Genomic DNA, 72,089 nt, shown 5'->3' with positions numbered 1-72,089 from the left:
GATTGAAAACTGGCTGAATGGACAGGCTCAGAGAGTTGTCATCAACAGCACAAGTCCAGCTAAAGGGCAGTCACTAGTGGTATACTGCAGGGTTTAACACTGTTTAAGACCTTTGTTAATGACCTGGATGATGAGAAAGAGAACACCTTCAACAAGTTTGCAGAACTGGGAGGAGATGATGATACATCATACGTACAGCAATTGCCCTTGCTACCAAGAAGGCTAACAGCATTCTTGGCTGCACTATGTGAAGTATTGCCAGCAGGTCAAGAGAGGTGATCCTCCACTCTACTCAGCATTGGTGAGGCCACACCTGGAGCACTGTACCCAGTTCTAGGTCCCTCAGTACAAGAGAGACCTCGATGTACAGGGAAGAGTCTAACAGATGCCTACCAAGACGATAAAAGCGGTGGAGCACCTCTCCTATGAGGAGAGGCTGAGAGACCTGGGACTGTTCAGCCTGGAGAAGAAGAGGCTCGGGGTTGATCTTATCATTGCCTATAAACACCTGAAGGAAGAACGCAAAGAGGATGGAGCCAGGCTTTTTTCAGTGGTGCCCAGTGCCAGGACAAGAGGCAATGGGCACAAAATGGAACACAAGAGGTTCTGTCGAAACATCAGGAAGCACTTCTGCATTGTGTGAGTGATGGAGCACTGGCACAGGTTGCCCAGAGTGGTTGTGGAGTCTCCCTCCTTGGAGATCTTCAATAACCACTTGGACATAGTCCTGGGCAATCTGCTTTAGGTGTCCTTGCTTTAGTAGGTGCACTGGACCAGACAATCTTGTGGAGTAATTGCCTAAAGTAACTAGGAAAATAAAACTAATATTCACATTTTAAAGAAAATATACAGCATTGAAGAGGTTTTCAGGCTAGGGCGTAGCTGCATTACCTGAGTGTTCCCTAGACTTCCAACCTTAGATGCTATTGTACTAGGGGAACCTGGTGTGCTGACTCTAAGGAACAGTACGGAGCGTAGAGCAGAGTAGAGACACTGTGACTAGGCTCTGTGACAAGAGGAGGGCTTGACTGTTCTTGTGCACACCGAGACTGATAAATTGAACATTTGCTACCCTGAGACAACGAGCTGTCATGTTTTTGACAAAATTCTGTACTCCAGTGAACTTTTGCTCATTATAATATCATTATAATACCAAAACACACCTCCATCCCAAAAGCTACTCACCTCCAAGGTGCAACCACCCCTCACTGAGCACACACTCCGAATTTCTCAGAGCCTATACCTTTAAACGAAGGTGAGAAAACTTTTAACCAATCATAACCAAGATATGCTTGACTAGAGTCACTCAAGCTCCACCTAAAAGATAGAAAATAATATAAATTGGCTTAAAAGAAAGGGGATATCAGGGAAGATACCATCACGAGGGAAGATACCATCACGAGGGAAGATACCATCACGAGGGAAGATACCATCCTGACTTCTGGGATCAGTTGACGGGCTGAACCTCTCTTCCCTCCTCACTGGGACACCTTTGGGTGAGATTTGAACACTTGGTTATACTGGCTGTCTCTGCGGAAGCCTAGAAATCTCTGTAGAGTCTTTGTGCCTTTTAACGTGTTAATAGCCAGTCTGTGTATATGTGTATCTCATGCATGCTAACTTGATTTTGCAGACAGTGAATTTATCGCCAGCAATCCAAAAAACCTGTGTACCTGTTGCTGTAATAAATTGCACTTAATTGCATTGTTCCTAGCCATGGTAGTTCTAATTGAATGTGACTAGAGTGAGGGCATGCTATGTTGTTGGTGCATCTGCGACCGTGATAGTTCAGTACCCTGAATCCGACCACACCCATAATGGTTAATCAGCTACGCCCCTTAACGTGACAAACCTCCAGAGGTCCCTGCCAACCTCAACCGTTCTGTGATTCTGTTCTGTTCTGAATCCCTGCTGGTGATGTGGCAGAGCAAACAGTCTAAGAAACAAAAGGATGTATTCCTGTCAGGACCACACAGTTTCTGGAGAGGTACAGAGCTGGTCTCAGACACACTGCCCCATGAAATGTTTGCCATCCAACTTAGGTGTTTCTGGAGATACAACCTGGAAAGAGATAGAAAGGCTCAATGTTTCAGTCTCAATGTTTCCTTTCTGGATAGGTCACACTTTAGATGTCCCTTAGTGCATCACAAAACAAGGATGGTTTGAACAGTCAGGGAACTGAAGCTTTTAGAAAGCTGTGGGAGATATTGTCACGGAACAATGCAGGAACAAGCCATGATCCATTGCATGAAAGGAGCATCAAAGCATTTGCAGAGATCAAGAGCACCACAAAGAAATGAGCTGTTTTATGTGTCACCAATCACCCTAAAGCAGCATAAAGGGTAATTTGGGACAGTCTGTCCAGGGAGAAGAGTCAGACTGAGAGATGAAATAAGTAGTTGCTGAAGCAAAGTGATAAAACAAATACCTTCAAGCTGAAAGGATTTAAGGATTAAGTGTCTACACTGTTAATGAAAGCAAGTAAACCTCATTAAAACTATTGGCACTGCTATAACACAGGGGATATCAAACAATGTATCAATATTTCCAGTAAGGCAAAATATGCCCTGAACTACAATGATTAAGAGTTACATTTTAAATAACTATTACAGTGTTAACTGTTAAAATTTTATCTTAATTTCCTGAAAGGATTTTAATGTCTCTGACTAAATAGCCCTTATTTCTTCAGCTGTCTGAACTGAATGGTTTAACTGCATCAGTAATAACTGTATGAGACACCAGAATACAGCCTAAATGTCCAACAAACGCCCAGCAAGTTCTACAAACCAAAGGTGTGTAAAGTGACAGAAACACTTCCCACTTCTTCATCTCCAAAGCTACACCCATATTCCATGCACAATGGAGAAGTATCACCGCCTCTTTCCTGTGCCAGAAAACAAAACAAAACAAAAGAAACAAAAAGAACAAACAAAATGAAACAAACAAATAAACAAAAACGAACAACAACAAACCAGCATCTTTTGTGACCTTCTAATTAGCCATGCTTGGCATACTGGTAGAGGAGAAGAATTGCCCATCTTCACAGGGAAGAGACAGAACGCTGCTTCAAACTCTCTTTCCCATCTGCAATGCAGCAATGCAACAAAGCAGTCCCTTTCCCCAGCACAGGTCTGAACTTGAATGTTGAGGTCTCAAGTGTCAAGACAGAAGTCAGCAGACCCACCATAAGCATACCATGGAAATGGAATTTTATGACAACACCCCAGTGCCTACAGTAACTGAGAATTAGTGAGGGGGGACAAAAAGTTGAGCAGATGAAGGGTTCAATGTCTTTCTTTTTTTTGTCTTTTTTTCTTTTTTTTAAGCACACTGGTGATTCACATGCTTGGCATTCAGACAGAGTGATGACGACTTGACCTCTGAAAGCAGGTGGCGAAGAGAAAACTAGGTGGAAACTGCCAGTATTTCCATAAAGAAAAGAGAGAAAAATGCTCTGTAGGAAACCCTTTGGAGATTTTCCCACAGATTAGAAAGGAGGGGCAAAAAGGAGTGACAGATATCTCTGAAAGTGCAATAAGGCATTCATATGACACCAGAACATCTTAGAATGGCAGGATATTGATAACTCAACTAGGCAGCTGAGATGAAGTGTAAAGCAGTAAGAAATGAAACAGCTCCCATCAAACCTCTTCTGAAGAACATAATAATGCTTTCTGCATTCCCCTATAAAAGACAAAAATTAAGAGCAAAGGACATTTCACCATCATCACTAATGATAATTCTTTTCGTTCCATAGGTGACATGCCTGGGGCATGATGTTGTTCTGCAACACTGGCAGCCTGACCATTACACAATCTCACACACCATAGGAGTGCCACTTCCCCTGTTCCAGATCTGCTGTCATGGCCTAATGCAACTGTGCAGTAGAAAATCATTGTTTTGTTTGCTTGTATGGGAGATTCAGATATGGAGTGCATGCGTGTCTGTGCAAACAGGCCATGCTCTGCAGTAAGAAAGAAGCCCTCTGAGTTGAAGTACAAAATTTGGAGACAAATGCAGGAAGGAAGTGAATATAACCACTACAAAAAAATGTTTGCAGACTTTTTATAGGATTTATTGTGTGGGAGACAGACCAGTTTTAAACATTACACTATGACTAAGGACAGGTACATTTCCTAACCTTATTTTATGTTCTTGAAGGACAGAGGCTACAACTGAAATGCAGTAATAGTGTGCAGAAAAAATATGATATTTCATGTTTTTATATAATGTCTTCATGATGTTATACAATAGCTTTATGTTTTTTAACAAAGGACTTGCAAATCCCTTAGGGTCTTCAGGCCTTCAGAGTCAATGTCCACTCCTCTTGCTTCAACAGAAAAGAATTCAAAGCCTGTGATACTCCAATTTCAGTACTGACAAGCTTTTGCTATGTCACAAAAATATCACTGATTTAATGGTGCAGTGTACAGAAATATATATATACATATATACATGCTTCCTGTTCCTGAATATGACCCTGAAGATCATATTTTGTTTTTTTTCCTCTCTTAGGCATACCTGCAAAAGATTAGATTTTTAAGTCAGCTTTCCTGCAATCTGCTTAATGCTTTATTTAATGTTTTTCTGTTTGTTTGTTTGTCTTAATTTTTTCATTAATGATTTTTTTCATTTCCTTGTAACTCTACTCTGCTCAGAATAAACCCAGGCAAGAAAACCAATATGAAACAGTCCCTAAAGAATTATGGAGGGTTGCCTGAGGTGTTGGGATGACCCTAGAGTAAGTTGCCTTTATCTGTCAAGATAATGTTAATGTGTGGGCAGGTCTGATGTTGAATTAAGGTCCCTCTTTCTTTTGTGCCATGCTTTGTTCCTTCCATTAAAGAAAAAAAAAAAACATGCTTTGCTCTGAAGACCCCATTCCAAGCCATTGCTTTCTCACACAGATCACTGACTGTGGATGAAAGTCATGTATGGGAAAAACATGGCATCCTGATGAATTACTGCAGTCAGGAAATAGCAACTGCCTTTCAGTCCTGACGTGCCAAGATTTTACAGGGCTTATGACCACCATATGTTCCTTGTACAGATCCTCCTTTTGTCCCACCTTCCACAGAGAGAAAGAGAGAAAGGGAGCAAGACAAAGTCTTGCTACATAAAAGCAACAGTCAAATATCCTGAAAGGGAGTACAGGAGCAGGAAAAGGGTCACATGGAAAGTGTACAAACAAGTTAAAAAAAATAGAGAATGCCAGAGAAAAGAATAATAGCCCCTTCTTGCACATATTAACTCTCCTGATATCAATAAATAATAAATAATAAAAAATTGCAAATAGCAAAAGAATGGTTTGATCATAGAGGCAGGTGTGAACACATGTATATTTGTGTATCAGGCCCATTACTGTTAACACTTTATTTTGGGTTACATCTAGCAAACCTTAAGGGTGGGATTTCCAAAGACACCTAAGTTAAGACTTTCAAAAACAAGAAGCTGTCTCCATGGCAATAAGAAATATTTTCATAGGACCAAGGTATATGTTTCATTCTACAGACGTGTTTAACTACATAATACAAAATAAACCTCTTTGAATTAACCCTGTACAGAAAGCATGAGCAATAGCAAATGTCAAGTTTAATAATGCATTCATCATATATTGTAAAGCAAGACAAATGACTGACAAGTGCTCAGGAAGAATAACGTGGGGGAGTCTCTATGCCAGTATCTTACACACTTAAATGAAGAATACGTAAATGGTTTATGTTCCACAAATATATACAACATATACAACAAATATATACAACAAATATATACAACAAATATAACTCAATTCACAGCAGTGTCGGAACAAGAACTGGGACAGCACACTTCAATCCTCAGAAACAAAAATCTCAGGCTCATGATAAATTATTATTCACCAAACCACTGAATTAATTTTGAGGGGAAAAAAATTAACATTTACATATGCTCATTTTTTCCTTAAATTCAAAACAAATCTTCCTAATTAAACAAGCCCTTTTAAACTTTGCCCAAAGCTAGAACCTCCAGCTCCCAAGTGTTTGGCGTTCTCACTGCCCTCGTGTTACCTTCTTTGGGAACATGAAGGTTTTGCAATTGTTATAGATGGTACAGAACCAGAGAGACTTCTTTGCCACATCACAGCTTTCTGTCTAGTTCTCCACATGCACTGAAGTGCATCATAGTTTATATTAGACAACATATCTTGGCAAGGGAAAAAAAAAAAAAAAAGAAAATTAATGATTTCTAGATAGAACAAGCAACAACCTTCTCTACTAGTGGCTCTTTCATTCAGGCAAATTTGACTCTGCCAGCTGAATACACAAAACTTAAGACTATAAAACAATCAATATTTGGCACAATAGATAACTAGGCTTCTAGGTGAGCATCAGTATGTTCACTGTACCCAAGAAAACAACTTTTATTAGTAAAACTGAGCCAAGGTCAGTGCTGCAAGATCTGTGCTACACTGCACAAGACTTTGGATCACAGACAGATGAACTCTGGAGATGAGTGATTTCAGCACGCATGAAAGCAGAGCTGTGGCTCTGGAGGTGGTGAGGAAGGAACATGACTGAATTACTTCTGAGCTAGCAGAGAACAACTGAACACACCAGAGGATCTGACATTAGCTTTTGTACCCATCCAAACACTCCTGCATAGGAAACAAAGGAGACTCTGGAAAGAGCAACAACAACAAAATAGACATAAAATTTAGATCTATTCTATCTGAGAATGAATACATCCAACTCTTCACAACATAAACAGTGGTTTTGCCATCAGGTGAACTAAGACAGAAGAACATGATGACAGCAGGATTGAAACTTTTTTTTTTTTTTTTTTTTTGAAGAAAGCATCTTTTTCTCCAGAACAAGAAATTTTGCAATAGAGTATCCAGTCCTGTGATAGTGTCACATCTTCAAAACCAAAGCTATAAAGTGAACATTGGCAAACGGTATGCCTCAACATTAACACTTATCAATAGCTATGTAATAGGATTAGTCTAAAATTTGCATGTGTGAAGCATTTAAAATATATTAGACATTTCTCAAATATAGAAACAAAGAGGCAATTGGTAACTTGAACCTTGAACATGTGTTTACTTCACATCATCTCACAGCTTTTTGATTGTTTTATTCTAGCCATGCTGGCCCCCAAAATTCTCTCATCTCTTTGCAAAAGCATAATACACAGAGTAAAAAGAATGAACTGGCAATTTTTCTATCTTCTGCTATAAAACTTGCACCCCACCCTCCAAAAATTACCTTGTCAGGAAGAAGTCCCGGTGTTCCTGCAAGGAACAAAATCCTTCTTTCATCTCTACTACAGAGAAGGTTGCAAAACTGAAAGATAATATTACAGAAAATCCACATGGACAATGAGGCAAATATCACGCATACTAAAAAAGGGAAAGGGAGAGGTGTACTGAAAGTATCTAACTTATTCTTTAGCCTTAAACAGATGCCCCTGCACTTCTCAGCAATCCTAGTAGGACTGCTGGTAGACCAAGGGAAATACAGAGCACTTGCACAATGTCAGGAGGCCACAACTTGGTCTGGTGCTTTATCACCTCATGTATTTTATAGAATCATAGAATGGTTTGGGTTGGAAGCGGCCTTAAAGATCATCTAGTTCCAACCCCCTGGCCATGGGCAGGGAGGGACACCTCCCACTAGACCAGGTTGCTCAAAGCCCCATCCAGCCTGGCCTTGAACACTTCCAGGGATGGTGCATCCACAGCTTCTCTGGGCAACCTGTTCCAGTGCTTCACCATGTTCATAGGAAAGAATTCCTTCCTAATATGCAATCTAAATCTACCATTTTTAGTTTAAAGCCATTACCCCTTGTCCTATCACTACACTTACTGACACAGAGTCAAGTCTCCTTACTCTGCCCTCCCCAGCTCTCCTATAGGCCCCCTTTTGGTACTGGAAGGCCTCTATAAGGTCTTCCTGAAGCCTTCTCTTCTCCAGGCTGAACAACTCCAACTCCCTCAGCCTTTCTCCACAGGAGAGGTCCTCCAGCCCCTTGATAATCTTCGTAGCCCTTCTCTGGACTCCTTCTAATACTTCCATGTCCTTCTTCTGCTGTGCACCCCAGAGCTGAACGCAGTGCTCCAAGTGGTGTCTCACAAGAGCACAGCAGAGGGGGGAGAACAACCTCTCTCACCCTGCTGGCCATGCTGCTTTTGATGCAGCCTGGGATACCGCCAGCATTCTGGGCTGCAAGCACACATTGCTGGCTCATACTGAGCTTCTCAACAACCAACACCCCCAAGTCCTTCTCCTCAGGGTTGTTCTCAATCCATTCTCTTCCCAGCCTGTATTTGTGCTGGGGATTGCTCCAGATGCAGAACCTTGCACTTGGCCTTGTTGAACTTCATGAGGTTCACCCAGGCCCAGCTCTCAAGCCTGGCCAGATCCCTCTGGATGGCTTCCTCTCTCTCCAGTGTGTTGACTATACCACACAGCTTGGTGTCATCGGCAAACTTGCTGAGAGTGCATTCAATCCCACTGTCCATGTCACTGACAAAGATATTAAACAGTGTCAGTCCCAATACTGACCCCTGTGGAACACCACTCATCACTGGTCTCCTCCTGGACATTGAGCCTTCAGTTGAGGCACATCTCTCCCGTTCTCTACCTGACTGCTTTCACATGAATTGAAGGCTCTTCACTGCAAGACCTCTGTTCCTCTATGTTATGTCTGTTGCAGGACCAATAAACAATGAGTAACAAAAGCACTTACAGACTGATTTTATTAGCCCTCTCCATGGGAAGCAAGGAAAATTGCATGGATTGACTGAAAATTTGTTTCTCTCCTACAGGTATATTTACTTTTTAGGTAAATAATTATTTTATTTCTTTGAAAATATTTTGTGCTTTCCTGAGGAGAAAAAAAAAAAAAAAGACATTCTGATTGGAGTGGGTACGGGAATTCCCTGCATTCACATGCACACATACAAATTTTTGGGAAAAAAATTCTCTGTAATTTTGTTCTGGGGACAGGGAAAGAAGGAGAAGGAAGCATTTCAATTACAGTTTGGAGAAGAAGTGTATAAATTTGTGATAGGTTGTCCCACATCATCACCCTCAAAACAGAAGTACCTGAATCTACAGCATGAAACAATGGCTACCATCTCTCGTCATCTTATATATTCTCTTCTCAGATGTCTCTGCTACAGTTGGACTGTCTGTTATGTTAACAGTGAACTCTGTTTTCATAGGATCAGTCAGCCCCTACACTGGAATGATATAGCAAAAGAGAAAGTCCATATCAAGAAGATTCCTTACATCTTTTTCCTCCCTGTGTTTGTCATCCAGGGAACACATTTCACTTGTCTGAATGCAATGGATAGCACTTTCTTAGTAACCTGGCCCTGTTTTAAGACAGAAAACACTCCTCCACAAGGCTGGCAGAACAGTCCTATTGCCAGGGCAAGACCACAGCCTGCCTGCAATGTTCATAATTGCTGCCCATTAGAAAAATGATACCAACAGCAACCAGGCCTGGATGTACACAGCCTCTCAAAATAAAGTTATCACACAAGCAAGGGTCAGCATCAGTTAAACAGGCTTCTGCTAATAGATTATGCCTTTCCTTTAGCAACATTCATAAAGGCATTCTTTACAGCAAGAAACATTGGTTTATGTTTCAGATATGCTTAATACTCTGGAGAATTTGTCATGGTCCTTGAAAGATTGTTCATTACAGCACCATGCTTTGGGAAACACCTCATCTGTGGAGGCTTCAAGCAGACAGACACTTTAACAGTTTCTATATAGGAAGAAAGTAGAAGTATGGTATGAGAGGGATAATTTCTATCCCCAGTTGTTCACCCTGTTTCGAAGAGGAAGCTACTAAAAGATTTCTCTATGAAGGACCAAATGACAAAAGAATAGGAGACACTATTCCACTGGATGTTGGCTTGTGCCCTGCATCTCAGAGCACTACCCACTGCCCTGGTTGGAGTAATAAGAACAGCAGTAGAACAGGTAGAGCATTATCTGCTATGGACAGGAGGGTTGGACGCTAGAGATGGTGGATGGCAAAGGCAATCTCTACATGCGGACTGGCCTCTTTTCTTTCACAACATGCACATGCTACTGGGTAGCCAAAGAAGCCACCTCAAAAACCAGTGGTTCACCCCTGCACAATGCTAGCTCTCTGAGAAATTTTAAGCTTGACTCCCCTCTGTTCACCTTGTGCTACTTTTTGGTAGTGTTCTCCCTTTTGGTGACTCAGCTCTTGGGACTTGCAGATGAGTTGGAAAAAGCATGAAATTCACCGTGGAGGGTCTCAGTGTTACAGAGCTCAAAACCAAAGGGAAAATGCTAAGTAGCTTCTGCTTCTACTGTTCCACACATTCAAAACTGCACACTACAAGGCTGTGTCCACAAGGTGTAAAACGTGCCAAATTAAGTGAGGCCTTCTCTTCATGTCCCTCACTAGAGATCAAAGTGTCCACATAAAGAGAACAAAAATGTTTTTACAAATATATTAATGGTAAGAGGAAGGCCAAGGAGAAACTCCAGGCTTCACTGGATGTGGTGGGGAACATAACTGCTGAGGATAAGAAAAAGGCTGAGATTCTCAATGCTTTCTTTATATCCGTCTTTAATAGTCAGACCAGTTATCCTTGGCGTCCTCAGCCTCCTGACCTGGAAGTCTGCAATAGGGAGCAGAATAAACCCCCAATGATTCAGGTGGAAAGAGATAGAGATCTGCTGCTCCACCTGGACTGCCACAAGTCCATGGGGCCAGATGGGATCCACCCAAGGGTGCTGAGGGAGCTGACCAGGTAACCCACCCGGTGGATGAGGGAAAGGCTGTTGATGTAGTCTACCTAGACTTCAGCAAGGCCTTTGACACAGTCTCCCACAGTATTCTCCTGGAGAAGCGGGCAGCCCATGGCTTGGACAGGTACACTCTTTGCGGGGTTAAAAACTGGCTGGACGGCCGGACCCAGAGAGTGGTGGTGAATGGAATGAAATCCAGCAGGAGACTGGTCACCGGTGGTGTTCCGCAGGGGTCAGTGTTGGAGCCCTTCCTCTTTAATATCTTTATTGATGATTTGGATGAGGGAATTGAGTGCACCTCAGTAAGTTTGCAGATGACACCAAGTTGGGGTGAAGTGTTGATCTGCCGGAAGGTAGGAAGGCCCTGCAGAGGGACCTGGACAGGATGGGTCAACAGGCAGAAGCCAATGGGATGAGGTTCAACATGGCTAAGTGCTGGATCCTGCACTTTGGCCACAACAACCCCTTGCAGCGCTACAGGCTTGGGGTAGAGTGACACGAAAGCTATGCAGAGGAAAAGGATCTTGGTGGTGCTGATTGATTGCTGATTGATGCTTGCCTGAACATGACCCAGCAGTGTGCCCAGGTGCCAAGAAGGCATTCTGGCATTCAGAAACAGTGTGGCCAGCCGGGCTAGGGTAGGGATTGCCCTTCTGTGCTCAGCACTGGTGAGACTACACCTCAAGTACTGTGTTCAGTTTTGGGCCCCTCACTACACAGAAGACATCGAGGCCCTGAAGTGTGGCCAGAGAAGGGACATGGTTTAGTGGGTGACATTGGTAGTAGGGGGACGGTTGGGCCAGATGATATTGGAGGTCTTTTCCAACCTTAATGATTCTATGATTCTATGATCTTTCAGAATTTCAGTTCACTATCTTCCCAACCATTGAGAAGGAAAATAGAAACACTTGCTGTTCAGTTACCTTCCAGTTGCCTTGGATCTTTGCAGTACTTCACCAGAGCAAATAAGATTCATTTAGATGAATCTTGATAATCCCATTGCAGCCAACACACTCATCTGATGATAATAGCTGAAGATTGATACAGCAGGGCTGGGCCATGCCAGGCCTTTGTCAGTAAGCCTGCCAATTTTCAATCTCTGAATCATGGCTGCTAACAATTGCATCACTTATCCAAAATACTACTATGATTTTGTATGTGGAGAGATCTCTGTTTAAAGCAAATGGTTTGATTTGGTGTTTTGTTTTCTCTAGAAAATAATGTATTTTCAGATGTATCACAAAATCATCAGCTTCCTTACTGCCAAAGTATGTGAACACAAACTTACTTGAATTTCAAGCTGCAGGAAATTGCCAAATTATAAAATAATTGTTCATCTTTTGTCCAAAATTACCAGACAAATTATGGCAATGAACATTCACGTTTACTTCCTTAAAATTCTACCTATAGCTGCCAGAATAAGGTAAATGAAGTAGACTAACTCTTGTTCCCTTGTTTTAGAAAGGTCTGCCATCCTTTGCACTCCCCTCAAAGGCTTGAAAGACCATCCAAGAAGCAGTGGTGAAAATCATTTTAAGGTTGCAGAAAATCAATCCTTTCATTCCAAAATAAACTGTTTTACAAGAACAGTGATAAATTAAGCCTGTTACATGTTTACCTACACATTACACACCCATTGTACACACAGTTTTAAGGCAGATTAAAAGGAAGAAAGATTACACAAGGAAGATACCTTGAAGTAAGATACACTTTAGATTAGCGAGTGACCACATATTTGCCCAAGGTGAAGTAGGAGGCAAATCATCCCTTGGAGACAGAGATGTAGGTTCCTTCACAGTGTAGTTCAGGATCTCACAGATAGATGTCCCAGAACTGGCACACTGAAACTTCCTTCTTTGCTTATCTCACAGCAGAAAGTGTGCATGTCATTATCAGCTTGTTTAAAGGGCTTTTTCCTTGCAACACCAAGGCATGCTATTGATTGGGGGTGGAGTGGGCAGGATGTTTAACCACAGATACTCAATAAACACTGATTACTGCAGTTTTAGTCTGTTCTGTAGCTTCTTCTGAAGGGCAGCAGCAGTCTCAGTGTGCTGAGAAGCACGCAAGGCTTGTGAGGTCCCAGGAGGTGTCTGAGGGGCTTCCTGAGCCCCAACATTCTTGTACTGTGTGTGCCTCGATGGTCTCTCTGGCATGTTGCAGTCTGTGCAAACCTACCGAGAAGCTCAAGATCTTCAGGAAATAATCAGTGCTTATAGGCAGTGCTCTGAGATTCTTGGTAGAATGGTAGTTAACACCAAACATGTGCTGTGCTCTGCAGCAGCCAGGAACCTAGCCAGGCCAGCCATGGACAAGTGGAGGAGGCCATTCAGACAGAGCTTCCTCTCAGGGAGGCTGCTGTCCAGATTTTGCAGCCCACACTCTTGTGTGGAGGAGTGTGGGGTGCTCCACCCATGCAAGGTGTGTTCTGGTGGAGTTATGTAGGCAGCAGGTGGAGTAGCTGCTGGAGGAAGTCAGCAGGTTATGTTGCTTTAGGAAAGGGAAACAAGAAATAGAGTAATACTTGTAGCACTGCATGGATAATTGCTAGGGGCCTGTCTCACTGATCTCCAAGGACTAGAAGACAAAGAACATCGATGAGACAGGCAGCACCTTGGAAGAGAAGGTGTGGTGTGGTCAGACACACAGAAATTCAAGTCCAAAGGAGATGCAGAGGCAAACTTGGATGGCTCCGGTGTGTGATAGCTATCAGATGAAATTTCCTTGCATCATAGGTTTGCACATATTTATCTCAGTCTTTTTCGATATGGCTGTCAGTGTAGCACTCTAATATTGCACCTCTTTTCCTTGAAATATGCTGAATTGACAATGTCTTCGCAAAGTTACCTGTATAAGACAAGTATTTTCCCTTTATCAAACTACTGTCTTCCCTCAAGATAATGTTTGCCATTAAACCATATGTTGCTAGTTTTAAATACTGACGACACTTGCTTAAATAACACTTAAGCAAAGCCCTAGTGCCATACTTACTAGGTGTGAGGGACAGGACATTACCCTCTTCTACCCTGTGTGGTTGGCGAACTCCTTATCTTGTTGGCAATCTTCAGGCTTGTGCTTTGGTTACTGACGGATTCTGGGTGGCTGTCTGTGAGCAGCTCTGCCTCTCTGTGCTGGCAATTATTCATATCCCCCAATACCTGTCAAACTGGTGGATGTCCTCAACTCATCTGCCTCTCTCAGCAGAAGGAAAAGCTCAGACTCACAGTCTGCTGAAGATTTCAAAGAACATGCATTCACAGGATACTTAGCAGAGGGAAAAAAAAGTGGGGGGGGAGGGGGGGGGACAGAAAACACAATGTGCTGGAAGATATGTGCAGTAAAACAAATAGATGTATGGCAGCTTAAATAGGATGAATAAAGCCCAGGAATATCAAATCAAACCAACAAACAAAGTGAGCTATTTCTGTCTTGTGCAGGAATGGAAAAATTGTGTTCTGACTGGGACATGCATAGTGGTGAACTAGTGAAATGTGTAGTAAATTACCTTTCTGAAAATACGAATTCTTTTGCTAAAGTTTCTTATACCTAATGAGGCTACTTTTTCTTTTGACAGATACATTTCTCACAGATAAAACTTAATCTATCATCTAGTTAAAGATTGCCCACTGATTCTGACTGGATTGCTCTTGATGCAAGAAGAGTATTATACTGCAATGGTAACACATGCTTAACGTTTCAAAAGGACTAGTTCTGCAGTAAGAGTGGAAAAGGGAAGAAATAAATTTAGGTGGGAAAAATCAGGCAAAAAATATAAATGAAAACAAATATAAATGTTATTTTCACAGTTCCCCACAACATTGTTGGTCAGAACTAAACAAATCCCCTAGTGCAAGCTGAAAGGATGTTCTGTTCTCTGATTTATTTTCCCCTTAAAGAGATTGACGGTTAGTAGTCCCTTAAATAAATCCTGCCTCTAGACTGACTCTTCTCCCCATTCCACCGAATATTACAGAAAAACTTCTTATCCCTTTCTAGTTCTTCCTCCTAAGCTGTATTTATTTTACAATATGCAGTAAGGCCAAGATTGCTTGAGCACAAAACCAAGGAGAAAAGCTTTACTCTGTACATGCTGCTATGGCTTACTTCACAGTGGTATGAATCTCAGTCATTTTGTTGATATTTGCTTTGAATTAAAGTTTCCCTTTCCTTTGCATATGAACACTCATTAAAAACTTCTATTACATTATTATTTATTACTTGTTTTCCTCTCTTTAACACATGACTCACATGTCATTCTGCAGGAGCTGAGGTGATTTTCTGCGTTTCTGAACGTTCAGCTAATGACTGGTTACCAGATCAAGAAGAGATCCTATTCATTTAGTCATTAGACTTGTGTGGCAAAGTTTTGGTAGCAGGGGGGACTACAGGAGGGGTCTCTGTAAGAAGTCCCGAGAAGCTGGCCCATGTTAGAGAACAGCCAGTTCCAGCTGGCTCCAAAAGGGACCCACTACTGGCCAAAGCTGAGCCAATGTGAAACTTCTCATGCTTCTGTGAGACCATGTTTAAGTATGGGAAAAACTGCTGTTCAACAGCAGCTTGGAGAGAGGAGTGAGAACCTGTGAGCAAACCAGCCCCACAGGCACCAAGGTCAGTGCAGCAGGAGGGCAGGAGGAGCTCCAGGCACGGAGCAGCAGTTCCCCTGCGGCCTGTGGAGAGGCCCCTAGTGGAGCAGGCTGTCCCCCTGCAGCCCATGGGTCCCACATGGAGCAGATCTCCACGCTGCAGCCCGTGGAGGAGCCCCCGGTGGGGCAGGTGGATGTGGCCTGGAGGAGGCTGTGGCCCATGGAGAGCTCCTGCCAGAGCAGACTCTGGGCCAGCCTGTGCAGAGGAGCCCATGCAGGAGCAGGGGTTCTGGTGGGAGCTTAGCTAGCCATTGGTGTTAAACCACCACAGCTACAGTCATAGGTTCCTTCTCATGACACACCATGACATACGGTTTCTACCCCTACTCTTGACTTGCTGAGAAATCATGCACTAGTTCCCCCCTCGTGCAGTGAATTTCCAATTTAAAAAGTATTATTAGTGAGAGCAATGTATTACTGCTGTAGCACAAAAAAAAAAAAAAAACAAACACTAAGTTGTTCTTTATGTCTCACCAAGCATCACCAGAAAGCACTAGTCAGAAAATTGAGTTATTCTCTTATGGCTACTGTCTTTCCTGTCTACTAAATTAGCCAAACAGTTGCATTTGTGGATGGGCTTCAAAAAAATAAGACAACGCATACTTGAGAGAAACCAATATATTAGTATATTTGAAGTGTTCTGTTTTGTTGTTGATCCTTGTGTATAACTGTTGGCCATACATTAAGAAACAGAAAATCCAGACTTTCTGGAATATTTTGATGTTTTCCAAACTCTAATTTCAAAACAAAATTGTTCAAATGCCTATTACATTTTGGTTGTATTAAAGTGGCATATTAAGATGAAGAAATGGTTAAGTGAACACTTTTTATTTACCATCACCAGCAGCAGCAAAACAGATTATATTCTCAGTAGTGCTGGCAAAATTTCCACAATCTTCACTGTGCTTTCCAAATTGCTAAATCCTTTGGCTTTGGTCAGACGCACTGTTGAAGATGCAGAAAACCAGCAGAGCACATATAAAGCATTTTCTTTGGTGTCTGGCTTTGACACAAAACATGGGAATAAGAGTTAATTTTAGTAGGGGTTAAATCCAATCTGGATAAAATGTAGCACTTTTAAAAATCAATTTTCAGGGGAAAAAAAAAAAGTCCCCAAAGATTTTCTTTTAAGAAGAGTTTGTCCAATTCCAGACCTGAATATCAGGAATAGATGGTTCACACCAAGTTTACAGAGAAATCAGAAAACAAAACAGAAGTCATATCAGTTCATGAGATTATATTCAAACAAACTCCGAACACATTTTCTAATCAAATAAAATGCTTGGCCCTTTTTAATAATGAAATTACTTCAGGCTGAAACTCTGTATAGTTTCAGTGAGTTTGTTTTGCAGGAGTTCCCTTTAACAAATAAGTGTAGGTCCTAGGAGTGGTTACTCTAAGAAGTAGGACAGACAGTTCCTCCTACCCCTATTTCTATACTAGAGAAGAGGAATTCATATTGAGTCTACCTGGAGTTTGCCTCTTATTAGCAACTCTGACTGTATTTTACTTGGTTTCTTCAACAGACATACGCTACTGTACTGGCCTTATATTAGTTTGCAGAAACTACTGAATTAAATCCCCCTTAATCCACGCTGTTAGCTGGCTCACACAAATCAGCTTCATGAAGGTATTCATAAAACAGCCTTAGTGTAGCACACTGCTGAATCTAATAAGCTTTACTGAGAAACTGATTCATGTCCAGGTATATTATACAGAAAGAAAATGCACTTCATTTCACCCACTAGCATGAACACATCATGCCAAGAAGTATTGCATTATCTGCATCACCCAAGAAAAATTGTCCAATTCAGCCTAAGATAAACTCATAAACTCTGATTAAGCAAGAAGCCTTAGACCCATATTTGTTATTTCTGAATATTCATAAGTTACGAAGTGAGAGACCTTGCACCTGCTCTGTCATTAATGTGCAGAGGTAAGCACTTCCAAATGACATCATAAATAACTCAGGTGGGCTGAAACACTTTTAGGAGTAACTGCTTCTCTCCAGTGATGACGAAACAGAGCAAAGACAATTCCACTCCTAACCAAAGAAACTCATGGTTAGGAGTGGGATTGGCAAGGGCACTTGGCAAGGGATGCCAAGAGCACAGAGAGATGAATGTGTACCTTTGCATTAGTAGATGACAGCTATTGTAGTAAGTAACACATTGTTAAAACCCTTGCAAAACCCTTGTAAAAACCCTATCAAACTCTTCAGTTCACTGCTTTCAGTGCTGTGTTATGAACATAGCAATTTTCAAAGAAAAAGATCCTCAATTAAACGCTTTCACTGCTGTATCTTGTGTTCCAGATCTTTGGTCTTTCCCCAGTCCTTTACTGTGTGTTGAATATTCCACCTTTGTCCCGTGCAGGTCTGCATTACAAGTCTGTATGTACCTGTACTGTCTGCTGTGATTTCAAGGCATCTTTTAGTGTTTCTGTTGATTACAGCTGATCCCTACAAAAGGAAAAAAAAAATATGAGAGATGTGGGCATTTAAATGTAGTGTTTAGTCAGAAAGTAATTGTCTTGGCCTCTACAAATGAGTCTGACAAACACTACTAGGTGACAGATATAAAAGAAAAATTTTGCACTTGCCTCATGCTAATGAAGCATGACAGTTTTTGGTACCCTTCAATGCCTATTAAATATATTTAGAGATTTATTTTGTGTCTGCTTTTCAGAGTTTTTCATTCTTGTTTGTTTGTTTACTTTTACACTTCAAATAAACATTTTATTACATCATAAAATATAGAATCATAATCATAGAATCACTTAATCACAGAATGGTTTGGGTTGGAAGGGACCTTAAAGAACGCCTAGTTCCAACCCCCCTTGCATGGGCAGGGACACCTCCCACTAGACCAGGTTGCTCAAAGCCCCATCCTACCTGGTCTTAAACACTTCCAGGGACATGGCATCCACAACTTCTCTGGGCAACCTGTTCCAGTGCCTCACCACCCTCACAGTAAAGAATTTGTTCCATATATTTAGGCTAAATCTACCCACTTTTAGTTCAAAGCCATTACTCCTTGTCCTATCATTACACTCCCTGACAAAAAGTCCCTCCCCAGCCCTCCTGTAGGCCCCATTTAGTCACTGAAAGGCTGCTATAAGGTCTCCCTTAAGCCTTCTCTTCTCCAGGATGAACAACTCCAACTCCCTCAGCCTTTCTCCACAGGAGAGGTGCTCCAGCCCCTTGACAATCTTTGTGGACCTCCCCTAGACTCCTTCTAATACTTCCATGTCCTTCTTCTGCTGTGCACCCCAGAGCTGAACGTAGTACCCCAAGTGGGGCCTCACAAGAGCACAGCAGAGGGGGAGAATCACCTCCCTCAGCCTGCTGGCCAGACTTCTTTTGATGCAGCCCAGGATAAGGTTAGCTTTCTAGGCTACAAGTGCACATTGACAGCTCATGTTGAGCTTGTCATTAACCAAAACCCCCAGGTCCTTCTCCTCAGGGCTGCTTTCAATTCATTCTCTTCCCAGCCTGTATTTGTGCTTGGGATTGCCCTGACCCAGATGCAGTACCTTGTGGTTGGCCTTTTTGAACCTCATGATGTACATACAAGCCCACCTCTCAAGCCTGTCCAAGTCCTTCTGCATGCCATCCCTTCCTTCTAGCATGTCAACTGCACCACTCAGCTTGGTGTCATCAGCAAACTTGCTGAGGGTGCATTCAATCCCACTGTCCATGTCACCGATGAAGATGTTAAACAGTGTCAGTCCCAATACCTGCCCCTCAGGGACACCAGTCATGACTGATCTCCACCTGGACATTGAGCCATTGACCACAACTCTTTGAGTGTGACCATCCTATGAATTCCTTACCCAATGGGCAGTCCATCCATCAAATCCATGTCTTTCCAATATAAAGACAAGGATATCATGCAGGATAGTGTCAAATGCTTTGCACAACTCCACACAAATTATACCAGTTGCTCTTCCCCTATCCACCAATGCTGTAACCCCACTGCAAAAGGCCACAAGATTTGTCAAGCACAATCTTCCCCTAATGAGGCCATGTCGGCTATTACCAATCACCTCCTTATTTTCCATGTGCCTTAGCATAGTTTCCAGGAGGATCTGCTCCATGATCTTGCCAGGCACAGAGGTGGGACTGACTGGCCTGTAGTTCTCTGGATCTTCCCTTTTTCTCTTTTTAAAAATGGAGGTTATGAAATTCCCTCTTCCAGTCAGCAGGAACTTCAACAGACTGCCAATTCTTAACACTGTATCCCGTTTCTAAATAAATCTTAACATATCTTAACACTGCATCCTATTTCTCAATAAAACTAATAACAGATAAAAGAACAGTCATGCCTTATCTCTAAGTTAATATTTCAGTTTTAACTATTGCGAATGGAGTAGGGTGTGATTAAGTCATCTCATTACACTGGAAACGAGGATGTTGACAAGTAGCTGGGCTCCAGACCAACAGGATCTTAACTGGCTCCTGTTTGCCAGTTGTTTCATTATAATAATCCTCGACACATATGAAGAACTGAAAGTTTACTTTTAAGGTGGATCTAAATCTTCCAGAAACACACCTGCACTTTTTTCTAAGTTTTATGGTTACAGCCCAGACTAAAGATAAAAGAAATTCTGTATTAGAATTTCTGGAGACCATGTAGATCTATATTATTTGTTATACTTCACTGAAACCTTTGGCTTTCACCAGTTCAACTCTATTCTCTACCACTCTTACTGGATTTGTCTCCTGTTTAGTTTTTCACTGAGAGGGATATATAGTAGACATTGCCCATACATCATATGTAAATTTAATTAACTACTACTTACATAAGCTAATAAGGTTTGAACTGCCTGACAAGGGTGAAGATGCATGGCTTCCTTTCCCACCTCTCCCTCCATCATTGCTGTTGCTGCCAGTTTATCCTCCCCCAGCACCATGATACACCATGGCTGTATCTCTCCTAGACTAGTTGACTAAGCAGAAGGAAGAGGTACTGAATACAGAAGATGAAAGTATCACTGAGGCTCTTAAGCATGTCATCAGCATCAGCTAGCATAAATACTGCACAAATGGAGACAACTGAACTTTTCATAGCATGAAGACTCTAATGGCCAGCTGTAACCAGAGCACTGAAAGGATGAACCTAGCTTGATTTCTGGCTAGGACTTCCATGCTCAGACACTGTTACAGATGAAAGTACCAGAGAGGGAGCAGGATGTGGTGTCAGCCTGTTACTTTTTCTCTTAAGACCAACAGGTCCCATGATAAGACTGGGAAGACAGACGGTGGATAGTGGAGAGGGTTCACGATGCACAGTCAGACCAAAAGCAATAGAGACTCCTGGGCTTGCATATTTCCTACCTTTCAGCTGAGCTGTGAGCAAGTGAATGTTTTTAGTCTTCCCAGCTAAAAATTACAAGACCTTTATGCTTTAACCTTTGTGTAACAGGCTTAAGCCAGCTGATTCTACCCAGACAGACAGACAGATGGACAAATGTAAGTGGCTATGGTTCAGATAACAAGTGAAGACTGGTCAGCTTCTGTTGCGTGACCATTCCCCATATCACACACCCCTGAAGATGAAATCAACTTCACCTTAGCTCTTGTAGTGACACCTGCAAGTCTTGAAATTGAGGCAACACTATTCAGAGGCAAACTACTATGCAAGGAAAGTGTTTAAGGGTTACTCATAATGGGAAAGCTTATCGAAATGTGAGGACATAGAAATGCACCTACCTGCTTAAAATCCCAGTGCAAGTTCAGGCCTTTACTCACAGCTATGTCACATTGCTCTAAAATTGGCAGGTCCCCTCTCCCAGGGTCTGTTACACATCGATCAACTGCATTTAGTCGGGCACGTAAACCTCCTATGTACATTTCTCCTGTGCTGTGATAAAACACGTGCTGAAAGGCAAGGTGACACCACTGACAGTGAATTAAAGTACTAAGGAAATCTCATCAGCAGATTGATAGAAGACAGTTCCCAAACTGATATTGAGCTGTATCACCTGTACAGTACCAGTACTCACTGATTTCTCAGTAATTAAACTAGGACGAATGTGACACCATACAACATCTTTCTCCTGTGGTAATGAAAAAAAGCAGGATGCTTACTCCTGAATGGTAACCTTCAGCTTCCTACCTATGGAGAGAGTAGGCAGTGAGGTGTGTGGAAGAGCTCCATCTCTCTCCCTTTTAACGTGCTGATCTTCTGTCAATCAACAGGATCAGTATCAACATAAGGTCTCACATTTTTCAGCAAGGCTAAATCAAAAACCTTAGTTTAATGCACTTAGATATCCACATGAGCCTGCTCTGCTACCAGTTGGATTGGGGATCAGAATTTAATGAAATAAAGTTTAATATTTCCGTTTCAAAAGCATAGAGAGAATAGTCTTGAAGTCCCTTTTTCATGTCCCTTTGAAAGCTTAAAAGTAACAGTTAGCAATACCTCATATGTGAATATCTGTTCACTTGTTTGCATTACCTGTGGTGAGTATGCATGACAGGGATATATAATTGGTGTGTTTCCAGGGACCGGACCTTGATCAATACAGATGTCTTCTTTCAATGTGTTTTTCATCTACAGAATAAAATAGGAAATTTACCATGAGGAACAGCAATTCTATTTTTGACTCCTCATCACTAATTTTAGAAACTGTCCTGAGAGTAATGTTACTTTTTTCAGAGCTCAGTATTGAATCCTGAAGTGGGAAATGCAATATGGTTTTTGAAAAAAAAAATAAATAAAAATCTTGAATTACTATTGTAGAAATCAATTCATCACAGTAAAAATCAAAAGCAAATCTAAGGTACTTCAAAGGCTCATCAACGTTGTGTAACATTACACCATCTCAGAAGTCACCAGGCAGTTCCAAACAGGTGGGTATCACTGCCCAGCTACAGCAAGGTATATAAGCCTGGGTCTAGAATCTGTCTAGCTATGTTAAGAAGCCACTGCAGCCTGGATGACTAGTTCTCCCGTTTGTAAACAGGGAGAACTATTGCAATTATATATATTGCTATTCTCTAGAACTATTGCTAAACTATTTGCTATCTCGATTCATACCTTCATGTTTTCCAAATTATCTTGCTAACTTCTGCAGAAAAAATCCATACAATCCAATCCTTACTATTCTACTCCATGGAAAAATGCAGGTACTTACAAGAAGTTGTCAATCTATTCTTGTTGACCAGTTGGTGAGCTTTGCGTATAGTAAAACAATGCATATCATGCACTTTCCCAAATTACTTTTGCACTCTCATCAGTATGTATACAATAACCACAGTTTAGAAATTCTAGTTTGACAACTAATATGAAAAAAGATGTTTGAAAGCTTTAATGTCTAGAAAGACATGTTAAAAGACTTTTTAAAGTTTCTAGGGAAATATATTACAATCAGAAAAACAGTGTTTGCAACATTTCTTCCTAACACTAGAGTTAATGAGTTGTTCCATATTTGAAATAGACTCAGTACTTACTGTTCCATAGCCAACAATGTTGGGAAGAAATCTTAAATTAGGGTAAACGTTTTTTATGTACCAGTCAAAGCCTTTACAGTTCAGTTTTTTCCTTAGCTCTTTTCTGGAAGAAACATCTCCATAGTCTATTCCAGAATTCTGCAAGAACACCATACTTAATTTCAGAACATAAAAGTCATCTGAGAAACCAGGAAAAACACAGACTTATTTCTCCATATTTCCTATTAATGACATACAAATTATATTCAAAAGGTCATTTTGAAAAATCCATGCACGTTTTTAAGCTTCAGAAATTCAGAACTTGTTTTGCCTAGAAGTACCAATACATTGATGAAAAACTAACATGTTATGATTTCATAAATATAAAGAATATCAAAGTAGGAAAGTTTGACAGAGATAAGTCCTACAAGAATTTATATCCGGTCTTTAAGCAGTTTTCTAAAATGCAGTCTGAGGCCTGAATCAGTTAGCTTAGGAATTTCACCTTCATTCGTACATCCCAGAGAAAAGTGGTCATTAGAAATGAACAATTTTCACACAGGTTTCATTCATTGTGAAAACTGTTATGTATGTTACAACTAAAAGCTTAGTTTTTGATGACTACCATATTCAGACGAAAAATTCCATATATTTACTGTAAAGGTTAATTAATGGGAAAGGGAAATGAATTATTCTGATGTTTTAATTTTTAGTATGTGACTATATATTTTGATTTGTTTCTTTAATACAAGGAAAATACAAGTAGATGGGAAGCTATTCTTCCTTTGTTAAAGATTCATAAACCCACTAAGGGCAGACTGGGAAAATTCATACAGTTTTTGTTATTAACCAAAGATTACATACTCAAATGACTTGACAATTCTGTATCTTCAACAGTTTGTACAGGTTAAAATCATATTCAGAAGTACTGAAGTTAATTAAATATATATCCGTATATATATAAAAAATAAAAGAAACAATTAAAGGACAGATTATTATTAAAGGAAAAATAGCAGTGTAAAAATGTTTTCCATGAACAGGAGTAAAAAAACTTGAACAGTAAATGACTTCACAAAGTGAGAAAGAACCAGAAAATTCCAACAAAGAATCAAACAGGGACCTAATTTTAAAAGACTTACTTCATAGATACACAGACACAGACACAGACACAGATTTCTAGGTTGGAAGAGACCTCAAGATCATCGAGTCCAACCTCCGACCTAACACTAAGTACTCCACTAAACCATATCGCTAAGCTCTACATCTAAACGTCTTTTAAAGACCTCCAGGGATGGTGACTCCACCACCTCCCTGGGCAGCCCGTTCCAATGCTTAATAACCCTTTCGGTAAAGAAGTACTTCCTAACATCCAACCTAAAACTCCCCTGTCGCAACTTTCGCCCATTCCCCCTCGTCCTGTCACCAGGCACGTGGGAGAACAGACCAACCCCCACCTCTCTACAGCCTCCTTTAAGGTAACTGTAGAGAGCGATAAGGTCGCCCGTGAGCCTCCTCTTCTCCAGGCTGAACAAGCCCAGCTCCCTCAGCCGCTCCTCGTAAGACTTGTTCTCCAGACCCCTCACCAGCTTGGTCGCCCTTCTCTGGACTCGCTCGAGCACGTCCATGTCCTTCCTGTAGTGAGGGACCCAAAACTGGACACAGTACTCAAGGTGCGGCCTCACCAGAGCCGAGTACAGGGGCACAATCACTTCCCTAGACCTGCTGGCCACACTGCTTCTTATACAGGCCAGGATGCTGTTGGCCTTCTTGGCCACCTGAGCACACTGCTGGCTCATATTCAGCCGACTATCAACCAATACTCCCAGGTCCTTCTCGGCCAGGCAGCTTTCCAGCCACTCATCTCCCAGCCTGTAGCTCTGCTTGGGGTTGTTGCGCCCCAGGTGCAGGACCCGGCACTTGGCCTTGTTGAACTTCATACAGTTGACCTCAGCCCATCGCTCCAGCCTATCCAGATCCTCCTGCAGAGCCTTCCTGCCCTCGAGCAGATCGACACACGCACTTAACTTGGTGTCATCGGCAAACTTACTGAGGGTGCACTCGATCCCCTCATCCAGATCATCGATAAAGATATTAAAGAGGACCGGCCCCAGTACCGAGCCCTGGGGGACACCACTTGTGACCAGCCTCCAACCAGATTTGACTCCATTCACCACAACTCTCTGGGCCTGGCTATCCAGCCAGTTTCTAACCCAGCGAAGCGTACGCCAGTCCAAGCCCCGAGCAGCCAGTTTCTTGAGGAGAATGTTGTGGGGAACGGTGTCAAAAGCCTTACTGAGGTCAAGGTAAACCACATCCACAGCCCTTCCCTCATCCACCAAGCGCGTCACTTTGTCATAGAAGGAGATCAGGTTCGTCAAGCAGGACCTGCCTTTCATAAACCCATGCTGACTGGGCCTGATCGCCTGCTTGCCCTGCAAGTGCCGCGTGATGACCCTCAAGATAATCTGCTCCATGAGCTTTCCTGGCACTGAGGTCAAACTGACAGGCCTATAGTTCCCCGGGTCTGCCCTCCGGCCCTTCTTATAGATGGGCGTCACATTGGCTAGCCGCCAGTCAACTGGGACCTCCCCCGATAGCCAGGACTGCCGATAAATGATGGAAAGCGGCTCGGCCAGCTCCTCCGCCAGTTCTTTCAGTACCCTCGGGTGCATCCCATCCGGCCCCATCGACTTGCGCACATCCAAGCTCCTTAGCAGGTCGCCAACCATTTCCTCATGAATAGCAAAGGCCACATCCTGCTCCCCATCCCCTTCCACCAGCTCAGGGCACTGGGTATCCAGAGAACAACCGGTATTGCCGCTAAAGACTGAGGCAAAGGCGGCATTAAGCACCTCAGCCTTTTCCTCATCCTTAGTAACTAGGTTTCCCCTCGCATCCAGTAAAGGATGGAGATTCTCCTTAGTCCTCCGTTTCGCGTTGATATATTTGTAAAAGGATTTTTTGTTGTCTTTAACGGCAGTAGCCAGGTTAAGCTCCAGATGAGCTTTGGCCTTTCTAATTTTCTCCCTGCACAGCCTCGCTACATCCTTGTAGTCCTCCTCAGTGGCCCGCCCTTTTTTCCAAAGATTATAAACCCTCTTTTTTCTGCTAAGCACAAGCCACAACTCTTTGTTGAGCCGGGCCGGTCTTCTTCCACGCCGGCTCGTCTTTGGGCACGTGGGGACGGACCGCTCCTGTGCCGTTAAGATTTCCTTCTTGAGGAGCGCCCAGCCTTCCTGGACTCCTCTGCCCTTCAGAACCGCCTCCCAAGGGACTCGGCCAACCAGCGTCCTGAGCAGCTCAAAGTCAGCCCTCCGGAAGTCCAAGACAGCAGTTTTACTGGTCCCCTTCCTGGCCTCGCCAAGAATAGAGAACTCTACCATTTCATGGTCACTCTGTCCAAGACAGTTTCCGACCACCACATCTCCCACCAGTCCTTCTCTGTTTGTGAAGAGAAGGTCTAGCGGGGCACCACCCCTGGTAGGTTCACTGACCAGCTGCATCAGGAAGCTATCTCCCACGCTCTCCAGAAACCTCCTAGACTGCTTTCTCTGTGCCGTGTTGTGTTTCCAGGATATTTCCGGGAAGTTGAAGTCCCCCACGAGGACAAGCGCCGACGATTTTGCAAGTTCTGTCAGTTGCCTATAAAACTCCTCATCCGTCTCATCCTGGTTCGGCGGTCTATAACAGACCCCGACCAGGATGCTAGCCTTGCCGGCCTTCCCGCGGATCCTAACCCACAGGGATTCAACCTTATCATTCCCAGCCTGGAGTTCCACAACATCAAAAGATTCTCTAATGTAGAGAGCCACGCCACCACCCCCTCTGTGCTGCCTGTCCCTCCTGAAGAGCCGACAGCCAGGCATTGCAGCACTCCAGTCGTGGGAGCGGTCCCACCACGTCTCCGTGATGGCAACCAAGTCGTAGCCTGCCTGCTGCACGATGGCTTCCAGCTCCTCCTGTTTGTTACCCATGCTGCGTGCATTAGTGTAGATGCACTTCAGCTGGGCCATCGCCTTCTTCCCCAGCCTAGCCATTGTTTCCCCCGGCACGGCTCCAACAAGCCTTGTTTGAGCCCCGTCCCCCTTCTTGCCTAGTTTAAAGCTCTCTCTATGAGCCCCGCCAGCTCCTGGCCTAGGATCCCTTTTCCCCTTGGAGATAGGGACCCGTCTGGGGCCATCAGGCTGGGTGCCGAGTAAAGCTCCCCATGGTGAAAAAACCCAAAATTTCTGTGCTGGCACCAGCCTCTGAGCCACCTATTAACCATGTGAGCTTTCCATGTCCTCTCCGTGCCTCTCCCTTCCCCCGTAGGGATAGACGAAAACACCACCTGCACTCCCGCTCCCTCCACCAATCGTCCCAGCCCCCTATAGTCCTGTTTGATAGCCTTGAGGCTTCTCTTTTCAAGATCATCACTGCCAGCCTGGACTATCAAAAGCGGGTAATAGTCAGAGGGGCGAACGAGGTTTGGAAGCTTCCTGGTAACGTCTCTGACCCTGGCCCCAGGGAGGCAGCAGACTTCCCTATGCGTGGGGTCAGGCTGACAAATAGGGCCCTCCGTTCCCCTGAGGAGGGAGTCACCCACAACAATCACCCTTCTTTCTTTCTTGGTGGAGGCAGTCCTGAGGCGTGGAGTCAACTTCCTCACCTCAGGCATCCTCCTGGATGATCTCAGATGATCTCAGTGAGTGTTAAGAATATTAAGCCAAATGAGAAGTTGATATACTGTGATTAACATGAATGAACTACTGCATTTGAAAACACTTTATGAGTGGTGCCTGATGTAATTCACACTGCTTTCTTATCCAAAGAGGAACAAGTCTATGAGCATGGCTCTTAGATGTCATCCATACCAATAATTATCACCATATCAATATTAATAACTTTTTTTTTTAATAACCACTCTTATAACCATGATAGCTTGCCTCTTTTCCTGTGCCATATGCTCTTATTTGTCCACTTTTAAACCCTGGTTATCAGTTTGAAACATAGGAAAACATTGCCACCTCAATTGGAAGATTCCATGCAAAGTAGACCATGTACTTGTAGTCATCCATCCATACTTCCGCTACTCGCAAGGCATTGCGTTTCACTGCAATACTCAAGTCCTGCAAGTAAGGCTTGTGGGCTCTTTCCAAATGAGCAATTCTCGAACAGGGCAGTACTTCTACTTTACCTCCACACTGCCAGGCCTGGATCAAGAAGAGAGAATGTCAAGTGAAGTTGCCTATTTCTTCAAGCTCTATGCATTTTTGTTAAAATGTTCCTATTTTTGATCTCCCTAGTCTTTCACCAGATGAACTGCCATGCCCTCAACATTCCAAGTTATATTTCCCAGCTTGAGTGAATGAGAATTTTTCAATACCTCTCATTTCTACTGTGTGTAGCCCTATCACGAGTCCAGGAGAGCAAAGGAATATTCTTTCTTCCTTTTCTTTGCCATCATCATCAACAGAACTGCTCACCAGTTTCCTGCTGCAAGGCACTCAGAACCACTTCGATACTCTAAGGCAAACTGGTATATGCCTCCAAACAGTCTCACTAGAAGCTAGACTGCTAAATACTGTGGTGAATGTGGGTGTGAATTAGGAACTGTCAGGAGCAGTGACATTGCCTGGAACATCCTGAGAACAAAATTCATCCTGCAAAATCTTATATGTTAGGAAGAATTCAAGAGGAAGAAAAAAAATCCAGTGGGTTCCTGGAAAATATGTACATGGCATTCAAAGAGATACCTAAGCAGGCTACAGCCAACACTTCAAAAGTACCAATGATCCAGCGCAAACATACCCAGCCTTACTATATATGAACCAGTGCAAGTGTGGAAGCTACTCAAGAGGCCAGAAGCTATGCTAATCTAAACTCAAGCTTACTAATTCAGAACTAAAAATAAAAAGAGCTGTAAGAACATGAGAAAATGTCCATACTGACCAAAGGTCCATCTAACCTGTATTCTGTATACAGAACAAACTACAAACTTATTCCTGGAAAAGGGTAAGAACAAGCCAAATACATATGTTACCTCTCACAGTCCTCACTTATTTTCAGGCCAGGGGACTTTCTGCTTATTCCTGTGATTCACTGGTGTTTAATAACTCTGACTAGGTTTTTCCTCAATAACTCTTCAGTCCTCCCATGAATGACTGCAAATTTTTAAGACCCACCATACTGTTTGCAAGGAGATCCACAAATCTGCAGCTGGAAGAGTGAAGTTACTCCTCCCTCTTGTTCATTTTGAACCTGGTTACTACTGTCTTTCAAAGCCCCCTAGCTTTCATATTTCTTTAGAAAGATAAGCATTATGTTCTTTTTTTTTTTTTTTCTTTTCTTTTTTTAATCTTCTCAGGTCTTCTAGAATATCTCCATCCACTATTACTTTTCAAAAATACTTGCTAATGGAATTTTTAGTTCCGTAACATGTTCCCTAATAGCTGAAGACACTCCAGATAACAATGTTAGGGAGCTGGGGGAAGTCATCCATTCTTGATTTGAAGACATCTGAAGTTGAAGAATACATTACTTTCTAGGGGACATGGACCTTTCTGTTGTTGTTTTAAGGATTAAAGTTGTGCTTTTGCAGTGGAAAATTCCACTAACCTTGCATATTCAAAAGTGATTGCACAGACATAGCAGTGGGGAGTATGTTAAGCAGAGAAGTGGACAGTGGAAGGTCCCACTGTCCCAAAATAAGGAGGATGACTAAGAAAAACAAGACAAGCAGTTGCAGAATCATCAAGAACAAGAAGCTACAAAATCATGGGCCCCTCCAGTTCAAAAAAAAAAAAAAAGAGAGAAAAAAAAAAAAAAGAAAGAAATAGGTGAAATTAAAGGTTGGTCAAATAAAATCGCACATACAGGGCATTGTAACAAGCAGTGCATAGTTCATGAACCTGTAGCACTCAGCCAATGAGGCAACAAGGAAGGAATCAAGCGTCGGGTAATAGGGAATACAGGCCTTTGATACACTTCCGCTGTGCGCTCCTGTTTGCAGAACACCCGCCATTGCAATCATGAATAAAAACGGTACTTCACTGAGATCTTCAGCTGCAGATTGTTTCTCACAAATTGGGGGCTCGCCCAGGATCCAGTTGCCTTCAGAGGAGCCCCATTACCACTGCAGCAGGAAGGCATGCCCCGCTGATTTCAGCGGTCCTGTGCCTTGGTGACGGTGGTTCTGCAGAGAGCTGACAAAGGAACTGAGACTGGTTAAGAAGGCAGGATCGGTGAAGAATTAGGGAAGAAAGGAAGGTAGGCACTCCAGTTTCGAGAATTGACCTGGTAACTCTGTGCACAGACCAAGGTAAGAAATATTAAGTATTGCCTTGGGGGTTGGGTAAGACTCGTGTGAAGTGTGACTGACATGTACTTTTGCATGAAGAAAGTGTGGAGTCCTGATCCATGGTTCTGTAGCTCCACAAGGGGCATGGCCAGAGACAGACAAAGTGAGAGTTAGAAGAGAGAAAGGAAGAGTCTTGTGGAAATCTGTTATACAGTACCTCTCTGCACAGTAAAGTGCTCAGCAGTACACCCCCATTTTCTCAAACTGGAACTTTCGTGTGTGGTACCCTGCAGGAGGAAAAATTTCTGCAGCAGCACACTGACAAGGGCTAGGAAAAATAGGAAATAAGGGTTCCAGGGGACAGGGAGATGTCCCTAAGGCAGTGCCTACCAGTAGTCCTTCAGGAAGAATGATAAGAAATTGGAAAAGAATAATCCCCAAACTAGAGGAAATGATAAAAAGAAAATGATTAAAAACTGTGTATTAATCTAAACAAAGGAACCAATTGAGGGAACAGCAGTATTTTGGCCAAAATAGGGATCTAATGAAAATTGGGTTTGTCAGGCTTTGAATTTATACGTAAACAATAAGACTCCAGTTTTGGAGGAGGAGTTGTTATGCTGCTTGCTGCGTGCAGGGGGTAAGTCAGTTTTTATTGAAAAAAGGCCATGACCAGGAGAAAGAGGAGTCAGAGGGAAATGCAGGTGGATGGAAACCCTTGGATAAAGGCAGCTATACAAGAATGGGAAAGAACCAACCCCCCAGGACAAAAAATAATTCCAGAAGAGCAGAAATATCCTTTTGCCGACCCCAACTGGGATAATAACCCACAACACAGAAATCATATGGGAGACTTAAGGGATATAATAATAATGGGAATTAAGGAAGCACGAATAAGAGAGTACTTGGTGATGAATCCTGAGGATCCAGTAGCCCAAGGGCTCTTGAAAGTTGATTTTGTGACTAAAGCCTGGCCGGATATACAGAAAAGCTCCAGAAGGTGGAAGGATGGAGCAAACAGTCACTGGAGACCCTCCTGTGGGAGGCCCAGAAGGTGTTTGTCGGGAGGGTAGATGAGAAGGAAAAGCAGAGAGTGAAACTAATGGTCTTCACAGTGGACCAGGTAGTGAGGCAGAGGGTCAGAGACAGAGGAAGAAAAGTTTCAGGGGAAGTCGGACCCAGGATGGAAGGGAGAGGAAGAGAGACAAAAGAATGGCAGGCAAGGAAAGCTACCTGTGTTACAACCTAAATCCTAGCAGGGACAGGCTTTGAGAAGATGTTTTAAATGTGGCTGGGCCAGTCACCTCAAACAGGAGTGTCTGGAATGGAAGAAGGAGGAGAGATTGTTTGCTGTTATAAATTCAGAATAGGGGAGTCAGGGCTTCTCAGAAAGCTGGTCCCACTGAGCGCCCCTGATAAATATAGTGGTGGGACCTAATGAAGAAATTGTATTTAAAATAGATACTGGGTGTTATGGTTTTACCCAGCTGAGCAGCTGAGCTCCACTACAACTGCATCACTCCCCCTTCTCAAAGGCAAAGGGGAAGAAAATACAATGAAAAGGTCTCAAGGACTGAGATAAGGACAGGGAGATCACTCAACAATTACTGTAACGGTCAAAACAGACTCAGAATAGGGAGACTGATAAAATTTGTTACCTATTGCTGATGGGCTGGAGCAGTGTGAAACAAAAAAAGAAACAAGCTGGGAGCGCATTCTCCACATCCACCCTCTTCCACGTCCTCCCCTACCCCGAACTGGCGTGGGAGGGCTCTGAGTGGGGGCTGTGGTTGGTCTGTAACACTTTTTCTCTGCAGCTCACTCACGATTGCTCTCTTCTCTGCTCTGCCGTGGGGTCCCTCCCATCAGGTGCTAGTCTTGTGTGGGCTTCTCCATGGGTGGCAGCTATTTGTGAGCTGCTCCTGGTATGGGTCCATGCTGCAGGGTCCATCCCCCAGAGCAAACTGCTCCAGCACGGGTCCCCCACGAGTGGCAGCTCCCCCCAGACCCCCTGCTCCTGCGTGGGCTCCTCTCCACGGGCTGCAGCTCCGGCCTGGGGCCTGCTCCTGCGGGGGCTCTCCATGGGCCACAGCCTCCTCCAGGCCACATCCACCTGCCCCACCGGGGGGCTCCTCCGTGGAGGATGCAGCGTGGAGATCTGCTCCATGTGGGACCCATGGGCTGCAGGGGGACAGCCTGCTCCACTAGGGGCCTCTCCACAGGCCGCAAGGGAACTGCTGCTCCGTGCCTGGAGCACCTCCTGCCCTCCTTCTTCACTGACCTTGGGGGCTGCAGGACTGTTTCTCACTCCTATCTCCCAGCTGCTGTTGTGCAGCAGTTTTGTTTGTTTGTTTTTTGTTCCCTCCCCCCCCCTTCTTAAATCTGCTCTCACAGAAGCACAAACAACATCACTTGTCAGCTCGGCTCTGGGCAGTGGTTGGTCCCTTTGGAGCCTGCTGAAACTGGCTCTAATCTGACATGGGGCAGCTTTTGGATTCTTCTCACACAGGCCACCCCTGCAGCCCCCCGCTGCTAAAACCTTGCTACATAAACCCAGTACGCTGGGGTAGCTAGGTCATCACTGGCCCATAAAGTATCAGGGCTTAATGAAACCCTAAAGGTGACAGGGGCAGAAGGGACTGAGATAACAGTGCCACTTTTTGGGGACACCAAACTGAGACTAAGGTATAAAACGATCACTGCGCAATTATTGTATGTACCCAAGGCAGGGACTAACTTGTTGGGAAAGGATTTGATGATGAAATTGGGCATTCAAATTGTAAGTTGTTAGACTGGAATAACAGTGTCAATGAGGTTATTGACAGAGGTTGATGAAAAAGAGAGAGACCCTGTGGTATGGGTCATGGAAGGAAATAGAGGAGGGCTTAATATCACTCTCCTGAAGACAGGTATGCAGGAAGGATATGAGGCAATAAATCAGAAGCAATACCTTATCTCAATTGAAGCACAATTTGGTCTTAAACCAGTAATAAAAGGGCTGATTACAGATGGGTTATTGGAGCCATGCTTGTCTCCCTTTAACACTCCTATCCTGACGGTAAGGAAGGCTGGCGGTACAGATCTAAGAAAGATCAACGAGATAGTGCAGAAGTGGCACCCTGTGATTCCAAATCCATACACTCTGATGAGCAAGATCCCACATGAGTGTAAGTGGTTTAGTGTGATTGATTTAAAAGATGCCTTCTGAGCCTGTCCATTGGACCCCAAGAGTAGAGATATATTTGCCTTCAAGTGGAAAGACCCTGAAATGGGGCAGAAACAAAAATACAGATGGACAGTTTTACTTCAGGGGTTTACAGAGTCACCAAATTTATTTGGGAAAGTTCTAGAGCAGACTTTGGAGCAATTCCAACCACTGGAAGGGGTGCTAATGTTACAATATGTGGATGATCTTCTATTGTCAGGACAGGAGAAATATTAACTGTTTTACATCGAGGGAGTCATTGCGGAGTTCAAGCAACGTGTGACACTGTGCTATGGAAATATGTATGTGAAGGAATATATACTCTGGCTAACCAAGTATGCAGGGTAAATAAACATGATAATTATCGGCAGCCAGCCTAAAGGGGGGCGAGAAGCAGAAATTCGACCTTCCAAAGTGTACAGGTAGATATTAAAGAACTCCATAGAGCAGGTAGATTTAAATACTTATTAGTCTTGGTCGATCATTTGTCAGGGTGGGTGGAAGCTTTCCCTTCAGTATCTGCTACACTGCGAATGCGGTAGCTAAGGTAATTTTAGAACAGATAATTCCCAGGTATGGAATCATTTAAAATATTGACTCTGATCAAGGAAGTCACTTTACATCACAAATATTGCAAGAGCTAATACGGACTCTAGGAATTACAAGGGAATTTCACACTCCTTGGCATCCTTCCTGTTCTGGAAGGGTGGAGCAGATGAATCAGACAGTAAAGAAGCAATTAACTAACATAGTACTGGAAACTTGGCTCCCCTGGATGAAGTGCTTACCTTTGGCACTTCTCCAAATTCAAATGGCACCAAGAAAAGTTGTGGCAGTTTCACCATATGAAATGTTATTTGGATTGCCGTACCTGGGCAAAGGGAATGAGTTATCTCAATTTGAGACAAAAGATGTTTTTCTCAAAAATTATATACTTGGGCTGTCGTCCTCTTTGTCATCTCTTAGGGCCTGTGGATTGTTAGCTCAGACTCCATCTCTGGAAGTCCCAGTCCAACCATTTCAAGCAAGAGATTGGGTTTTGATACAAACATGAAGGGAATCAAAGCTACAACCTGAGTGGGAGTGACCATTCCAAGTGCTCCTGACTACTGAGAATAAGAACAGCTGAGAAAGGGTGGACTCACTACATCCGGGTGGAGGCATCAATAGACCCTGAGACCTGGGAGACCGTTCCTATAGGAGAACCTTTAAAATTAAAATTAGGAGGAAGTGTGGATCATAGTTGTAAACTAACCTTTAACTTCTTTGGAAAAATTAATGAATACCATGTGTAATTGTGGAAAAGGGTTGGATTACATAGAATTAGAGTGTCCCCATGGTATTTTGTTTTTTATATTAGTATGCATATCATTCTTCATACTGATGGAAATTCAGGGAGCAATAATACTAACCCTGAGTGTGGGAATGTTACCTGTAAGGTAGGGAATTATCCATATTGTACCAAATATGGTAATTACAGGAGTGCTAATATATATAATGCACACCAAACATGGCGCGGGAATCATTCAGTAACTGGATGGCCAGTCTCAAATGGCAAAGGGTGGTATTGGCAATGTGGTAATAGGGCCAGGAAAGCGTTTCCCCTAGGATGGAAGGGAGCTTGTACCCTGGGTGCAAGCAATAATTCTGAACATAATCATTACTGAGAATATGCAAAACCAAAGCACAGGTCTCCTTGGGACCCACCTATGCAGAATCAAGAGAACTTCGATTAATCCTGTAGTGGAAAGAGGAACAGTGTTTCATAGTTTTGCAGGGTGGTTTATCCCTTGGTTAAGGGTGAGTGAGTTAGGAAAAGCTATTGTGAGTATCTCAGCCATAGTCGAAGAATTAGAAAATAACACTCTAGATGTGAGCTGAGCACTGCAAGAGGAGGTAACAAGTTTGTCAAAGATGGTATTCCAGAATCTAATGGGCATGGGTTTATTACTGGCCTTGCAAGGAGGTGTTTGCACTATAATTAATGCCAGTTGCTGGATTTATGTAGACTGATCTCAAAAATATTTGGAAGAAAACCAAAATCTTACATGAGGTGGCCCAAGACAACACTTCCTGGGGTTTTAGAGACATTTGGGAAAAATTGACTTTGTTGGTGTCTGGTTGGGGCTGGCTCATGCAACTATTTGTTGGTACTATAGTAATAATGGCATTGTGTATTTTGATCTGCTTGCTTATTCCTTGTATTAATCCTTCTATGACACGTATCAAAAATGTATCTTCTTGGCGGAGACTGTCATCCCCCCATGACATTTGAAGGAAAATATTGTGCCCAAATGTTGGAAAAACTCGAGAGTGGAGGATGTGAAGTGGTGCAAAATCAACAATAGGAGTAAGAAATATTTTTTTTTCCCCAAAAAAAATGAATACTAATTTTCACTGCTACTTTCAGGAAAAGGTTAAAAAATGGCTTACCCTCAGGCCAAGTTCAACATTTTCTCCTCCATATATATGCATTCCACCATCCAGTACACCAATCTCACCCAGAAATTTTCTATCTGCAGCAAGAATCCCCATTATAGATGGGCTCCTGTAGTATAAAACAAGCACAATTGGAAATAAGCAACAATGATGAAAACAAAATAGAGTCTACTGGCCATCAATCAAAGCTTGAACTTCCAAAATATCCAAAGGAGAGTAACAGGTTAACTGTAAAACAACATATGGATCAGCAGAGAGGAATCCAGAAGACAACAAATAAATTTGATCAATGGTCTAAAAAGCATGATCTAGTATTGTTTAAAGAATTAGTTCTATTTTGAGAAGAGATGTGGAGGCAGTTTTCAGATATTTAAAACAAGAAGAAATCAAGTTAAACTGAAGCGCGGAAGAGTAAGGTTAGACATCATGCTAAAAAAACTTGCACAGTAAGACACATTGCTAAGGGGGATCATGAAATTGCTATCAACTGAGGTTTTGAAAGAGATGAGACAATTGTGTGACAGGAACAATTTCACTGCAGATGAATCCAGCATAGAGGCTAGGAAAAAGGGGACAGAAGGCGGATTTGGTCCTCTTTTGATATTCCCATCCACTGTGACCAAACCCATTTCCGTTTTCTCCCATATAAAAATTGTGGACCTCCTCCCCAAGCTCCCCAACACCAAACCATTCTTTAAGCTACCAAAGGGGAAATTGTAATTGCTCTGTAGTTGTGACCAGGGAATGATCTGACATGGAGTGCAAGAGGGCCTGACAGTAGAATGAGTTAAGGTGAATGGAAGTAGGAATGACAGGGTCAGAACAACTCTACATAAAGGAGGGAAGATTCCCTTGTCGTTAAGAAAATAAATGATGCTCAGGAACCATTTTTGGCAAACAGAACTGGTACAGGGAGATGAATCAAACACCAGGTTAAGGTGCATGGTGACAGCATTCCTATGGCTGGTGCTGGTGAAGGTATATGTAAGGAATCGTCTTGTGTTGCATCTTTGGAGACTCTTTGTAGATCCATTTAGGGCAGTAGGACTTTTTCCAATGCATTGTTCATGGAATCCTTTCATATTTAAATAGAAGCATTCCGTTTCCATTCTCCTGTCAAACAATTACTGTTTACTATATAATGTTTTTAACACATTACAGAAACCAGTTTCATATATAGCTTTTTGTCTAGGTATCTGTGAAACTTTATCTCCAACATTTAGTTACAAGGTGTGGCAGCATACAAACATCTGCCATGATTATATCTTATCTGTTACAAGTTTTTTTCTTTTAATATTGTGTGACAGAGGGTTGTTAAGAGCTAAGGGACTGTCAAGATCACCCGAAATCCTTGTGGAACAAGGAGACATTTGTATTCAAGTATATAAGGAATTGGCTGGATGATCACACTCAAAGAGTCGCGGTCAACAGCTCGATGTCCAGGTGGAGATTGGTAATGAATGGTGTTCCACAGGGGTCAGTATTAGGACCGACACTGTTTAACATCTTTGTCAATGACATGGACAGTGGGATTGAGTGCACCCTCAGCAAGTTTGCCGATGACACCAAAGCTGTGTGGTGTGATCAACACACTGGAGGGAAGAGGACCTATCTAGAGGGACCTAACAGACTTGAGAGGTGGGCCTGTGTGAACCTCATGAGGTTCTGCAATGCCAAGTACATGGTCTTGCATCTTGGTCAGGGCGGTGCGGAGCACAAATACAGGCTGGGTGGAGAATGGATTGATGGGATCCACCCAAAGGGTGCTGAGGGAGTTGGAGAATGTAATTGCTGGGCTGCTTTACATCATCTGTCAGTGGTCATGGTCATCCGGAGAGGTCCCACACGACTGGACACTTGCTAATGTGACGCCCATCTATAAGAACAGTCGCAAGGAGGACCCGGGGAACCACAGGCCTGTCAGCCTGACCTCGATGCCAGGAAAGGTGATGGAACAGGTCATCCTGAATGCAATCACACAGCATGTGAAAGACAACTAGGGGATCAGGCCCAGTCAGCATGGGTTCATGAAAGGCAAGTCCTGCCTCACCAACCTCACCTCCTTCTATGACTGGGTGACCTGCCTGGTGGGTGAGGGAAAGGCTGTTGATGTAGTCTACCTAGACTTCAGCAAGGCCTTTGACACAGTCTCCCACAGTATTCTCCTGGAGAAGCGGGCAGCCCATGGCTTGGACAGGTACACTCTTTGCGGGGTTAAAAACTGGCTGGACGGCCAGGCCCAGAGAGTTGTGGTGAATGGAGTTAAATCCAGTGTGAGGCTGGTCAAGAGTGGTGTTCCGCAGGGGTCAGTGTTGGGGTCCTTCCTCTTTAATATCTTTATTGATGACTTGGATGGGGGAATTGAGTGCACCTCAGTAAGTTTGCAGATGACACCAAGTTGGGGTGAAGTGTTGATCTGCCGGAAGGTAGGAAGGCCCAGTAGAGGGACCTGAACAGGATGGGTCAATGGGCAGAGGCCAATGGGATGAAATTCAATATGGCTAAGTGCCGGGTCCTGCACTTTGGTCACAACAACCCCAAGCAATGCTACAGGCTTGGGGGAGAGTGGGTTGAAAGTTGTGCAGAGGAAAAAGATCTTGGTGGTGCTGATTGATGCTCGCCTGAACATGACCCAGCAGTGTGCCCAGATGGCCAAGAAGGCCAACAGCATCCTGGCTTCTATCAGGAATAGTGTAGCCAGCAGGACCAGGGAGGTGATCGTCCCCCTGTACTCTGCTCTGGTGAGGCCACACCTCAAGTACCGTGTTCAGTTTTGTGCCCCTCAGTACAAAAAGGACATTGAGGCCCTGGAGCATGTCCAGGGAAGGGCTATGAAGCTGGTGAAGGGTCTGGAACACAAGTCCTGTGAGGAGCAGCTAAGGGAACTGGGGTTGTTTAGTCTGGAGAAGAGGAGGCTCAGGGGAGACCTCATTGCTCTCTACACCTACCTGAAAGGAAGGTGTGGGGAGCTGGGGGTCAGCCTCTTACAGATAACTAGTGATAGGACTAGAGGGAATTGCCTCAAGTTGCGCCCGGTTTAGGTTGGAAATTAGGAGACATCTGTTCTCAGAAGGAGCAGTCAGGCATTTGAAGGGGTTGCCCAGGGAAGTGGTGGCATCACTGTCCCTGGGAGTGTTCAAGGAAAAGTTGGATTTGGTGCTTAGGGACATGGTTTAGTGGGTGACATTGGTAACAGGGGGATGGTTGGACCAGATGATCTTGGAGGTCTTTTCCAACCCTAGTGATTCTATGATTCTATGAAAGTAGCCCTGAGATGGACCTGCGGGTGCTGGCTGCTCAGAAGCTCAACATGAGCCAGAAATGTGTGCTTGCAGCCCAGAAATCCAATCAAAAACTCTGTCCTGCATCAAAAGAAGCGTGGCCAGCTGGTTGAGGGAGGTGATGCTCCCCCTCTACTCTGCTCTTGTGAGACCCCACCCAGTGTACTGCGTTCTGCTCCAGGACCCCCAATGTAAGAAGTACATGGAAGTATTAGAGGAAGTCCAAAGGAGGGCCACAAGTAAGATCACAGGGATGGAGCACCTCTCCTATGAAGACAGGCTGAGGGAGTTAGGGTTGTCCATCCCAGAGAAGAGAAGGCTCCAGGGAAACCTTATAGCAGCCTTCCAGTACCTAAAGGGGGCCTAAAGGGAAGATGGGGAGGGACTCTTTGTCAAGGAGTGTGGTGATAGTACAAGGAGTAATGGCTTTAAACTAAAAGAAGGGAGATTTAGATTACATATTAGGATTACATTCTTTTCTCACTGAGTGGTGAGGGACTGGAACAGGTTGCCCAGGGAAGCTGTGGATGCCCCATCCCTGGAAGTGTTCAAGGCCAGGCTGGATGGGGCTTTGAGCAACCTGGTCTAGGGGAAGGTGTTCCTGCCCATGGTAGGAGGGTTGGAATTAGATGATGTTTAAGGTCCCTTCCAGCCCAAACCATTCTACAATTCTGTTATTCATCACAAGCTGGTTGCTGATACCACAGTACTAGTGACCATCTTCTGTTGAATACATAAACTAATCTGAGTGTTTAAGGAAGTTGTGAGAAACACAAGGAAATAGACTGGAGCCTAGCAGTAAGAGTAGGTATAACAGCTATATGCATTGTGTTCATGTTTTTTTCTTGGTTTTGTGTGATGCATGAACAATAAGGGTTGAAAAATGTTGCTGACGATTGTTGTTATAGTGCATCACTCCAACATCTCCAAAGAAAGAAACAAATTGAATCTATATGAGTCTTCACAGCTCAGATATGTGCTTGTCCAGCAACCTTTTAAGATCCACTGCAGATTCTTGGATAGGCATAGGCAGGGGCCACAGTTCATCTTGCACAGTTAAATACTGCTACCACGCTCTTTGTTCATGAATATTGGACAGAAAAAACAACAACTTCTCTGCGAATGCCTGGAAGTCCAATGGCAGGATCAGCACAGGAAGATTTTGGAATACAACTCTGCAACTGGTATACCGAGATTTTTAGGTCTGCTGAAGAATCCTCAGTTCCAAACCAACTATCTAGTTACAATGTGCTTTGTAAGTTTCTATCCCACCACCTCTGAAACAACCCTCTCAAATGCTGTTTATACTTACCGGACTGGAGCTGTTTCATCTTTAAGAGCATACCATTCATCCGGTAAAGGTTCATAAAGGCACCAGAGTGCCCAGTCAAATCCATCTGCAGCCACTGAATACTGAAGAAGCTCAAAGTCATCAAAACGAATATTGTCAAATACCGGTGATATTATAACAGTGCGATCTTCTTTTATTCGAGACAAAATAGGTTCAGCCCTACCAAAATGAATGAACAGTCTATTCAGCTTGAAAAAGATGAAATCTGTTGAACAAAACTACATTTTACAACTTGTTTCAATAAAACTGGGTTAAATAATTTATTTAAGCCATTGACTTTGGCCTCCAAGAAAAGTTATGTACCAGTCTTGGAGCACTAGTAACATGATTTTCTAATGCCATGGTTCAATTCTTCCTTATATTAGGCAACTTCTGAATTTGACTGTCACTAACTATAATAAACATAAGTTCCACACAACTTGCTGGGTTTACTGCTATCCTGGACTGCTTCCTACAGGTTCTAGAGAGTCTTCACAATCTGCATAAAGAAACAAGAAAGAAGAGAAAAAGAAGGGAAAAAGACCCTGAGAGGTGCTGTAAACCACTGATCATTCCCCCTCCTTCTCTGTGCCTTGATGGCACAGCTGCTGTATGATGGAAGGGTTGACCAATCAATGAACTGCTACAGTGGAAGAAATCTCAGAGAAGATAGGCAAGGACTGACATAAAGCTCAGAGAAGAATGTAGGGAGTGACCACAGTGATTGTAAAGGAAATTAAACTTATCTCAACACCACGGAACTTTGTATGGATGTCTTTTGTTGTAGATAAATAGCAGTACCAGTAGAGTGGGGCAACTGGTTATGTACATGTCCTTCCTAAAATAATAGTAGAAAGTATTATCTTCCCGAGCCAGGCTCAGCCCAACATCGAAGGTGAAAATTGAACACCTAGCAAAATTAACTTTGAAGAGAGTAACTGACTTGAGTTGGCTTCAACACATCCATTCTTTCCAAGCGGATGGGGACATCTAGCATCTTGATGGTTGGCATATAGGGATCAGTAATGTGAATCATGTTCATATTGTGATTCAACTGAAAATGAATTTGAAGTTCAATTGAAATTGCTATATTATGCTTGTGTTGTGACTTCAGTATAGTGCAGTATCACTTTTCTAAACAAAATTCTCTGTAAGGCCAAAAATGTTCAAATAAGTAAATTTAGAATTAAAACATTAAACACATCTCATGTGTAGTATCTAAAAGAACCTGGTCAGAGACTGTTGTAATCTGACAAAGAGACAGTCTTTTTGCTGGGCCCCAATTACTGCTAGACCTGGAAGAACTGACCTTATCTTTCCCTCCATACTCTTACACCCCAACTTGTCCAAAAGAGTTCTTAAAGCCATGACTACAGGCCTTCAATATTACCTTTAAGACTGTAAGAAATAGAGAATGTCAGTTAGCATGTTATTAAGGGAGAAACAAAGATCTGGACCAGAGTCATTTTGGCCCATGAGGGACTGAGAGAAAAACCTTTTTACCAGGAAATGAGGCAACATGGACAAGAGTCAGCCAGTAAATTCAACAACCCAGAGTGGAGAGAATACAAAGAGATTTGACACAAAAGAGCACCATATAATTCATTGCCTAACAGAATGTAAATATCCATCATCAGCCACCTGTTCTGTCTCTCATTGCAGAAGCAGACCTATAGAACTGTGATGCACTATTAAATTTACAGGCAACAGTAAACAAACTATCTAAAAAGCTGGAATAGGAATCAAACCAATTTAAAGTCACTGGGTATTATGGTTCTCTAATATGCTTATAAAATGCCAAAGCTACTGGCACTGGAACAAAATAACCTGCATCAGACTTAGATTATTTCACTGAATTAAGTCTTTTGTCCTAGAAATGTAATGAATATACACAGAAAGTAAGCATTTCTCTCTTGCTTTTCACTAGACAAATTACAGATATGTTAGATATCTGTTTTGCTATTTAATTCAAACAATTATATTTCTCTCCCTCTCAAAAATAAATGACTTGTTGGCTGTTAATTAACATGTGGCAGACCAGAAAAGAGAGCCATATACAGACGTTTGGCCCAGCTGCACACTTGAACTCTTTGTCCACCTCTATCTCCCCATGTCAGAAACCCCTCACTCTTAGTAGTCTTACCAAGCCATGTTCACTTCAATATGGGCATCCAAAATTGCAACAACATCTGCCGTTGATGCCTCCCAGCCAGAAATCCGGGCTTGTGTTAGTCCTTGTCTTTTCTCATGTCTGACAATTTTCAGCAGTCCAGGATGTTTTGCATTGTAATTTTTAATCTGTGTTTCCAAAGGTCCTTTCAGATCATCTAAAAACATCTCACACATTTTAATGATTTTTAAAAATAATAATAGAGGTCATCAATATTTAGAAATGGAGAAGATCATGTATGTAACAGCTTTTTAGCTTCTCACAGTTCTAGATGGAAAACTGATTTGTTCTTTACAGTAGAATAGGTAGAATTATTCAGGTACTAATAATTTCAAGAGGCTCATTTGAAAATGCAGCTTTCATTCCAGGAGTATGATTATGTACCTAAATTTAATTTACATATAGTCGTATTGTATGATTTCTAAATTTTACACAAATGCATCAGTATGTACAAACTTTACTTTAGACACATGCTATAAAAGCAAGTAATTAGCTGTCTTGGTGCAGTAACTTATGTGTGTATCGTATTGCTTGTGGAAAGGAAAAGAGAAAATAAACAAGTCCTGAAAATGTGAAATGGTCCTACAAGAGCTGTAGGCATGCCAACTCCTTTACCAAAAGGAAAAAAAAAATAGCGTTAGAGAAAAGGGATGAAAAATTTGGAACCTCTTAGCATTGTTTTTGAAATTCATTTGAATTCTTGCTGCACCCAAACTGATGTTTTTCTAGCAGTTACAAATCTTAAAATTGAGAAATTACACACAACTCATTAGGCAAGGAAGAAAAAGTACCCCTAAGACAAGGGGCATAACCATTTCTTACAGATAATCTTGCAATGCTTTGCTCAAATCAATTTTAAGAGCAATGATTCATCCTCTGCTTCCCTTAGGACTATTTTCCACAACTCAGTATACCACTCTTCAAGGAGTTATTTCAGATGCCTACAGAATTAGCTTTTTTAGCATATTCTTAGTGTCGTAATTTGTCTTATGAGCCCACGATAATAAATTTTTAACTTCAATTTTTAACCTTTTTCAAACACTTGCAGAGCATCATGCTGTTCCTTATTAGTTGACATTTTCCAGGCTACTAAGGAGGTATGCTTTTTCTCACATACTCAATTTGTGTCTTAATTTTGAGCAGTCTACCCCGTGTGTATACTAACAGCCACCAACATTCATTTGACACAGTAGATTTGCAAGACTCCTGCCTTCCCTGGGTCACTTACCATTTGAACTGTAATCATCCACCAGGATGATTTCTTTCAATAAATGAGCAGGTGTTCGATTAATTATACTGGTAATTGCACGTAAGATGATTGACAGTGCTTCATTCATAAATATAAGTACAACACTAATTGTTGGAAGATCTTTGGGATATATCTTCTTTTTACAGCTGTAATAGAAGAACAATTTTAACACAGTTTCTGAAGAAAATCAGAGAAAGACAGCTGCAAAAAGTCAGACCTGCGATATTGGACTTAAACCATAAGAGTGAAAAAAGGAAGGCCCAAATCCAAGATTCATTATTTGTTTCAGCCACATAGTGCTAACTGCTCATTCCCTCTAGAGCGGACAATAGAGCATATCTGCATTCTCAAGCTGATTGTTCCATCCCCTTAAAAACATGTTCATGAGAGTAACACAAAGTCCTTTTAAGACGATGGAGGGGAAAACACAGTCTGCATGATCTGTGTAGTTATGTAATACAGTCCTTTGAGAGTCAGGTTCGTGCTCTAACGAGACCTCTGAAGTGGTAATCATGCATTTTTGTTGCAGTTTCTTTAGCTTTACTATCCATTAGTACAAGAACCTGGGTGAAAAACATCTTCAAAAGGAGGTCTTCACAAGTATGTCTTCCTAGCTAAACAGAAGAGTACCAGACACTGCACCTGATTTTAGGACTGCACAGACCAATCATGAGCTTGCAGCTCATGGACAGCTTTCCAGTGGTTGCTCCAGCTAGTTCTCCCCGGAACAATCCCCAAGCAGGGTGAGCATTGTTCAGCTTGGGGCTGCCTCAAAAAGATCTGTGGTTGGCACAACATTGAATGAGGCCTGGCTCCCTTGTCCTTCTCTCCACCACTTACATGGCAGCTTTTTTCCCTTATGCAATTCCACACATCCACAACCTGAGTACTCCAAGAGACACTGCACAGAAAGTCCCCCAAAACTCACTTTAGAAGCTACCACACAATCCTCACATTACTTCAACCACTATTAAGTGAAAAACACATGTAAAACTGACATTATGCATCAGAGTTAAGACTTGATGCAAGACTCAGAGGACACCCACAATCAAGGGCAACAGTCCACCCTAGATGGAACCAGCTCCAAGCAGCAGAATCAGGAACCAGTGGCACTATTCACCTTGAGAAAAGGGATTTGTCCTTCTCTTACACAGGAGCTTAGAGGGGAACCCCGTTTACCTCCTGACAGGATCATTCCTGTCTATGTCATTACTGGTGGCTGTTAGGCTAACCTGCTCTTGAAATTTTCCAGAGGGCTGCCAGTAAGACAACTCCCTTTTAACCAACAACATGACATGGTTAACTCAGGCTCAGTTTGCAACCCATTTTACATGCCACATTATTTGAAATTCTCTGTCAGATTTCATACAAGGATCTATAGGCACTAAGATGTAGGCTTTCAGTATATTTGTGACATTCTTCCATATTTATACCAGTTAACTCCAGTAAAGTTTAATATTATATTTTGCAACAAATCATGTATCTTATCATACGATGCAGAAAAATGTGTTTCCTTTTTGAACAGATACTCATGCCTAATAAGGTTTCCAATGGTTACTTACACCAGCTCCCATAGTACCACTGGTCTGCTTAAAATATATATTATTTATTGAGTTCAAGAACCAACTAACTTCTAGAAAAATACCTTATAATAACTTATACCAAAGCAATGCAGATTCTTTTCTCCTTAATTTCGTGTCACCTTGTGAATGTTGAGAGGGCTTATACTGTACCTGGGAGATCTGGTGTCTGTGATAGGTCGGTCCAGAGGCAGATGATCACTGATATATACATTATACCCATATTTTAAGAACAGCTCCTGTGCAACAGTTTGCTCCTCTTCACTTAAATCTGCACCCCAGCGTTTGAACAGAGCTGAGTCTGGGTACAGCAAATGATGTACTATCTTCTTTTCCTCTTTCATATTATCAGCTTGGCGTACTTTAGTCCTGGAGATATTTTGCAGCTTCTGATCATGTTCTATTTGTTTTACTTTTTCATGGACCTCCTCCAATGATTTAGCTGATAGAAAATGAAAGAGGATTGATTATAACAGCAGTTGAGAACACTGTCCATTTGTATTGAGTTTACATGGCAAGGTTTTGGTAGCAGTGTTAAACCAGTTAAACCTACTGGTGATAAAGCAGCACAGCCCCTTCTGGCTACCAACAACATGTAGTTTATAAGGAACTTGAGGTAAGGACAGTAACTGGGAGAGTTTAACAGGCAAACCATAGACAGGACATTGCCAAAGAGTGTAATAACTGTGGTGAATTTGTGTTGTAATATGGTAAAGGGACAAGAGGTAGACTGTGTGTACTTGTCCACCTCTGTTGGTGTTGTGATGATGTTATGTTCACTTTGGTGTGGAGAATTATTTTTGTTGATTTCTGTGAAGTGTGTGAAGATTGTGTGATGAATGCATATATTAATCACAATTTTTAAATATGTTTTTTACAGATGCAAGAGGTAAAATGTACTGTGCTTACATGGCAAGGTTTTGGTAGTGGAGGGCTACTGGGGTGTCTTCTGTGAGAAGAGTCCAGAAGCTGCCCCATGTTAGATAAAAGCAAGTTCCAGCTGGCTACAAAAGAGACGCGCCACTGGCCAGAGCTGAATCAGTGAGCTCAGCTCACTGATGGTTGCACCTCAGTGAGATCAAATTTAAGAAAGGGAAAAAACTGCTGCACAACAGCATCTGGGAGAGAGGAGTGAGAAAATGCAAGAGAAACAACCCTGAAGACACAAAGGTCAGTGAAGAAGGAGGGAAGTCCATAACACTTTCCATACAAAGCGTTATGGACTGACTGCAGACCCCATTCCCCATTCCCCTGCCTTGCTCTGGGGGAGGTTGTAGAAGAGGGTGGATGGGGTGGAAGGTGTTTGTAGTTTGGTTTTAGTTATCCCTGCTCTGTTATTAATAGGCAATACATTGCATTAATTTCCTTTTTGCTGAGTGTGTTTTGCTCATGCCGGTAATCAGTGACTTATCTCTGTGTCCATATCACAACCCACGAGGGTCTTTTTTGATCATATTTTCTCCCCTTGTCCTTCTGAGGAGGTGGAGTGAGAGTGAGCTGCATGGTGGTGCTGAGCTTCCTACCAATGTGAAACCACCACCCCATTATAAGTAAGCCAAATTCTACTCACGGTGCTATAGGTGAAGTGATCCATGAAGTTACGGCTAAAATGATATTCACATGAGAGTAGCATCAGACCCTCCCTTCTACATGAGATCATTTTTGAAACGTTACATTCTACATATCCTGCATCAGATTTTGCACAAACACAGAGCAAGATACACTGAAGTGGTAGTGTTCGAGAAATCTGGAAGTAGGGAAAATGCATAATTTTTTTAATGAGGCCCAAACCATTTTTATGAAATTATGCTTGGCTTATATTAATGTATTAAGAATCCATAACAAGGTTCTTATCTAAGTCCAGTTGTTTATACCATACTGATTTTGAAGACAAAGACTGTAAATGAACTGTAAATGAACCCTTTGTCATCTCCTTTAATCAGCTTACCCAAAGACATTGCCTTCTGCTCTGTCAGAAACCTTTGAACTGAGCAGATCCTTCTCTTTCATGGTTTCTCTAGGTTTACAATATAGGGCTGTGCCATAAAGATAAGGCACAGATAACCTGTGTGTCAGGTTACTTAGAAAACAGTGGTCTTGAAGACAAATACAATCAATAAGCCATTTGCTGTTTCTTTTGAAAAGGATACTGAAAGCTTTGACCTCTGCTCCATCAGAAACCTTTGAACTGAGTGGATCCCTAATCTCTCAAGGTTTTTTTTTTTGTTTTGTTTTTGTTTGTTTGCTTGTTTGTTTTTTAGGTTTATAATATTGCACTGTGACATAAGGAAAAGGCACAAATAACCTGTGTGATTTGAAGCTTTTTACAGTGGGATGACTGTTTTGATGAATGAGAGGTGAGGAGTGAATGTTGTTTAAACTCAGGTAAGGCTTTTGACAACACGTCTTTAAAAACACCCTCATGCACAAGCTGAGGACATATGCACTAGATAAGTGGATAGCAATGGGGGTTGAACTGACAGGCTCAGAAGGTTGTGTTCAGTGGCACAAAGTCAAAATGGACGCCAGTCTAGTACTTTCTAACATGGTCATAAATTACCTTGATGGTGGGGCGGATTGCACACCAGTAAAGACTGCACATGATACCAAAGTGGGAGGAGGGGCTGGTACATAAGAGAGCCATCCTGCCAGCCAGAGTGATCTGAACAGGATGGAGAAATGAGCCAAGAATAACATCATAAAATTCAACAAAGCCAAGTACAAAGAGAATAACCCCATATACCAGTACTAGCTGAGAAGCAGCTTTGTAGAAAAGAGCCTAGGGGTCCTGGTGGACAAGTTGAACATGAGCCAGCAAAGTGCCACTGCGGCAGAGAATGTCAATGGTATCCTGGGCTACATTAGGAAAAGCAGTGACAGCAGGTCAAAGGAGGTGATTTTTCCCTCTACTCAGGACTGATGAGACCACATGTGTAGGGCTGTGTTCAGTACTGGGATTCCCAAAACAAGAGAGACATGGACACACTGGAACAAATCCTACATGGAACCACTAAGATGACTAAAAGACTAGAGCATCTGTATTACAAGGAGAAGCTGGAGAAGAGGAGGCTTGGCTGACTTGATGAATATAAATATTTGATGCAAGGGACTAACAAAGACAAAGTCAATCTTCTCTTAGTATTCAGTGAAAGGACAAGAGGAAGTGGGCACAAACTGAAATACATGGAATTCCATTTAAACATTTTTGAAATACTTTTTTTGCCTGCTAGAGTGACTGAAAATGAGAATGGGTAATCTAGACAGGTTTCCAAGTCTTCTTCCTTGGAAATTTCAAACCTTGACTGGACAATGTCCTGGGCAGCCTGCTCTAGCTAATCATGCTTTGAGCATGGGAATTAAACTAGACCATCTCCAGAGGTGCATTCCAACTTCAATTAATCTGTGGTTCTGTGGCTAAGTGTTGAAGTGAAGGCTTCAGTTCAATTCTTTCAAATGGCTCTAAAATCATCTAAAAAAATATATACGTAACTATTGATGTCCATAAGAACAGCTGCAAGATGTGTCAACAATAACATGGCATTATGGGATATTAATGTTTGGGATATAGGATATTAAAGCTGACCAAGCTGTACGTGACACTTTCCTCACTAAGTTCAAAGGTGCCCCACATACCATTTGAAACAGCTAGTTTCAGGCTTGATAACTGGGACATTCTAAGTTTCTTTTAATTACATAGTTAATTAAATAATTCTGCAGAATCAGGTGCTTGGCGATATTCTGCAAAGCAAGCACACCTCTGACTTGAATCACTGTTATTTATGCACAGATAACTTGTGAAACTGTATTTCTGGCTACTTTTGATACTTTTTTTTTTTGGGGGGGGGGGGTGTTGAGGACAATGACACCAAATTCCACATTTCCATATATTTGCATTTTGATGTGTGGTTTTGAATATGTTAATAACCATTAATCGCAGAATGTTAGGGATTGGAAGAGACCTTGAAAGATCATCTAGTCCAATCCCCCTGCCGGAATGGGAACACCTAAATCACGTCACACAGGAACACGTCCAGGTGGGTTTTGAAAGTCTCCAGAGAAGGAAACTCCACAACCCCCCTGGGCAGCATTTTCCAGTGTTCTGTCACCCTCACCGTAAAAAAGTTTTGGCTCATATTTAAGCAGAACTTACTATGTTCCAGCTTGCACCCATTGCCCCTTGTCCTATCGTTGGGTGTCACCAAGAAGAGCCCAGCTCCATCCTCCTGACACTTGCCCTTTACATATTTGTAAATGTTAATAAGGTCACCCCTCAGTCTCCTCTTCTCCAAGCTAGAGACCCAGCTCCCTCAGCCTTTCCTCGTAAGGGAGATGCTCCACTCCCTTAATTGTCCTTGTGGCTCTGTGCTGGACTCTCTCAAGCAGTTCCCTGTCCTTCCTGAACTGAGGGGCCCAGAACTGTACACAGTATTCTAGATGTGGTCTCACTAGGGCAGAGTAGAGGGGGAGGAGAACCTCTCGACCTACTAACCGCAACAGTCCTGATACACCCCAGGATGCCATTGGCCTTTTTGGCCACAAGGGCACAGTGCTGGCTCATGGTCATCCCACTGTACACCAGGACCCCCAGGTCCCTCTCCCCTTCACTGCTTTCCAGCAGGGCAGTCCCCAACTTATACTGCTGTCTGGGGTTGTTCTTGACCAGATGCAGGACTCTACACTTGCCCTCGTTATATTTCATTAAATTTCTCCCCTACCAGTTCTCCAACATGTCGATGTCCCACTGGATGGCAGCACAGCCTTCTGGCGTGTCAGCCACTCCTCCCAGTTTAGTGTCATCAGCAAACTTGCAGGCAACGCACTCCATTCTCTCATCCAAGTCATTGATGAATATACTGAACAACACTGGTCCCAGTACTGACCCTTGAGGGACTCCACTAGATACAGGACTCCAACTCAACTCCGTCCCATTAACCACAACCCTCTGGCTTCCTCCCTCCAGACAGTTTACAGTCCACCTCACTACCTGACCATCCACACCACACTTCCTCAGTTTAGCTGCGAGGATGCTGTGGGAGACGGTGTCAAAGGCTTTACTGAAATCAAGATACACCGCGTCCACTGCCTTTTCATCATCTATCCACCCAGTTATATCCTCACAAAAGGCTATCAGGTTGGTCAAGCACAACTTCCCCTTGGTGAAGCCATGTTGACTGCCCCTAATGACCCTTTTACCCTTGATATGACTAGAGACAATGCCATGGATAAGTTGTTCCATCCCTTTTCCAGGGATGAAGGTGAGGCTGACCAGTCTATGGTTACTCGGGTCCTCTTTCTTGCCCTTTTTGAAGACTGGAGTGACATTTGCTTTCCTCCAGTCCTCAGGCACCTCTCCTGATGCCCATGAGTTACCAAAGATGATGGAGAGTGGTCTAGCAAAGACTTCCACTAGGTCCCTCAGCACCTGCAGATGCATCCCATCAGGATCCATGGACTTATGGATGTCGAGCTTGCTTAATTGGTCCTTAACCCAGCCCTCATCAACCAAGGCAAACTCCTCCTTTATTCCGGCATCTGGGGCCTCAGGGGTATGGGGCTCCTCAGGAGAGCCTCTGGCATTATAGACAAAGAAGGCATTCAGTAGCTCCACCTTCTCTTTATCTGCTGTCACCAGGGTACCCACCTTATTCATTAGTGGGCCTAAATTGCCTCTAGTATTAGTTTTATCCGCAATGTATTTGAAGAAGCCCTTTCTGTTGTCCCTGACCCCTCTTGCACGGTTTAATTCTAAGGAGGCCTTAGCTTTCCTAGTTGCCTCCTCACGTTCTCTGACAACAGCCTTATATTCCTCCCAAGTGGCCAGCCCCTCCTTCCATGATCTGTAGACTCTCCTCTTCCACTTGAGTTTGCCGAGAAATTCCCTGTTTAACCATGCAGGTCTCCTGGTTCTCTTTCCTACCTGTTGGGATGCTCTGTTCTTGAGCTCAGAAGAAGCAGTCCTTGAACGCTAACCAGCTATCTTGGGCTCCTTTTCCTTCAAGTACCTTGTCCCATGGGATTTCCCCTAGCAAATGCTTGAAAAGGCCAAAGTCAGACCTACTGAAGTCCAGGGTTGCAATTCTGCTTGGTACTCTGTTCCTGCCACATGAGATACTAAACTCCACCATCTCATGGTCGCTGCAACCAAGGCTGCCCTCAACCTTCACCGCTTCCACCAGTCCCTTCTTGTTAGTGAGGACAAGATCCAGCAGCACTCCTCTTCTAATTGGCATATCCCCCATTTGCTTCAGGAAGTTATCAATACAGTGAAGGAACCTCCTGGACTGCGGACGGCTGGCTGAGTAGGCCTTCCAGAAAATGTCAGGGTAGTTGAAACCCCCCACAATAACCAGGACCTGTGATTGTGAGGCTGCTATCAGCTGCCCATACAAGGCCTTGTCAACTTCCTCATCCTGATCTGGTGGCCTGTAACAGACACCCACAACAGTATCACCCATGCCAGCCTGCCCCTTAATTCTCACCCACAGACTCTCAGCTTGCTCCTCATCCCCCAGTGGACATCCCCCCTTTCACGTAAAGAGCAACTCTGCCACCTCGCCTTGCTGGCCTGTCTTTCTTGAGAAGGACATACCCATAATGACCACATTCCAGTCATGTGAGCTGTCCCACCATGTCTGTAATTGCCACTAGATCATAGTCTCCTGACCGAACACGGATTTCTAATCCCATTTGCTTATTCTCCATGCTACGTGCATTGGTGTACAGGCACTTCAGGGAGTGAGCTGAGCATGCCGATTTCACCCTAGGGGTATGGGAGGTTTCCAGGTCTTCACCACTGCTAGAGCGCTGCCGCACTGGTGCAAGCCCAGCTACAACCCTCTCCCCCTTCAGATCTAGTTTAAAGCTTTCCAAATGAGCCCTGCTAATTCCTGTCCTGGAACCTTTTTGCCCCTGTGAGATAAACCTTTCCCACGTATTATTGCCAGGCCTGGTGTCTTATAAAACCAGCCATTATCAAAGAACCCAAAGCCCTGCCTGTAGCACCAGTCACATAGCCAACCATTTATGGACTGGATCCTTCTATTCCATCCCATGTCATCACCCCAGAAAGGAAGGAGGGAAAGGAAAATGACTTGTGCTCCAGACTCTTTCAGCAACTGTCCCAAGGCCTTGAAATCTTTCTTCATTCCCCTCAGACAATGGGACGCAGCTTCCTCCCCACCTATCTGGAAGATCAGCAGCGGGTAGTAGTCTGTTGAGCACACCAGCCTGGGGAGTGTCCTGGTGATATCCCAGATCTGGGCTCCAGCGAGACTACAGACTTCCCTTCGATGACGGTCAACTCTGCATATCGGGCCCTCTGTTTCTCTCAGAAGGGAATCTCCTACTACAATTACCCTCTTTCTTTCTTTTCAGATGCAGTCTTGAGGCGCGGTGTCAACTGCCTCTTCCTGTGCGACCTCGTAGGCAGGCCTTCCACCACATCCTCACCTACCTCTCCTTCAAGATCCAGGGCCTCAAACCTATTACAGAGGTGCACCTGGGGAAGTGAGGTAGGTAGGGAGGGGGATTGCCTGCAGTGCTGAACTGGGACTCGCTTCCAACCCTCCTCATCTTTTTGGTCCCCTCCCTCTGCCTGACTGCAACAGGGCAGGGGCTGTCCTGGGCCACCCCTGGTGAAGCAAGGGCCCAAGATCCCCCCATAACTCATGGTCGGGTGCTGCGGCTGCTCTGGCTCCGAGGCAGCCGTCCTCGACTACTCAAATAATGTATGGCATTTATTAATGTATGCCCTGTAATGGGCAAAAGGTTACCATGCATCAGTCTGGAATCTTCCTTTAGTTGTTTTCCTCCTTCCTGTTTTCTAGCTTTCATCTCTTCTCTCTCTTGCTTCTGCTTACTAAAGGCTACCAGTTTCCCTGTATTCTTCAAGGTTTCATTGTTTTCTTCAGCTTAAGACTACAATGAGATTCAAATTAAATCAAAAAAGTACGAAATCAAAAGTAGTCCAAACAAAATAGAGATCCGAAATCTTCAGCCCTGAATTGGGTGAACTTGACAAGGTTTTAGTAGTGGAGGAGGCTGTAAAGGAAGCTTCTGTGACAAGAGACCAGGAGCTGGCGCCATGTCTGCTGGTTCTAGCTGGCTCTGAAAGGAGCCTGCTGCTGGCCAAAGCTCAGCAAATAAGTGCTGGTTGCACTTCTGTGAAAGCATAGTTAAGAAAGGGAAAAATGCTGCAGAGCAGCAGCTGGGAGAGAGGAGTGAGAAAATGCAGGAGAAACAACCCTGGAGACCCCCAAGGTCAGTGAAGAAGGAGGGGGAGGAGGTGCCTGGAGAAGATGCTTCTGGTTCGAATTTCCCCTGTGGCCTGTGGAGAGGCCCCTGGTGGAGCAGGCTGTCTCCCTGCAGCCCATGGGTCCCACATGGAGCAGATCTCCACGCTGCAGCCCGTGGAGGAGCCCCCGGTGGAGCAGGTGGATGTGGCCTGGAGGAGGCCGTGGCCCATGGAGAGCCCCCGCAGGAGCAGGCCCCGGGCCGGAGCTGCAGCCCGTGGAGACAAGCCCACGCAGGAGCAGGGGGTCTGGGGGGAGCTGCCACTTGTGGGGGACCCATGCTGGAGCAGTTTGGTCCTGGGGGATGGACCCTGTGGTACGGAGCCATGTGGGAGCAGTTCTTAAAGAGCTGCTGCCTGTGGGCAGCCCCCGCAGGATCAGTTTGAGATAGATGGCCTCCCATGGGACCCCATGTTGGAGCAGAAGAGAGTGACCATGAAGGAGCAGTGGATACGAAGTGTCAGGGCAGCCCCCATTCCCCATTTCCCTGCACCACCCGAGGGATGAGGGAGAAGAGGATGGATGAAAGAGTTGTTTTTTAGTTTGCTTTTAGTTTCTCACTGTTGTTAGTAGGCAATACATTACATTAATTTCCCTTTTGCTGAGTGTGTTTTGCCCATGATGGTAATTAGTGAGTTATCTCACTGTTCTTGTCTTGATTCATGAGATTTTTCCTTCCTATTGCCTCCCTGTTTTGCTGAGGTAGAGTGAGAGCAGCTGAGTGGGCACATAGAAGCCAGACAAACTTAACCTACTATAAGCTGTCATTCAGATGGCCCTGTTGTGACCACCTCCCAACAGTCCAACAACAAATATCGGAAAACACATTTCTTCAAAATTCACAAACCCTGCTGTGAGAAAGAAGAGGCCATCATCAATTAATATCCCTCGTGTATAAGTACATCAGCTAGGATGCTGTTGGTCTTGCACTGTAATACTATAAGTGAGAAATAAATTTTAGCAAATGCTGCTTTGAAATACAACTACAAATTTTAGCAAATGCTGCTTTGAAATACACTCCAATTGACCAGGTGATGTAAAGTTCATCTACCTATTTTCCTCACAGCAACTCTACTGTGTATATGCTAAAGCTGGATGGAGGAAAAAGACAGTGCTGGTCACAAGTACCTTTGTTTCTCACCCACACAGCAGAGGCTGAGGAAATGGAGCAGTTCCTATTTTTCTTGAAACTAAATTTTTATGGCAAACAAAATAATGAATGGCTTAATAACCACTTGAGATTAGTATACTGGTACAATTGCCTTAAAACTGCTTAATACTTCAGGACAAGAAACTGTCTAATATGCAAAAATGAAGAACACAATGATGACTGTGAAAGACTTTAATGTGTTGCATGTAAGTTGAGAAACTATCACATCTTTTTCAAGATTGCAAGAAAGAAAAATTTTAATGTCCAGGGAAATCCAAGTAAATATTAGCACTGTTAACTATTATTCTGTCCTTCAGAAAATCTAGATACCTAACTCTAAAAAAGTTAAGCAGCATAGCATTTTACTTACATAGGTTATAAATGTTCCAGTCCAAACGATCCAGTCTCTCAAGGATAAGATTTCCATTTAGAGATCGAGGATTAACTTCCAAGGAATCATGCTTTCCCTTTCTTTGATCTTGCAGTAAGTGCACAAGATAACACACAAAACCTGCATTCACGATTAACAGTGCAACTTTATGCGGTCTTCTCCACGGTGCCATTGTAAGTGTAGAGAAACTCTGCGTTCTGCTGGCAGAAGTTTGTACCTGGTTCTAGGTCTGCACTGAGTCTTCCTCTTAGATTTCCTGTTTCAAATGCCTCTCAGTCAAATAGAAACAAGGACTGCTCAGAGGTAATTAACCGAGTATAATGAGTCACAGAACTGATGTAAAGTACAGCTTAAAGGTGTTCTCTCGTTCATGCTCTTATGCAACTGTACACATTATCACTGTCAGAGAAAGAATGCAGTTCACTGAGTGCTTACCAGGAAGGATGCTGTCTGAACAGGGCTGTTGCATATATGTCAAAGTCTGTCATGCAACAAAGCACATGATCACACAAGGAACTCTGGAATAAAATATGAGCCACTTCAATATTTCCTGGTCATTATCAGCTAGAAATGTTATATATTATATATAATTAAAGAACACTATGAGATTAGCATGTGTACACCTGGATGGCATACAAATTCTCCAGTTGAATTTTTTCATATGTAGCCAATTCACCAGAAAAGAGATGTTTTTCAGCAGAGGAATCAGTTCAGGACATTAGCCCTAGCTTGCTCTCTTCTTTACAGAAAAAGCAATAATCCTCTGAGATCCATCAGAAATGCAAGCAGCTGCTTTTGTGACTATCTTCCAAGCAAGGAGAGGTGACCGACTCCATGTGAAAAGAGCAGGCAAACAGGGTGTGGCGTGGCAGTTGGCACAGCAGCTGGCACAGGCAGGGTGAGCAGGGAAGGTGCTGAAGCTTGGCCAGCCCAACCAGGGAGAGATGGTATCCACCCAGCAGAAGGCAACGGCCTCGTGGAGTTTGGCACCCACCACATCCAATGCAGCCTCCTAGACAGAGCTGGGGGGGAAACACGCTGCCACCCAGGTGTCAGGCTGCCAAGTGTGCCTTTCTCTTATGTCAGTACAGGATGGCAGCAGTGAGCACATCTGTGGGAGGTGTGGCCAGGTTGAAGAACTGCTTTGCCAGGTGGCAGAGCTTCGGGAGGAGGTGGGCAGGCTGAGGAGCATCATGAAGTCAGAGAAGGAGATTGACTAGTAGGGTAGAGCTCTGCCATCCCTGAGACAGGCTCCTCAGCCAGTCACTACACAAGAAATTAAGTTTCCCATACCCCTTCAACGCCAGGCAGAGGAAGGGGATCTAAGAGACAGGGGGAAGTCAAAAGCAGGTTCCTGTTCAGCACAGCAGGCGAATCCCCCTGCTGCATATGTCACATTCCCAGGTGCCCCTACGCAACAGTTATGAGGCTCTGGAAGTGGGAACTGCATGGGCAGGCAAGTGATGTGGACAAAGGGCCATCCACGTTAGGGAAGTTGCCCAGGGCAAGTCAACATATGCCCTACACCACAACAACCCCCACAAAGAAAAAAAAAAAAAAAAGGGTTATAGTCATAGGGGACTGTCTTCTGAAGGTAACAGAGGGCCCAATTTGTTGTCCAGACCCCAACCCATAGGGATAGGGAACTCTGCTGTCTCTCTGGGGCTCGGGTAAGAGACATCACTTGGAAAGTCGCTCACTTGGTACAGCCCTCTGATTATTACTCCTTATTGTTTATTTCACGTTGGCAGATATGAGATAGCAAAGAAAAGTCCAACAGTGATCAAAAGGGACTTCAGGGCTTTGGGTCTATTGGTTGAAATAAAAGATACACAGGTAGTATTTTCCTCCATCCTTCCAGTAGTGGGGATCGATACTGAAAGGAACAGGCAGACCCAGAAGATGTGGTTCTGAGGCTGGTGCCACCGATGCAGTTTTGGGTTTCTTGATCATGGGAAGGTCTACATGACACCGAGCATACTGGCTCCTGATAGGGAGCACCTTTCTCAGAGGGGGAAAATGGATTTTTGCCCAGGAGTTAACATGGCTGATTGATAGGGCTTTAAACTAGATTTGAAGGGGGAAAGGGACAAAAACAGGCCCCACCAGTTATAAACTGTGGGACTGCATGCCAAAAATTGAGGGACTGTGTGATAGTAAGACCCTTCAGTCTGCCCCATGAGGAGCTGGGTCCAGTGAAGCAGATCTTAAATGTTTCTATACAAACACACAAAGCATGAGAAAAAAAGCAAGAGGAGCTAGAAGCCTTGGCCCAGTCCCAGAGCTACAAGATCGTTGGCACAAGCAAAACACGGTGGGAAGAAGCCTGTGGCTGGTGTGTTTTTATGGATGGTTACAGGCTCTTCAGAAGGGACAGGCAGGGCAGGTGAAGCAGGGGGATGGCACTCAATATAACGTAGGCACTGGACTGTACGGAGCTTGAAGTTGGCGACAATGGGGTTGAGAGCCTCTGGATAAGGATCAAGGGACGTGAAAATAAAGGGGTACATCAGTGCTGGTTGTTTTTTAAGCACCACCTCCTAAGAGCATAGGAACAGGCAATTCCAAGATGTCGGAAGTCAAGCTGGAAAGACAGAAGGCTGGTTTGGCTGAGTGGAGATCTTCATGACCTTAGGCAGAAAAAAAAAGTGATGGCCACTGGAAGCGAGTTTGGACAACATGGTGTACTGGGTCTGGCTGGGATGTTAACTTTCCCTGCAGCAGCCCATACAGTGTTGTGCTCCGCACTTGTAGCTAGAACAGCACTGGTATCACACCAGTGTTTTGTCTGCTACTGAGCAGTGCTGGCACAGCATCAGGACTCTCTCTAACCCTCCCGGGGGCTGGGCAAAAAGTGAGAAAGGAACATCACCAGGATAGCTGACCTAAACCAACCAAAGGGATATTTCATACCATATGATGATGACTCAGCAATAAAAGGTGGGAAAAGGAAGAAGAGGGGAGGGGTGGGCTCTCGTTGCGAAAATGTCTGTCCTTCCGAACAACAGCTACGTGCATTGAGGCTCTGCTTCAAGGATGTGGTCTAGCATCGCTCATTAGTGGGAAGTAGAGAGTAATTTCTTTCCTCTGCACTTCAATAGAGCCTTTTTTTTTTTTTTCCTTTTTCCCCTCCCTTTTCCCCTTTCCCTTTTTTCCCTTTAGTTAAATTGTTTAATTAATAATAATCTCCTTAATAATTATTTTTCCCTTTAATTAAATTATCCTTATCTCATCCCATGAGTTGTTCTTTCCTTTACTTCTTCCCCTCCTCTTCTAAGGAGGGGGAGTGAGAGAGTGGTTGTGGTGGAGTTCAGCTGCTTAGCAAGGTAAAACCACCACACATGGGAAGACTACAGGGATGCTGCTCACCTTTGTAGAGAGAGAGAATCCAGGCAGCCAAAGCTCAATTAGAGCTGAAGCTGGCCAGCAGTGTGGGGGACAATAAAAAAAGCTTTTTAAAGTATGTTAGTGGGAAAAGGAAGACCAGAGCAAACATTGGTCCGATACTTGATGAGGATGGTCACCTAAACAACAGGGCCATATACAAAGCAGAGACATTTAATGCATTTTTCACCTCTGTCTTCAACAGGAGTGATGGGCCCTGGGACCCCAGCTGCCCTGAGTTGGAGGACCATGACTGTGAAAATGGTAAACTCCCAGTTAACCCCAGACTTGTGTGGGATTTGCTGCTCCACCTGGATGCATATAAGTCCATGGGGCCTGATGGAATTCATCTCAGAGTACTCAGAGAGCTGTCTGATGTCATCACAGGACTCCTCTCCATTATTTTTCAATGGTCTTGGGAATCCAGAGAGGTCCCAGTTGACTGGAAGCTGGCAAATGCGGTCCCAGTTTTCAAGAAGGGCAAGAAAGAAGATCCTGGCAATTATAGGCCTGTCAGTCTCACTTCGGTGCCTAGTAAAACTATGGAGAAGATTATTCTGGGAGTTACTGAAAAACACCTGAAGGACAACGCAGTCATTGGTCAGAGCCAGCATGGGTTCACTATGGGAAGGTTATGTCTGACAAACTTAATTTCCTTTTACAAGATTACCCAACTAGTTGACCAAAGGAAGCCAATCGATGTAATCTTTCTGGTTTTCAGTAAAGCTTTCAATACTGTCTCTCACAGTGTCCTTCAGGACAAAATGACCAGAATACAGTTAGATAAAAGCATAATAAGATGGGTGAACAATTGGCTGACAGGTCAGGCCCAGAGGGTTCTTGTAGATGGGGTTACATGAGGCTGGCAGCCAGTCACTAATGGGGTTCCCACTTCAGTCCTCTTCAGTGTTTTCATAAACAATTTGGATGAAGGACTTGAAGTTTTTTTGAGCAAGTTCGTGGATGATACCTAATTGGGTGGAGCTGTTGACTCCATCAAGGATGATGAGGCCTTGCAGAGAGATCTGGACAAATTAGAGAGCTTGGCAATCAGCAACAATATGGAGTTTAACAAGAGCAAGTGCTGGATTCTGCACCTGGGAAGTGGCAACCCTGGCTATATGTACAGACTTTGGGAACCCAGGAGCTGGACTCAATGATCCTTGTAGGTCCCTTCCAACTCAGATATTATATAATTCTATGAGTTACTTTGAGTCCATCCATTGGCTGAAAACAGCTTCTTTCAGGTCTAGAAAACTTCCCACAAGTCTCTCAATGTCCTGGAGCAGTGAGCTGTCATAGTTTCTAAGAGGTGATGTAATGGTGTGGGACAGGAGAGATTTTTCCATATGTCTTCGGAAAGCCATCAATAACTACTGCTTTTCTACAAGAACTTTGCTACCACTAGACAGCCTCTGCAGCCTCAGAGAGCACCATTTTGCATGTTGCATTTGAATTACATGGATGAATTAGCTGGAGAATGCCTAACTAGTAAGCTCACCTTCATATTCAGACTGCATAATGATAACATTCATAACAGCAAATTATATCTTTCCATATAAATGTTAAAGTGTGTGCTAATATATTTCTATTGGTTGGTTTAATTGATTTCCCTTATTTAATTTCAAACAGTGTAATGACACTTTACAAACCTACTCCCTTTAAATTAGGCACTGAAATTGTTTTCAATTGGATTAGAAGTTGATATCACATAATAGCATATTATTTACCTATTTGCACTGCATACATTGCATTATTTCATCTTTTATATCATTCTACACACTCTCTACATATAGCTATACATATAGCTATACATATAGCTATACAGCACTCTTATCTATATGAACTGCACATTCCATTCCCCAGACTACTTACCAGCGAGTTTTTCTTCAGCAAAACCACCAGAATTTCTCTCCAGTACAACAGAGTAGAAATCCCACCACAGTTTTTTACAGGTCCCATACCAATAAGGTGTTCAAAAATTCCTTATTTACCTGTGCTTGCATCAACCACTTCCTTCTTTTAAAGTTTATCATAAAACATAAGAACTGAGTCGTACATCCTTCTGTGTACTTCAGACATAAGAAGGTAATTCTGTATCATGGTGCTCAAGTCTGCTTTCATTCAATAAATATAATTTAAATACTATGTAGGAAAACACTTTGTACCTTTTCTATATTTTTCAGCTCTTCAAAGACAATATCTTTGCACTACTTCAAGAACCTCTACAAAATAAGCGAAGTTCCTATTGGAACTGGGTTCTCGCACCACTTGGGCATGTCTGGAAATATTAAAATTCTGTTAAAAGGAAGAAGTCATAAGCGTCTGACTTATATAAGGCTTTAGGATACATACAACAGCACAGTAATGCTAGAATGTGAAACTGGGGAAGAAAAAGCAGGGCCATTTCAAAAGTCCTGAACAAGTTGTCTCACATAGTCAAAGGAGTTCTATTTTGATTCTTCTGTTGCCTCTGAATTATCAATGGGGAATTGCTGTTAAAAATGCAACTGCTCACATGTAGAATGTAATCACTTTCAAACTCACAAAACTCTGGGGAAGAAAAAAGTGAGGGATAAAGGACAAACAGTTCCAAGAAGCTATGGAGTTTGTTTCCTGGTTGAGGTTTTTGACTCTTTACAGTTCTGCCACAAAGGGCACAGTTCAGCACTAATTACCATTGTCCGTCAAATGGTCTTCCATGTTGTATTTGTGAGAAATAGGCACAATTTCAAGCCCTCTGACACCACAGGCCTCTAATGGCCAGGAAGAACTGACTATAAGCTTCTCCATAAGGATGTCTCACTTGGAGCTTTAGAAAGATCCTTACCACAGGGAATGAAAAAGGCGATCTTTTTCACAGTTCAAAAACATTCTGCATTCCTTGGTATCCTCCCATAGGATCTGATTTTTTCCTTTTCTTTCTATCATAAAGTTTTGTGATCTTAAACAGCTATGGCATCTCACCTTATATAGAGCATTAGTCAAATGACAGCCTCATACTTTCAGTGAGTTAAGTTGCAAAGCAGTCAGTTGTGGTGGTTTTACTCAGGTGGGCAGCTGAGTTCCACCACGGCTGCTCTGTCACTCCCCCTCCTCAAAGAGGAAGGGGGAGAAAATATGACACAAAGAGCTCAAGATTTGAGATAAGGATGTTTTATTTAAAGGGAAAAGGGAGAGGGAAAAAAAATGAAAGAAAAAAAAAAAGCAAAGGCTGCGCAGAAGCAGAGAGAGAAAAGCAGTTACTCTCTACTTCCCATCAATGAGCGACATTCGGCCACATCCTGGGAAGCAGGGCCTCAATACACATAGCGGTTGTTCAGGAGGACAGACACTTCCACCACGAGAGCCCCCCCTCCCCCCCCCCCCCCCTCCCCTTTCCCACCTTTTATTGCTGAGTGTGACACCATATGGAATGGAATATCCCTTTGGTCAGTTTAGGTCAGCTGCCCTGGTGATGTCCCCTCCCCACCTCTTGCCCACCCCCAGCCTGCTGGCTCTGGGGCATTTGGAGAGAGTCCTGATGCAGTGCCAGTATTGCTCAGCAGTAGACACAATACTGGTGTGACACCAATGCTGTTCTAGCTACAAGTGCAGAGCACAGCACTGTATGGGCTGCTGCAGGGAAAGTTAACTCCATCCCAGCCAGACCCAGAACATCAATTTAAAGGCAAGGCACGATATATGAGTTGGGAGTACTCAGTGCCTGAAATGATTTAACGTAGTAACTCCAAGTTATGATCTCACCCAACACTGAGCTATCATGACTGCCTTGTTTCTACACATTAACAACTAAAATGTGGCCTGTATTCCACAGCAAAGTCTTTCTGACCTTATTTAGCAAGTACATTTTCCCCACGTTTAGATCTCCTGAAAAACAATGTAATGTACCATCAATCTCAGACTTAAAAAAAAAAAAAATCATTCTTATCATTCTTTGAGTTCTGTTAGCGTTGTATAGATGAGTAGGATTTTCTTGAAATGTTAAGAACAGAGGCCCTGGAAAAGAACCCTGCAGAGCTGTGCTAATGAAAAAAATTAAGTTACTATTATATGTGTATGATAAGAATATGATTATGTGGAATAAACAACTCTAAATAGCAGGGGCAAAACACCCCACAACAATTATTACCATCCACATACCTGCAATTCAGTTTGAGCTAGTTCACAAATTATTTGAATCCTAAAATACGTATATGGTGAGTTTCTGGTCACAATATAGACATTTCCAATTACCATCAGCTAGAAGAACCCTGAACCTAGAAGCAACAAAAAGGTGTTAGTAGGTCTTCCAGCTACCAGGACCCACAAAAAACATTTTGATGTGTCTTTTTGTTTTCCTAAACACATTCTCCTTTCCACGCAGAAATTTTCCCCATGGGGAGGACAAAACTGCGGGCTCAGTCCTTTATCTATCTGCTTGATGTCAAGATTTCTGGACAACCAGTGGCTGACTTGTTTTTTATTAATTAATACAATAATTAGTGAAGTAAGTCATTAAATATTGAGATAAATCTAAAGTAAATTAGACTGCGAAAGCCGTTTTTGGATTTTTTTTCTGGCTTGCAGCCCAGAAAGTCAAACATATCCTTGGCTACATCAAAAGAAGTGTGGCCAGGAGGTCAAGGGACATGATGCTTCCCCTCTACTCTGCTCTTGTGAGACCCCACCTGGAGTACTGCGTTCAGCTCTGGGGCCCCCAACATAAGAAAGACATGGAAGTATTAGAGGGAGTCCAGAGGAGGGTCACAAGGATGATCAAGGGGTTGGAGCACCTCTCCTAGGAAGACAGGCCGAGGGAGTTGGGGTTGTTCAGCCTGGAGAAGACAAGGCTCCGGGGAGACCTTATAGCTCCCTTTCAGTAACTAAAGAGGGCCTACAGGAAAGCTGGAAAGGGACTTTTTGTCAAAAAGTGAAGTGATATGACAAGAAGCAATGGCTTTAAACTAAAAGGAGATTTAGATTACATATTAGGATGAAATTCCATTCTATGAGGGTGGTGAGGCACTGGAACGGGTTGCCCAGAGAAGCTGTGGGTGCCCCATCCCTGGAGGTGTTCAAGGCCAGGCTGGATGGGGCCTTGGGCAACGTGGTCTAGTGGGAGGTGTCCCTGACCATGGCTGGGGTGTTAAAACTGGATGATCTTCAAGGTCCCTTCCAACCCAAACCATTCTGTGATTCTATGATTTTCACTGCAGGAGCTAAAAAAAAAAAAAAAAAAAAAAAAAAAGCACATCATAAATATGAAGATACAGACACACACACCAGTCTGTCCTGTGATGTTACCAAACCCCCCGTCTAAGCATAGTACTCAGTGAGGGTCTCTCTATCCTGTGTGCATTTGTGTCCTTGGATGTCTAAATGCCAGCAACTGTAGATCACAGGTGAGAGGGCCTGTGTGCCTCTGGTGCCAACAACTGAAGTGACTAGACTAAGTGAAATCAAGTCTCAGCAACTAAACTGGGGACCTGGAGATCATCACAAGCTGATAACTAAATCTCTCTTTCCTACCTAAAACCTATTTAAGGCTGAAGTGGCAAACTTGAAAAATTCTGCTCAGCTGCCATCTAAATCCAGAGACACCTAAGCACAGCAGTAGTATCTCTGTGGTGGGGAGCAGGCTGAAGCTGGACACAAAATATTGATGCTGCGATTCAATTAGATTATTAGCTTGTTTATTTATTTTTATTTTTTTAAATCATTCCAGTTTTACTTTTTTTCATAAACACTGTTTAAAAAGATAGAAGTATTTTTACTAAGCATACAGCTTATGTTTTTGTCAAAATTTTATGGAAATCCAAGGAAGAAAAATAAAGAGGGGCTTCAGGACACAAATAGCGCTAGAAAAGATGACAAATTCATCCTGGGAAAGAAAAAAAAGCTAGCAAGAGAATACAGATTTTGTTGCGAAATCTGTAGATGGTATTACAGGAAATGAACAACGGCCAACAAATTAACTATAGCATAAAATACCAGGAAGAAAAGGTGTAGCAGATCAAGGTTCCCACACCACCATACACAGGGATTTAACAGCTTCCTTGCTGTGAACTCCACCAAGACCACAACTGAAATATGCCAGAGTTATTACACAGCATGTTTTACTGACATAAAGAAGACAATCAGAGGGAACAAAGTAAAAAAAAAAAACACCTACTGCACATGATGGGTCTAGGCAAGGCAAATGAACAAAGTAATACAGATAGCCTCAATACCTACACCAAAGTTAAAGATACAGCTAATGTTCTGCAAAAGCAGTGACTGCAGGTACAGACTTGCTTTTTAGCATAACAAAATGGAAATGGGGTGAAAGAGGTAAACGCACAGGGTTAGAAATATCTTGACAAGTAGTACAAGCATAGTACAATAGTATTTTAACAAGTGATTGAACACTGTGGTTTTTTTTTTAATACTTATGTGTTTAAAGGTGTGGACAAAATATATTTTGGGTAATGGGAGTGGCATGGCTTGGATATACAGGGCGGGGACAGGAGAGAGGAGGCAAGAGCTGTACTATTCCACTCGCTTCCAGGGTCAAATAATGATCCTTTGCTGGTCTTGTATTGCAGCACAGTACCACTGTGATACACTGAAGGAGAGAGGGAGATTATTAGATTCTTTCTAAGATGCAGAATTTCTGGAGTTTGCTGGTAAGCACATTTGACATCCTCCACAGCTAACAAGGAAACACTGGGCAAAACACCCATACAGCTGAAGGCTGCAGCATTTCTGCCACCATCTGTAGCAAACTTTAGAATGTTTACCTTCCATGGTAGAAAATGAGCAGCTTACAGGGCAGGCTCCAATGAACACCAATAGGCTTCTAGCATGAGGAAGGACAGTCAACTGGAACCGGAGCAGAAAGAGATGGTCCAAGCCAAGGAAAAATCCTATTCTAGCCAATAAAGGATTCTTTGAATCACACTTCCTTATTGTTTCTGAAATATTTTAAACCCATAGGCTTCAGGAATGGTAAGTCTGGATGAAAGCTCATTAACTGGGTTAATGATTAACAGTCATTGTCATTAGCACTATTATGCCCTTCATCACCATCCCAAGACATGCTTCCAACCTTTAATTTGCAAAGTAGGCCCATGTGCACCATGCACTATAACCCTCAGACCTATTCTACGTATTTCTTTCTAAGAAATTCCCTCACACTTCATGGCTGAGGATTTTCCTCCCAAACCTGGACTGGGCTGTATTTTTTACTCATTGACATTTTTATTCTTTTTTTTTTTTTCCCCACATTCCTGAAGTCTTGAATGTTCATTCACTTGCTTTCACCCCCACAGGTATTTCCCAAACTTTCCAATTTAGAAACATCTTCACGTGTCCTTAATGCATCACCAGTCTTCTCTTGCACATCATAACAAAAAACTGCATTAAGCCAAAAATCAGTTAGGTGTTACTTCTCTTTAAGTCCCCACACTATCAATGGGCACACTTATCATCACATTATTTAGTTTAAGCCTTAAGTTTCTCCAGCTGCATTTAAATCCATATTAGCATTGAAACTTCCATCAGTATGAATCATGTTTTCCTCTCAGAAGGAAGACATGTAGAGGTTTTGCCGATAAGGAGATTGAACACTGCCAGGATTCACTCATTTTGTAATTAAAATTAAGGATATTATCACGTGTTCTCCATATGTTCTGTACTCACTGAGGTTCTTTTATCTGGTGGCTTCTTCCCCCCCAACCCCAATTATCTGTATTTGTCCACCCAGGTTTTAAAGCAGCACTCAAAATCTGATAGTTGTTCAAAATTGATGCGGTTGGTCTCCACAAGCAAAAATTGAGCAATGTTGTTTCCAGCATACTCCCAACTCCCAGTTCATCAGAGCTGATCCAAAACTTTTAGCTATTTTTATGAAGGAACCTTTCAACTGACATAGAAATGTTTGGGTGCCCAAGATTTTCTTAACCTCCACATCTCTCATGTATTTTTTTTCCCTCCATGCAGAGGAAGAAATAGTGGCATAGGAAGATGAACAACAGAACACAAATACAGCCATGATAAACCTTGTCCAAAAAATTTACCTCCTATTTTTCTAACTGCTTTACAGAAGACATTAATCTGTCTCCTCCCTTCCTCCTTGTAGGTCATACTTTCTTTTATTACACTAGAAAAGATGAAGTATATATCTAAAATAAATAAAAAGCAAACACACCCTCTCTCATACACACACACACAATTACAAATCAGAAAACTTTGAAGGAAAGTATTTAATGTAATTTCAATCAGTCTTATCGGCCCCAAAGATAACTACTGGCCAAGAAAGTTACAGTGGAGGTGGGAAACCTACAAAAGCATTTGCAAAGCAGTAGCACTGACTACCGGCTGACTAAATTCTAATCAAGGCACTGGCAGCACAAGGGATAAACCAACAAACATGTATTGCTATGTGTTCTCCTCAAATGGACACTCAGCTGAGCTCTATGCCCTGCTCCAACTCAGAATTCCAGCAACAAAATCCCTGGAATCTAAATGAGATTCCCTAGTGACAATGAGAAAGACTTAATTTTCACTTTCTAGTTTTCACCAAAAATCAAACAGGCTTTGCCCCTTCACATTAGAACACTCTCTGCAGTCTTAGAAGATCAGCTGTGATTTATGGTTGTTGATTTATATAAAAGCCAAAATAGAGACGTGTGTCAAAACAGGCCTAAGAAAGCAAAAAAAAAAAAATAGAGGCACACAAGCAGAGAGCACTAGCTTCATTCAGAACTTTCTCCAAAAGGTCTAATTTCTTTATAATAAAAATTTCAATGTTACCAATCTTGTAAGCTCTTTCAGGAAAGAGTGTTGTTTAAAGTGACTTTCACGCTATAACTAGTCATTAAAGGATAGAAGGAAGCCACAGCAGGATGCCGTCCACTAAATTCTCAGCTCTCCCACCAGATTTCGTTTTTTTACAGTGTCCTTTATCTTCTGCCTCCATACCTCAGAAAGGCTGCAATAACATTGCCACAAATTACTTGTGCACACAGAACTTTGAATTATTTTAAATATAGCAGTTCTTTGATCTCCTATTTCCACCTCTTCTAGTACCTTTACTGGACTACACATCACTTAGGGAGACAGAATGGAAGAAGAGAAAACAGCATGTAGGTAGAGGTAACTACAGAATAATTATTGCCAATGGGATTGCTCTTCCCAGTTGTTAACCATCTGTCTTCTAAGAAGAAAGTTTTAAGGCTTTCCAAGTGAGTCAAGAATGAAAAAAAAAAGTGAGAAAAAAGAAGTAGACAGGAACATTTAATACAAGTCACCTGTTCCAACTTGGGCACTACACAGTAATTTAAGAGTTACCACATTTTCAGCATAAACACACCTGCAATTAGCAGCAAGTCCAAACCAGAATCTTTATTGCTTAGGATACATAGTCTCTGAAGAAATCTAAAGTCCAAATCCTTACAGGCTAGAAAAATGGGCCCAGGTGAACCTCCTGAAGTACAAGGACAAGTGCAAAGTCCTGCATCTGTGTTGGAGCAATCCCCAGTACTAGTACAGATCGTGCACTAATTTGATTGAGAGTAGCCCTGCCAGGAACAGTGAGATACCTGCTGGTGGAAATTTGGACACGAGCCAACAGTGTGCACTCGCAGTTCAGAAGGCAAATCATACCTCAGGCTGCATAAACAGACGTGTTGCCAGCAGGTTGAAGGTCATGATTCTCCCCCTCTATCCTCATAAGACCCTCACTAGAACTACCGCATCCAGCCCTGTGGCCCCAGTGAAAGGAAAAGCTCTTCTGTCCAGAGCAGAGATCAGAAATGAAAAAGCCTGAGCAAGAACCAGCTGCAAATAGAGGCAAGCCGCATGCTTTTGAAGACCGTCGCCGCTTTCTGCTCCACCAATGACCTCTTGTGGACAGGGTGGAAAATAACACGTCCCTCTTCATTGTGCTTTGAAAAGCTCCCCTCACAACGGCGTTAAACCTGTGCCTCTAGATTCTACGTACTTAAGGAACCTCCAGCAACTGCAAACTGAAGATTAACAGAAAAAAATTATTGCAGGTGGTGAGACACTAGAGATAGAATACGAAGTAAGACCTTCTCACTGATAAATGGGCAGGGATAAAAATCACAGATGAAACTGAATCTTATTTTAGCATGGCTTTATGTGATGGGCATACCATGAAACCATCTCATCATTATTCAATAGCCATCAAAAAAAAATCAAATGTTTGGAATTATTAGAAAAAGAGGAATACAAAACTAAACCGGCAAGCACCACTGAAGGACTCTGTAAAGCCACAATAAGCCCAACCCTTGATTGCTATATATGCAGTTACTCCTACCCACCACCAAATGGACAAAGGATACAACAGGACGATAGACTGCAAAAGGCAAAAAAGGTACACAGCAGCTGCTACAGACCAATAATAGAACTTCAAAAGTGGCAAAGAAAGAAAAGACTACAAAAGTTTATAAATTCTCAACAGTTAAAGGGAAACTTAGTAGGGAACCAGTATTTCCTTGAGCATGAGAATGTAAGAGAAAGGGATCACAAAACTCAATCAAATCAAACGAGACAACCAAAAATGAGGAAATGTTTCCTCCTGCTGTATGCCCTCAAACTTGCAGAGCCATAAGGTTTTATAGGTGATACAAGTTTTCTTAAGATTTAGAAAATAATTAGGCCAATTAATGGAGTGCCGGTGCATTAAGATCTACCTCAGGAAAACTTCCAAACTACAGATTACTAGAAGATAGGAGAGTACCCAAGTAAGTATCACTCTCATTGTTCTGTTCTAATATGCTGCTCCATGTATCTGCTATTAACAGTGACAAAATATTGAGTTAGGCAGACCACTGTCTGACCCAACACAGAAATAGATCTGTTCATGTCGTCAGCCGTTCTGCCACAGGATACGCAGCTAAAACAGACAGGAAATTCAGAGTGGGATTAGCCCATTGTTTGCCTACATGAGATTTAGTTCCAAAAGAACCTAAGATGTGCCTTCTCCATTTTTCACAGGAATCTTCTTATTCAACTTCCATTGAAATCAATGAAAGCTACCTACCACCGAAGTATTACGTAGGATATGACCTATTCTGAGGAAGACTAGAAAAAAACAAAACAATACTTCTATGTTTATTCTGCAATCACCCCCTTCTCACATAGGTTCACTACAAAGAAAAAAAAAATTCTTCAAAGACTTAGCCAAAGAAACACCATAAAAAGAATTGAGATTTTCTAACCCCCAGTGCTTGTATATCAAAGCAGCTTAGAACAGAGCCCCAGTTTCAGATCCCCATCAAGGGCACTAGTCATATTCTAGCAAAAACATAAGAAGCAGCAAATGCTAATGATTCCATCTTTAAAAGGTACTTCAATGGTGCTGCACTATATTCCTTGGCAAGAAACGTTACTCTAGATTCAAGTGACAGCCAAAAAGCTATCCCGAGACTGCAAAAAAATTGACCATATTAAAAATTATTGAAGGAGTGGAAGTAATGGAAGAGAGACACACTGCATAATGCAAAGCATGGAAGAGATTAATCCAATTAAATTTACAGGTGTGGCTTGCTCACACAGCTTGAGACCATAGGTATGAGGCCACCTAGTGGCATTCATTCACAACAAGAGAGATACATAGCTAACTGAAGTCAACAACTGGGAACTACTGGAAGCTCCTATCTAGTTTTTCTTTGTAAATGAAAGAAAATAATAGTGACTGAGGCTGCAGTATCAGACTCTCAGAAACGAAAAATGTCAGAATTCAGCCTTCATACACTAGCTTACTTTGTTCCCCTTCCACGTTGTGTTCTGATCTGTATTACCGTGTTTTTTTTTCAGTTTTTATTTGTTGTTGCTGTTTTTAATACATTCAGGAACCGTGTGTCCTACAGAAACTTGCAGCAGCAACAGCTGAGCACTACTATGATGCTCCTCTTCTCTGGTATTCTTACCTGATGTGGAATAGGCTGCTTAAAGCAAACTTTTCATGGATCAGGTGCATGTTCTCTATTTAATGTGTATCTGAATTAAAATCCTGTAGGAGTGGTCTTTGGTGCAACTGAAGCCACTGGAAAAGCTGTACTTAAAATGCTTACTGTAATGTTGTTGGTTTTTTTCCCCCATTCTCAGAACTGGCATCTATCATTACAGCAGTACCTTTGAGAACTTTTTATGCCTGTTTGCCATCTGAAAATGGAAACTGCTCATTATCTGTGCAAGACTATCATGATAATTGCATATCTCTGTCTGTACTCTACATGGCTCCTGTGAAACAGCTCTGAAATATTAGTTTTCCCAGCAGGATGTGAATAACATGCATAAATCAAGCATAAGCCATACATATTAAATGAGCACAAACAAGGCTATTTATTTAAAGCTAGGGTCTTACGGAAAAAAAGGATTTACTCAAGTAAATAAAAATAATATAAGGATCAAATTATTAACAAGATGCATTTCCAGTTTGTCTATCTTTTGAATGTTTGAATTGGCAGGTTTATTTTCAAGTGAATGAATTTACGTTATCAAAAGAAAAGTAAACTATGCATGACAGCCAAATCAAATACGTGGTAGGCAGAATCAGTAAATCTTATTATTACAAGAATCTAACTCTTCCTAACAACATAAACATTAGCAGCAGTAGGTTTCTGTGGAAGAGCAAAATGCAGCAGCTGTTGAAATTAAAGAAACACTTTGTCCAGGAGTTTCACAGTACTTCAGCAACAACACAAACACCAAGATTCTGATCTTTGGGTCCAGCAATCATCATGAGTTAAGAGACTTTTTTAATGCTTTTCCTAACCTTGACCTTTTTGTTCTTTTCAATTTGTCCATCCTTCTTCCTACTCTTCTTTTTTGTAACCTATTCAGTCCCAATCTCCACTTCAAATTTCTCCTCCACCATTAGGCTTCTACCTCTGACACCGTGATTATTTGTCCCAGTTCCTTCTCTCCTATTGTCACATCCAACAAAGGCAAATAGTAGGAAGCAAGCTTTGAGGTGAAAATACAAGGTGCTCTGTCACTTGTTTTATTCCCGTTCTCAATCCCACTCAATTTCCCCACCAATTTCAACTTATCCCAGCTAAAATACTTCAATGCTCACCAACTAAGGAACAATACACAAATTTGCTATCATGACCTTTTAAAGAGAAGAATTGTTACAGTCTTCCATAATTAAAAAGAAAACACTGGCAAAATACAGCTTATGATTAACATATTTTACTCGGTATGTACACAGTTCTCCAAACAAATTAGGTCATACAAAGACAGTTTAGGAAGTGTTAAGTAACCACCTAAGCAACTGTTTACATGTTGTACGTCTTTGCAGGTTTTGCCTCCTCCAGCTCAGCATCCAACCAGCGGTATCTGCGGTGACGGCGCAGAACTTCAATTGCTTTTTGTTCTAGAGGTGTTGGTTGAATACCCAGGTCTTCCAAACCAGGAAGGTCAGGAAACGTCATGTCTGTTATGTGAAACTTTAAGAAGAAAGGAAAAGGGAAAAAAAAAAAGAGGGGGAA

General features: G+C 42.8%; 2 protein-coding genes across 2 annotated transcripts in view; both read right to left on the bottom strand.

Moving 5' to 3' along the window:
* Positions 1-17,708: 17,708 nt before the first annotated feature.
* Positions 17,709-51,844, bottom strand: GALNT8 (polypeptide N-acetylgalactosaminyltransferase 8). Its single transcript, XM_050711833.1, has 12 exons — positions 51,392-51,844; positions 50,760-51,246; positions 45,543-45,831; positions 43,789-43,955; positions 42,534-42,717; positions 40,373-40,570; positions 35,774-35,888; positions 27,863-28,048; positions 22,878-23,015; positions 21,883-21,978; positions 21,132-21,299; positions 17,709-17,879 (listed from the first exon to the last, which is right to left on the bottom strand). The coding sequence occupies exons 1-12, from the start codon at positions 51,842-51,844 to the stop codon at positions 17,709-17,711; spliced, it is 2,652 nt and encodes an 883-aa protein (XP_050567790.1).
* Positions 51,845-71,774: 19,930 nt separating this feature from the next.
* Positions 71,775-72,089, bottom strand: part of NDUFA9 (NADH:ubiquinone oxidoreductase subunit A9) — an 18,998-nt gene continuing 18,683 nt past the window's right edge. Inside the window, exon 11 of the mRNA XM_035545891.2 lies at positions 71,775-72,047. Within this exon, the coding sequence (XP_035401784.1) occupies positions 71,877-72,047 (171 nt within the window). The 3' untranslated portion in view covers positions 71,775-71,876. The remainder of the gene's footprint in view (positions 72,048-72,089) is intronic.

Source organism: Cygnus atratus, chromosome 1 (genome assembly GCF_013377495.2).
Source record: "Cygnus atratus isolate AKBS03 ecotype Queensland, Australia chromosome 1, CAtr_DNAZoo_HiC_assembly, whole genome shotgun sequence".
Classification (NCBI taxonomy): Eukaryota; Metazoa; Chordata; class Aves; order Anseriformes; family Anatidae; genus Cygnus; species Cygnus atratus.
This window is presented reverse-complemented; position numbering and strand designations above follow the sequence as displayed.

Excerpts from the sequence above, each read along its gene's own strand:
- GALNT8 (XM_050711833.1), bottom strand. The coding sequence starts at position 51,844 with ATGGGTGATACTGTTGTGGGTGTCTGTTACAGGCCACCAGATCAGGAT. Across the intron at positions 43,956-45,542 it reads ACAGACACCAGATCTCCCAG|CTGTAAAAAGAAGATATATC; the intron begins GTACAGTATAAG and ends CTTCTATTACAG. Across the intron at positions 21,300-21,882 it reads GTCATGCATACTCACCACAG|CACGTGTTTTATCACAGCAC; the intron begins GTAATGCAAACA and ends CTTGCCTTTCAG.